The sequence below is a fragment of the Natator depressus genome, chromosome 9 (assembly GCF_965152275.1).
Source record: "Natator depressus isolate rNatDep1 chromosome 9, rNatDep2.hap1, whole genome shotgun sequence".
In the NCBI taxonomy this organism is placed as follows: Eukaryota; Metazoa; Chordata; order Testudines; family Cheloniidae; genus Natator; species Natator depressus.
Window position 1 is genome coordinate 74,940,528 of NC_134242.1, and position 72,089 is coordinate 75,012,616.

Consider the following 72,089-nt stretch of genomic DNA (forward strand, 5'->3'; position numbering starts at 1 on the left):
AGAGCCACCAGGATCCCTTTTCAACCAGGAGTTCTGGTCTCAAACCGGACACCTGGTCACCCTATAATCTCTCACCGACATAATTTCTGTTGTTTGTGGAAGTGGTTTTATTATGCTGATGGGAGACCTCTCTCTCACAGAGCATCTACACCAGATACACTGTAGTGGCACAGCTGCAACAGTACAGCTGCACGGCTGCAGCCCTGTACGTGTAGACATGCCCTAAGTATGTTTTTCAAGGGCATTTAAACATTTCTAGTGAAGTGCATTTAACAGGATTTTGTTTGCCTAGTTTGCTTCCTTCCTTGTTTTTGGTTTTGAGAAATTGACTTTATTTAAGTGGGGAAAACAATTGAAGTGATTCACCAGTTCCATACCCTTTTCTTGTTGCCTATATATGCCTGAAACATGGGATTTATCACAGGCTAAAGGGAATTCCCTTTTTAAAATATAATATATTGCTTAATACAAAACAAGTTTTTACTCCTATTAGCACTGCAAAGCCAGTGCAGCAATGGAAGACTGAGCTGTGTTCTATTAGGTGTCATGCATCATCAACCAAATTGTCAGCCAATTTGCAATTGCAGAATCTTTGTCGCTGGTGAGGAGCTAAGAAACACAAAGATCAGAATTTGTTTTCCAGATCCCAGGCTGAGTTTGCCATTCTGTCAAGGTTTTTTAAAATCAACTCTCAACTTGTAAACTGAGAACATTTTCTCTGGGGTTTGTGGACTGAGCATAAATAAAATGGAACCCCCACAATGACATTTTTAAAGAGTCACTTTTCTAGAGTATATTGAAAGGTGCACTGGGGCTTTCTTGAACTGATGTTACCCCAGTGACAGCATATGGAATGACAACAGGTAGATTTGATGGTGAGTTGCCAGTTTGCTTAAAAACTAGCAGAGCCTGAAGAGTCTGTGTGAGTGAAACCTAGATAAGCAGTTGTGGTTATTTTCCTCTTTTGTGAGCCTTCTGTGTTTGAAATTTCTAAGATCAGTCTTTGATGTCATGTACAATTATGGAAGTGGACTTTAAAAAGGAGGCTATGGTACAAGAGATACATATACCATGGCTTCCATACCACAGTTATAAGGCTGTTCTTCTAACTAGTAGAGGTAGCGTTAGCTTCATTGTCAGTTCTGGTTGCAATTCTTGAGTTAGACAATGGCACTCTAGACATTTCCGAACCCAGCAGCAATAGTTTCTTTTCTCTTGACTGTGTATTGAGAAGATAAAATAAATATTGTCTAGTTTGCAGCAAGTTTCACGTAATTCAAGAAATTAAAACCTAGAAAATATAGACTGAAAAACTCACCACACACTGAATAAGCTTTTGGTGGGGTTTTGAGGTATCTCTTTGATTTTTGATCTACCAGACACCAGAAATCTGGTATTCTCTTCTCTCTCAGAAATTAACTAAAATGGCCACTGCTGTGATGGCAATGGACCAGATTCTGCTCCCAGTTGCACCAGTGTAAAACTGAGTAAAACCAATGTACCCAGCACATACATGCATATCCTAGGACTATGCTGCCCCTGTGTAGTTTATTGCAATGAAATTCCTCTGTTTGTACAATGGTTATACTGTGATTTTTGCCATTAGTCCCCATTCTAAATCTGACCATGTGGCATTAGCTTCTTTGGTCAAAGTGCTCCACATCACAGAATTTGGCTACGATTAAATATTCTTATTCCCCCCCATGGATGTAAGTACCCGCACATCCATTTCTGCCCTATTGATCAACGTGATTGTAGGAAACTGGGTCAAATTGGCAGAGACCCTGTTTTTTTTCATCTTCCTCTGCAGCATGGAGCACAGGTCACTTGCAGGTTTAAACTAGTGTAAATGGTGATTTCTCTATAACTTGAAGTGTTTAAATCATGATTTGAGGACTTCAGTAACTCAGCCTGAGGATAGGGGTATATTACTGGAGTGGACAGGGTTCTGTGTCCTGCAATGCGCAGGAGGTCAGACTAGATGATCATGACTAGATGGTCCCCTTTGCGTGGCTCTCCTTGACCCGGCCCCACTTAGGTGAACCAAATGGAACACAGTGTGCCAAATTTGCTTTGTGTACACAAGGCCATATTAAAACTGCAGCCTGTCTGGGAACATGAGCGCATCACTGGTTTTGCTGGCGTTCTAGTAGTGCTGCTAAATCTTCTCAGAGCTGCTTTTGCTGTTAATATCAATTCTTTCTTGAAGCAAGAACAGGAGCTATGTACATCCTATAGTAAGGACTGTGTAGGAATTGTGATACAGCACGGCCGGAGGGCAGCAGGAGAGTGGTTTTTTTTTTTTTGAAGCAGAAAAGAATTTTATTTGTGTAACACTTACAAGGAATCACCAAAAAGGATAAAACAAAACTATTCAACAAAAGCAAACACAAGGTATAACACAGCAGCCTTCAGGAAGGAGAAGTGTTCAGGCTAGCCTGGGCCCAGAGCGGGGGGACTTCCTCGACACTCGTGGTCTTCCACCCTCCTGAGTTACCTGGTGGCCTAGAGCCGGGGGGCTTCCTCGACACTCATGGTCTTCCACCCCCTCGAGTTACCTAGTGCCATGCCCAGTGTCACCGATTATTCCTCTCCTGAGAGTGCCCGACAAGATGGGCACGGCTGCGGGGTGGGCGGTTTGGGGGTGGGAGGGGATGTACACCACTTGTGATAGGACCCCTCCTAGGTGACAATAATGATGGTATCCACAGCGGCAACGGCTGGGGCTGGGGTCTCTCGCTCTTCTCCTCAATCAAAGGGTCAGACGGAGGGAACTGGACGGGGTCACTGAGCAGAGAACCTCGGACAGCACCCACCGCTCCTCGAAGGCGTCAAGGGAGTCGGTGGACGCCGCCCAGAGGAACTCCGCCCGGATACGTGAATGTACTGAGGATCGGAAAATGGCCTTACAATCGCAAGACGCTTCATCGGCCAACCTCCTCTCTCTGGTTTTATAAATGGCTGTTTTAGCTAGGGCTAGGAGGAGGTTAACAGGAGATCTCGCGATTTTGTGGGGCCACGGATGGGGAGTGTGTAAATAAAAAGGTGAGGGGAAAAGTGTAGCCAAAAGCATAATAAAATATTCGTGAGGAGCCGGAAAAGGGGCTGCAGCCTGGCACACTCTAAATATACGTGCGCCAGGGTTTCCCTTACATTTTAAAAAGGGCAAGTATGTGGGATGGGGGTGAACCGTGTCAAAAACACGCCCGTGCTCACAGCTCCGTGAAGGAGCCGCCAACTAATGTCCCCGACGGGCCTCGGGACCAAGGTGGAATACAGGCTGGCCCACTGAGGTTGCTCACCCTCCAAAAGTGGCAGGAGGTCCCGCCACTTTGTATCGGGGTGGGACACCAGGGTGTGAGCGTGAGTGTGTATAAATATTTCCGTGGCGCGATTTGGAAGCTGACCGGCTGCAGTTCATGCAGCCGGCTCGCAGTGAAAGGGTGAGGGGTTTGTTGGGATCTATGGGGTAGGGGCCCAATTGAAAGATCTGGCGGGCCTGGGGTAGAGGGTGGGCGGGGTGCGCCCTCGCGCAGGGCTCGGTGGAGATAAGCCCGAGCAGCGGGAGTCAAGGCAGCCTTCACCTCCTGAAGTAGGCGCCGGGGGGTACGAGGTCTGGAGAGTCCCATGCACACAGCAAGCATCAGGGGATCCAGCCAGTGTCCCCGGTCGTAGTCCAGGAGGTCTCCGATTCTCGTGACTTCCACCAGGACCAAACTCTGGCGCACCGAACGGGACTCCGCTGCCTGCACACGGAGCTGGGGATTGTGTAGCAGGGGCTCCATGAGGAGATCTGCTCCCACGGTGGCCGCCATGGACCTGGTCGTTGAAAACAGTTTCCAGGTCCAGAGGAGGTCCTGGTAGAAGACCGGCAGCTCGGAGACGTCTCGCGGAAAACCTCTCGGACAGAGATAAAAGAGCTGCCGGTCATATCGGAGCCCTTGGAAGCGGCGCAGGAAGGCGTGCACCAATATGCTCCACGTCGAAATACCTGCACTATAAAGGAGCCTCTGCAGGGCCTGGAGGCGGAAGACACGGACCTGAGTGTTCAGACACTTCAGGCCCTGCCCTCCTTCCTTCAGGGGTAGATGAAGAACCCCAACAGGGGCCCAGTGCATTCCTGACCAAAAGAACTCTAGAATCGACGTCCGGAGGTTGGTCAGGAAACCCGGGGCCGGGACCAGGTTGTTGAGCCGGTACCAGAGCGTGGACATGACTAGTTGGTTAAGCACCAGTGCTCTCCCTCGGAGGGAGAGACATCGGAGTAGCCTCGTCCATTTCCGGAGCCGCTCTATCACCCCGCCCTCTAAATTTTGCCAGTTCTCAGGCGGGGAAGGGTGCGTGGCAGAAAGGTAAATGCCTAGGTAGAGCAGTGGACCCGCACTCCACCAGATGGTCTGAAGCGCCGGTGGGAGGGAGCTCACCCGCCGCCAGTCCCCCACCGCCAAGCCAGAGCTCTTGACCCAGTTGACTCGGGCGGAGGAGGCTGCCGAATACATGGCCTGGCAAGCCTCCACCCACGCCAAGTCACCCGGGTCCTGGACCACGAGGAGTACGTCATCGGCGTACGCCGACAGGACCAGCCGCAGCTCCGGCTCCTGCAGCACCAACCCTGTCAACCTCCTGCGGAGGAGACAGAGGAAAGGCTCGATCGCCAGAGCGTACAGCTGGCCCGAGAGGGGCACCCCTGCCGCACTCCTCGCCCGAAGCTGACCGGTTCGGTCAGGGCCCAGTTGAGCCTAACCAGACACTCCGCAGAGGCGTACAGCACCCGGATAAAACTCACAAACTGAGGTCCAAATCCAAACGCCTGCAGAGTGCCCAGGAGGTACCCATGGTCTACTCTATCGAACGCCTTCTCCTGATCGAGAGACAGGAAGGCGAACGACAGACCGTCTCTATGCCCGAGTTCCGAAAGGTCTCGGACTAGAAATAGGTTGTCAAAAATGCTGCGACCCGGGACAGTATAGGTCTGGTCTGGGTGGATCACATCCGCCATCACGGACTCTAGCCGCAGCGAGATTGCTTTCGCTACGATTTTGTAGTCCGTGCTAAGGAGCGAGACGGGACTCCAGTTTCGTAAATCGCGGAGGTCCCCCTTCTTTGGCAACAAGGCGAGCACCGCTCGCCTGCATGAAAGAGGGAGGACCCCGCCCTGAAAAGACTCAGCCCAGACAGTGGCTAGGTCTGGGCCAAGGATGTCCCAGAACGCGCGGTAGAACTCCACGGTCAGCCCGTCCATGCCCGGAAATTTATTGGTGGGCATGCGACGGAGGGCTTCCGAGAACTCGGCCAGGGTGAGAGGCAGCTCTAGTCGGTCTCAGTCGCCCACGCCGACCGTGGGGAGTTCCTCCCAGAGCACCCTGCAAGCGCCAGGATCGGTCGGATCCGGGGAGAAAAGGCTTGTGTAGAAGTCACGGGCCCTCGCACACATCTCCACTGGATCCGTGAGGGGGACGCCATCTCCTGCTAGAAGGCAGGTGACGTGTTTCTTGGCCCCCCTAGTTTTCTCCAGGGCGTAGAAGAAACGGGAGCCGCGATCCATCTCCCGAAGGAGGCGGATGTGGGATCGAACAAAGGCACCTCGGGCCCGATGGTCCTCGAGGGCCCGGAGCTCCTCCCGCTTCTCCCGGCACGCTCCGCAGAGGAACGGGTCCTCAGGGCTGGCGGCCAGACACCTCTCCATCTCTAAGACCTCCCGTTCCAACTGCTCTATCGCTGCATTTCTCTGTCGGCTGGTGCCCCGGGTGTAGTCACGGCAGAAGAGCTTGGCACGCACCTTCCCTATATCCCACCATCGCCGCGCAGAGAGAAAGGCACGCCGCTGCTCTCGCCAGGCCAGCCAAAACTCCTGGAAGGACGTCACGAAGCTCTCATCCTCCAACAGGCTGTTGTTAAAGTGCCAGTAGGCCGGCCCCGGCCTCTCTGCACGGAGGGAAGCTGTTATTGTGGCTAGATGATGGTCGGAGAATGGGGCCGGCCGAATGTTGGAGGAGTGGGCTTGTGAAAGATGGAAATGGGATAAATAAATACGGTCCAAACGAGAGTGGTGTGACCGATGGGCCTCCACCCGGACAAAGGTGAACGTGGAAATGTCATCTGGGTGGTGGTCACGCCAGACGTCCACTAGGGAGTGATGTTCGACTATTCCTCGGAGAATGTTCGCAGAGGCCGGGCTCAGCTCGGCCCCTGAGCGGTCCTGTTCCTCGAGGGTGGTGTTAAAGTCCCCTCCCAGGACTAGGCACTCGTGAGAATCTAGGGTGCCGAGGAAGTCAGACACCCGCTGATAGAATTGCGGCCACTTCGGGCTCGTTGTCGGGGCATAGAGATTAACAAGGTTGACCACGAGCCTCTCCATACGGACTCAGAGATGCAGCAGGTGGCCCGGCACGGCCTCAGTGACCCCTAGCACCTCGGGCCATAGGTTGGGGGAGAACAGGGTCGCCACTCCAGCTTGCCGAATCGTGAAGTGGCTAAAGTAGACCCCGTCCCCCCACTCCAGCCGCCAGCTGTCCTCGGCGGTCGGATCCGTATGGGTCTCCTGCAGGAAAACTACAGAGTACCCCCCTTCCTGAAGGTAAGAGAGCACCTGGGACCTGCGGAGAGCCATCCTACAGCCCCTGGTGTTCAAAGTTGCGATAATGAGAGGCGTCATGCGGAGGGCTGGGCGGGTGGGGGTTCCTTATTGGCGGGGGTGTTCGCGGCCCCCAGCGGGTCATGCAGCAATCCGTGACCCATCCCGTAAGTGAGTAGATCATCACGGAAGCCGCGGGCCCGCCTGTAGGCCGCAGCACCATGCCTTCCTTTCCCTCTACCCTCCTTTATAAAGGCCCTTGTGGTCTGGAGGAGTTGATCAAAGTCCCCCCATAGCTGGAGAGCCAGCTGTACCCTGTTGCGGGAGCCACGGATGTTTTCTAAAAACTCCCGCAATGCGTTTCGCAGCTCATAGGGGAGTGGGGTTGTGATTTCCGGGTTATTCCCTGGTGGGGCTCTTGGTGCAGCCTTGTGGTCCGCTGAGGCGGGCAGGCAGGGTGCGGACCACCGACGGGGCGTCTGACAGGCTAAAGTTATTAGGTCCATCTCACGCCTTGGGGTAGAAGGGGATGGCGGAGGGAAAATTGCAGCTCCTAATGGGTCGCGGCAGGAAAATGCAAAGGCTGCTCCCTGGGGGGGATCCGCAAAAAACGGGAAAGAAATAACCCCAGGGGTGGCAACAGCATTGCAGGAGGAGGTGGATTGGGTAGGGACAGGGGTGGGGGTGGGGGCGGGGGCAGAGGCGAGGCTCTGGGCTTCGGGAGGCAAGCAGCTGAGAGGTGGTGGTGGGGGAGGGGCAACTGAGGTTGTTAGAGGGGCCTCACCCCTCTCATTCCCCGCCATCGTGAGCATGGAGAGACGGGGAGAGACCAGAAGGAGGAGGGGGGAGGGGGAAGCAGATTAACCACTTCTCCCTGTTGGGCTGCAGGCGGGGGGGCCAAATGGGTCAGACTGGACAGGGGAAGGAAACAGGAGTTGGGGTCAGGTAGTAGGGGCAAACTGTGGGGTGGGCAGTCCAGGGTGGGGGAGGGAACGCGGACCCACGCGCATTTATCTAAAGAGTCTCGTTTGGTCGGCTGTTGTATCTGGTCCGGGTGATGGAATTCAAAGCAAGCAGTTGAGGCTAGAGGCAGACGGCAGGTTGCCAGCAGGGACGGACGGCGGGGGGGCTGTGACGGTTGTAGTAGTGTTGGGGGGGCACCGATGGATCGGGGGGCAGCTCCATGCCACACCCCCTGTGCCCCTACAAACGCAGTTAAGACACAGTCAAACTCCCCCCACACGAGAGTACAGTTCAAGAGTTACTCAGTCTTACGGCCCCCTACACGATGATTTGTAGCTTCCCCGGGTGATGTCTGTGTCAGCTGTCTTCTCTCCCGGTCTTTGTGGAGCATTCCAAAAATGCCAAGCAAAGATAAGAAAATGATTAATTGCGGGTCCACAAACAAACAGCAAAACGGTTGGGTCTGGGGACGTCCACTCCCCTCCTCCGGGGAGCGGTTCGGCAGTCCTCCCCCCTCCTCCAGGGGTTGCAGCTGAAGCAATAGCAGTGTCCGAGGGCAGGCGTGGGGGGGGCTGGCAGGCAAGCTGGCAGCCGACCAGCACTCGAACGGCAGCAAAAAAAAAAAAAAACCAGCAAAAAAAACCAAAATGAAGAAAAAGTGTCTGGCCTGGTCGCGGGGGGTGGGGGGGACGACGACTAAAGCAGGGGCAAAAAGCAAGGAAAGCCCAGGCCAGAGGGCAGCAGGAGAGTGTTAGAAGGGAGCCTTATTCCCTGTAGAGGGAAGAAAGTTTGCTATAAATTAATTTAAGCACCTGAAGCTAGTCACGTGATAAAAACTCCCTGCTTCAATCAGACAAGAGGAGGATTTGAAGCAGAGTGGATTGGTGTTGGAGCAGAGAGCAGTTTGGAGGGAAGCAGAGGAGAGTTTGGAGAAGTGCTGCAGTGGGCTAAGAAGACTAAGACCCTAGGTAAAGGGACACCTGGTTTGTGCAGAGGGAGGGCAGGAAGCCCCACAAGCTGAAGGGCTGAGAGGGAAGTAGCCCAGGGAAAGGAACTGCTAGTTCTAGTGGTTTACCGCTATCCCTAGGGCCCCTAGGCTGGGTCCCTCCCTCTCCACTCCCGTCCTCTAGGACACAAGTGGGGCAGTTAATACCCCAGTTCAGGGGCAAGAAACGGTGCCCTGAACCCCCACCCCCTCCCAAGAAGAGAAAGTGCGAGACCCATCATAGTATTGCCAGCAATTTTCCACAGAATTAACATCTTGAGGAGGGTGCCAATTCAGCAAAGTACTTATGCAAGTGCCAAATTTTAAGCATATTAGTCGTTCTGTTGACTTCAGTGGCACTATCCAGGTGCTTAAAATTAGGCACATGCTTAAATACCTTGCTGAATCCAGGCTTTATAGTGAGATTTTTCAAAAGTGTATAAGCAGGTTAAGCCCCAAACTCCCTTTGATTTCCTATTCCATTCCATTGATTGGAAGCACCTAAATACCATTGCAAATCTGTCCCTTAGTGTGTAGTCATCTCTCTCCTAACAAGGAAATAACCCACTTGTAGAGGCCAAACTTTCCCTGATTCTGGGAGATGACTGTGTCATAGGAATAATTCATAAATCCTCTTATGCATGTTGTACAATAAGAGGGAAATTAGTTGAAAGTCATTATATGTCTTAAAACAAGCAGGGAACATTTATATTCAGTACTGTATGTCAATTTGACTAGAATCCAGTATGTGCCTCAAGAAGTACCAAATTCCCTTCATAACACTGTAATGAGATCCAACTGTGAAAGTGATGTATTATTCATCAGCCTTACTTTCTTACAAAATATGATTACTTCTGTAGTTTAACACAAATTTATCATTAACTAATAGACTTCTATGGACATCAAAATCACAGTGAAAGCCAGAACATCCTTGGGCTGGTTTTGCATTCTGGTATTTAATATTATTAATGTGATAAGGTTTTTTTTTCCCCTTCCCAAAACTTACACATGATTTTGTTTGTGATACAGTTCCCTATAGTACAGTAGCGGTAACATCTTCATAATAATGCATCATCTTTGAACATCTAAATTAAACATGTTTTATCTAAAATAATGCCATAATAATACTTTGTACTTCTGTAGCATCTTCCATATAAGGATTTGAAGATGTACCACAGAAAAAAATGGATTGAGCCCCAACACAGCACTGCAAAGTAGGTGTCATTGTCTACATTTCACACATAGGGAAAGTGAGCCACAGAGTTTAAGTCCCTGATTGCGCAAGCACTTACCCCTTTGCTTTGCCTTGCCAAAGAGAGCAGTTACTTCACATGTATGATTCGAGGATCAGGCCTAAGTGATTTATTCCAAAACTCCCATCCTGTGCTTTAATCCCAAAGCCATCTCCTGCTCCCTTCTGGAGAATCTGACCACAAATTAACCTGCCATTGCCCACCCAAAAGGAAAACAGTCCTTCTCCTTCCGTACCATCTCCCTGTCACACTTTTCCCCCCTCATCTCCATGTTTTATTATATCAAGATGCTATTCACTGAGAAGGTTCTCATCTGAAATAAATGGAATTGGATTTTTTTTAACTAAATCTGCCAATTAAAATAAAATGAACAGTCTATGATGTAATACAAATGGTGATTCCTTATTTTAGATCTATGTGATGACATTTAACAATCAATTTCAAGTAGGCCTGTAGATTAATCGCAGTTAACTCATGCGATTAACTCAAAAAAATTAATCATGCTTAAAAAATTAGTCACGATTAATCACACTTTTAATCGCATTGTTAAGCAATAGAATACCAATTGAAATTTATTAAATATTTTTGGATGTTATTCTACATTTTCAAATAGATTGATTTCAATTACAACACAGAATACAAAGTGTACACTGCTCTTTATATTATTTTTTATTACAAATATTTGCACTGTAAAAATGATAAACAAAAGAAATAGTATCTTTCAATTCACCTCATACAAGTACCGTAGTGCCATCTCTTTATTGTGAAAGTGCAACTTACAAATGTAGATTTTTTTTTTGGTTATGTAACTGTTTTGCTTTTTGAGTGCAATGTAAAACTTTAAAGCCTACAAGTCCATTCAGTCCTACTTCTTGTTCAGCCAATCGCTAAGACAAACAAGTTTGTTTACATTTACGGGACATAATACTGCCCGCTTCTTATTTATGCCACCTGAAATTGAGAACAGGCGTTTGCATGGTACTTTTATAGCTGGCATTGCAACGTATTTACATGCCAGATATGCTAAACATTCATATGCCCCTTCATGCTTCGGCCACTGTTCCAGAGGACATGCTTCCATGATGATGCTTGTTAAAAAAAAATGCATTAATTAAAGTAGTGACTGAACTCCTTGGGGGAGAATTGTGTGTCTCCTGATCTGTTTTACCCGCATTCTGCCGGATATTTCAAGTTATAGCAGTCTCGGATGATGACCCAGCACATGTTGTTTGTTTTAAGAACACTTTTACTGAAGATTTGACAAAATGCAAAGAAGGTACCAATGTGAGCTTTCTAAAGATAGCCATAGCACTCGACCCAAGGTTTAAGAATCTGAAGTGCTTTCCAAAATCTGAGAGGGATGAGGTGTGGAGCATGTTTTCAGAAGTCTTAAAAGAGCAACACTCTGATGTGGAAACTACAGAACTGAACCACCAAAAAAGAAAATCAAACTTCTGCTGGTGGCATCTGACTCAGATGATAAAAATGAATATTCGTTGGTCCATACTTCTTTGGATCGTTATCAAGCAGAACCCGTCATGTCCCCTAGAATGGTGGTTGAAGCATGAAGGGACATATGAATCTTTAGCACATCTGGCACATGTCTTGCGATGCTGGCTACAACAGTGTCATGCAAACGCCTGTTCTCACTTTCAGGTGACACTGTAAACAAGAAGCGGGCAGCATTGGCTCCTACAAATGTAAACAAACTTGTTTGAGCGATTGGCTGAACAAGAAGTAGGACTGAATGGACATGTAGGCTCTAAAGTTTTACATTGTTTTATTTTTGAGTGCAGTTATTTTTTTGTACATAATACTACATTTGTAAATTCAACTTTCATGATAAAGAGATTACACTATATTATTTGTATTAGATTAATTGAAAAATACTATTTTGTTTTTTACTGTGCAAATATTTGTAATAAAAATAATATAAAGTGAGCTCTGTACATTTGATATTCGGTGTGGTAATTGAGGTCAATATATTTGAAAATGTAGGAAACATCCAAAAATATTTAAATAAATGGTATTATTAATGGTGCAATTAATCACAATTAATTTTTTAATCACTTGACAGCCCTAATTTCAAGCATTAAAAGCCAGATTGTGCCTGGCTTTTGAGCAACTGTGTGAAGAAGGGAAGACAAAAGGCAATTTCTCGACCCTCTGTATAAAGGTCAGCTGCAACTGCAGGCCCTGTAATCTCCTGACCTTCAAAGGGAAGTTAAGATCCCAAGAAGGACCTGGGAGAAAATGGGATCATAGAATATCAGGGTTGGAAGGGACCTCAGGAGGTCATCTAGTCTAACCCCCTGCTCAAAGCAGGACCAATCCCCAATTTTTGTCCCAGATCCCTAAATGGGCCCCCTCAAGGACTGAACTCACAACCTGGGTTTAGCAGGCCAATGCTCAAACCACTGAACTATCCCTCCCCCATACTCTTCCTCCATGCTGGCCAATTAAACAAGGGGAAACATGAAGTGGTTTTCTAAGGGCTGCTTGCTCTCCCTGCATGCCTGTGAGCCCTTCTCAGACTATAGGACTGTCTACTTTAAGTTCTTTTGTTACAAGTGTCCCATTGTTGCTATCACCAGTGTAGCTCCACGAGCAGATTGGTCATTTTTAGCACCCAGCAGGTCTGTCCAACATGCTGCTGTGGTGGCCACCCATGTCTAGGCTACACTAGTGCTCCCACTGTTGTCACCACTGTGGAGCTGAACTTGGGGTAGCAATGGAGGGAATTTTTTTTGGCAAAAAAGCCTTGTGTAGGCAAGAGCAATGAGACAAAAACAACTTTAGTTCCCCTTGTTGCAGTGCGATTCCATATCACGGCCAGCTCAGCAGGCCCGTGGTGGATCAGCTAGCTGGAAAAAAGCATCTTAGATTTGATTTTTTTAAAAAACATTTCCAGTTTATATTCTGTTGATATTTAGGCTGAAGTGTGAAATCTCTCCAAAACTGGCCTGTCATTGCTATTGACTGTTATTGGCCTTTCTCAGGCACACATTCCCTAGAATCTGCTCGTGTGGCCAACTCCCTTCTGTTAGGAAAGAAACAAGTATTGTGTAAAAGCCTGAAAGCAGATGTGAAAATAAAGGAGAGATCATCTTGTATAGTGGAAAGGTAAAGTTTTTATTATTCACCGCAGTGCCCAAAATGTTCCATGTACTATACAGATTTAGAAGAAGGCATATTCTCTACACAGTACTGCTGGGCACTTCACTTCCTTCATGGGATTTTCAATGCTGTATATCTGGTTGTGACAGTCTCTTCTGTGTAGACAGCTTCTCCTTTTAAAAAAAACTACAGGAAATAATGGTTTTAAGGTAACTGAATGAAGATGTCAAGTTGACCACAGATCTACTCCTGCTATTTGTCATCCAGACAAGACACCTGATTGATCCATGCTATCCATGCTATGAAACTTGCATGGGGGGGGGTGCTTTTGTCTGCTGATCACCTGTTCCATGAAGACCGTTCAAAGACCCAAACTAGGGTCTCTCCAGGGACCAACAGACAAAGGAAGAACTTTTGAATAAATAGCCTAAGCTGACTCAAGGCCTTCTTTCTGAGCCAGAAAAGGGACAGGAACTCCAGTCTACAGAAGATCCTAATTCTTAGGGAAGGATTAGAAGGACTTTGGCCCACTGAGGCCCCATAAAACTGGTTTGTTGTTCAGAGTAAAGGCGCTGATGAACCTGAAAGCACAAGAAAAGCCCTGGGTGGTGGTTGAAGGACTGCTCCTGCAAGAGCACTTGTTGGAGTGATGTGGGTGTTCTCTGGAAAGCTTGTTAGCATGTGTGTAGGTTCTTTTATTGTTTGTAATATGTGTTCTCTGTAGTGCTTTTACCTTCAGAATAAAATATGCTTGCTTAGAAAGAGCTGGGTGGTAACTTATAACTGCAACAATTACACTGTGTATCGTCTCTGGGAGGACAAAAGCAAAGCAGGTCTGCGTAGGGAGCCTGTCGTTTGCTGGGAATCACACAGTGAAGGCCGGGAACTGGTCAGCCTGGAAATACTGGTCAGAAAGGAGAGAGACACAGATCTCCATCCAAGAAAGGCAATGGCTGAGAAGCTGGAAGCCTCAGAGTGGATACCCTTGCTGGACCGTACAGGGGTAATACAGGCACAGCTACCCTGAACTGTAACAATGAGTCCACGTGCAAATTTTTAACAGGGAGCATCATATATCAGAAGTATATGTGTAAGCAAAATCTCCATCTTGCAAGAGCAAGGCAGAGCAAGTACCAAGAGGCATTTTAAATGAACATAGCCAGTATGATTGTGAGGGCAATTCAATCACATTATGATTAGCGCTAATAAGCAGCCTTGCAATCTATTAAATTATTTCCCAGCAGCCAAATCTCACTTTTTTTTTTAAAATTCTCTCTGGCCTCTGCAAACATCAAGTAAAATCTTTCAGTTTTATCCCGGTACCCAAAGCTCCTTCACAGCTAATTATAAGTGAACTCTGAAAATCAGGCCACTTTTAACTGAGGAGTCTAAGTGTAAATTTAGGAGCCTAACTTTAGGCACCCACAATTGAAAATTTTGATGTGTATTTTCAACTTAAGAGTCACAGACTTTCAATATAAATGCTTTTAACATGCTAGATGGTAGAATGTTCATAAACAATAACTCCACAGACAGGCAAGGGGTCAAGCTGCATTAAAGTTTTGGTAGGAAATGGGTGTAGGGGGAGGAGATTAGATTATTTTGCATTACTAGTGTGCCCAAAATATATAAAGCAGAAGTTTCAGAGCTTTCTGCTCTGTCCACGCAATTCAAACAAGATTTTCTTGTTAAATTAACCCTTAAAAGACATTGCTTTCTGAGGCAGGCTCTTGCTTTTGGGAAACTGGGGAAAAAAATGAAAAACACCAATCTCTTACTTTCAAATGTTCTCGCTATGAGTGCTGCTGCCTCTTGAATTGTGCAGGAAGGCAAGGGAATAAGCCTCCCGCTCAGCTCTGCATGTCCTCCCTCGACTCTGGGTCTGGGCTTGGAGAAGAGAGAAGATTCTGTGCACCTGTTACTCCTTCCCTGAGAAGACAGCAGAGGCTGGATGAGCAATGGGTGGAGCCTTGGCACCTGCCCTGGCTGAGGCAGAGACAGTAGTAATCCTCCGTTTGTATGCTCCAGCAGCAAGTGACTCCCCACGATGGAACAAGAAGGGAACAGGAGCGAACCAAGTGCCAGTGAGATAGGATTCCTTCCCAGTACTGCTGCTGGGGCAGTGCACCTACACAATGAATAAAAGTCACAGCTAGCCTAATGAGCACATGCTTTGTGTGCCTCAGAATGTTCCAGAGGATTTTGTCCCTAGTCTTAGTGTGAACATGGTTCAGATACATTGATGGATCAAACCGTAACAGCTACAAAGGAGCCCTCAGCAGAATTAATATCTATTAGCCACCATAGAAGAGGGATTGAAATGACTGACTTTAATAGTTCCAGTACAGTCAAACTGGTCTTAATATGCATTTTTAAAGGTCTGTAAATATGTACACTTGAATGGTTCTGTTTTCCTAACTATGCAGCTACATAAGCTATGTTGGTAAAAGATCACAGATACATGGGTGTGGGCAGAATTCCCTGGAATGTATGGGCAGGCATTTTCTTCTTTTTGTGTTCGTTTCTTTCATCCATCTTAATTAAAAAGGCCTTTTATGTCACTGGTTAAAAACACTACTAGGACTGGACATTTAAAACAGCAATAATAGTAATAATAAAGCCCCAATCCTGAAGGTTGATTGCTGTGCTTGCATGCAGAGCCCTTAAAGTCAAGGGGCACTGTGGGGATGCAGTATTCTGCCTGCATCGCTCACAGGGCCGATATTTGTGATTTAGAAATACACACCATTGTATGTATGACATTGATTTTGGATGGCTTTGTTTTCATTGATCTTCCTAATTTTGCATGTTTGTTTGTTTTGATTTCTTGGGTATGCCTGTTCGCTCACACACAACACCCAAGAACAAATGATTTCTGAATAACCTTTTTTTTTAAATTGACTTTTACTGGCAACATTCTCAGAGACCTGTCCCCGTAGTTGAAACAAAGTTTCTGTATATGCGATTTTGTGGGTCCAAGAATTCATCTACCCAAAAGATTAGGTATTATTATTTATTTATTGAGGTAATGCCCAAAGACCCTGTTGTGCTAGGTGCTGTACTTGCACACAACAAAAAAATCAGTCCTTGCCTCAAAGAGCATATGATTTGCACAAGAAAGCAGCATTTGAAAGCTCAGGACATCTGAGTATTATGCTATTTGTGCTCCCAAATCTAACCATTTGGCTGGGCAGATTTGACCACATAACTGGCCAAATGGCTTTTAACAAATAAAGGTGTAATACACAGAGAGCAAACACGCAGGTAGCCCAAAGCAGGATCTAAGATACTAGCACCCATGTTTTACAAAGATCTTACCGGCATCTCTGTCCAGAAGCATGTATTATATGGGTGGAGACTGATTTTGGGGAAGCTATCACAGGAAGCCAATAGAAAACAATGTGGAAAAGCACTAATGTATAGGTGGGACATTGAGAAATGTACTACTAAAATGCTACAGTAATTCTGCTGTTATTGAGGGAGGCATGTTTCTGCAGTAATAGATGCTTAAGGAACAGAGGGAGACTTTAGCTATATTTGATGAAAATGCCCAGTAATCCTTAATTCTGGGTGAATAATTTTTAAATATATGATCTTTGGGAACAAGAAGATTCCACCTGAACTATGTACTTTGTTACAGGGAGAGAATGTCTCCATGCAAGAGACATTCAGAAAGGTCACTTATTGCTGGCAGGTTGATTAACTATAGCTGCAAATGCTAGACATCCCTCTTTAGATACTACACAGCTGTGGGTTAACAAGATTTGGCACATTCTAACTATGGAAAAAGCAAAGCACCTCTAAGTGAGAGAAAACACTAATATTCTATCATCATCACTATCATCAAGGAGTATCCTGAAGGGATGTAGCATCTTTGCAGATCGAGCACCACCCAGATCAATCTGTAGCTAGGTTCTTTGGATGGTCTGGCTAGATGTTCAGTTTATGTCCATCATCGGTAATCTTATGGCACCACCCAAGCTTTTGGCACTCATGTGATCACCAGCCAGGTAACAGCATTCTTTGATAAACGCACTTTGTAATTCATTGGTCTTCCGTCCTAATATGTCTGTACTAAGAAAGCTGACAAAACTGAACCAGAGCTGACCAGTGCAGTTGGTGGGTTTAGCTATGAATATCCTCAGTACTGATCTTGTTCCATATGATGGTTCTCAGGGTGCCCAGGACGGAGATTTACTTTGTTACTCCCTGCATCAGGGAGACTTGCTTGTGCTTGGCTGGGTGTCAGCTCCCTGATACCAACAGCCTGTTAACCACCCACACGCTCTCCTTTGGGCTATGCCAGCCCTTACTTTGCCTTGCAGGTTAAAAAAGATGCACCCCAGTCCCTGGGCACCTTTTAAGTTCTCCCCTGTAGTGTCCAGCCCCTTCTCCACTGAACCCTCACAGAAATACCAGGTCTGCTGTCCCCAAGAGACCAGTGTACACACCAGTTTGTGTGAATTAACTCAGTATCCACTCCTTGCTTAACACCACAGAACTGAAATATATTTATAGTGAAAACCACAATAAGTTTATTATCAAAGATTCAAAAGCTACTGAATAAGGATAAAGGAAACAAAAGATTATGTATAAAATAAAATCATAACACATTTTCTAGAGACTTAACAGGCTAACCTCTTGTCTAAAGAAGTTAATCTTACCCCTATTTCCTCTTCAGTGTTTCAACTGAGGTTGGTTGTGAGCCCATTTTCATGAGTGTAAATGTACTGTCTACTTCCTAGGTGCAGAATGACCAGGTGTTTTCTTTGTTCCCCAAGTATAGTCCAGCAAACTTTTGAAGTGTATGCTGAGATAAGAGTCTCTTCCCCTGATGTGTGCTCTTCCTTGTAGACTTCATCTCTCTCCATTGACTTCATCTGTAAATGTGCCTCCACTGTGTTAGCTTAAAATGCTTAAACTATTTGCCAACAGAGAGACAAGTCAATGAATGTCCTTTGTCTGACAGGAAACATGTTTCTCCACCTTATTGTGATACAGAATCTAAGAACATATTTTCAATGTACATACATAGTTCCTTATATAGTATCTTTACATACATTTAACAACAATGTTGATGACCAGTGTGACCCTGGCTTTCATTTAAGACCTCACGTGACATTGTTTGGTGAACCAGAATGTACATAACAAAATCAGGATATCCTTGTAATCCAATTGCCAGTTGGCACTGAGGGGTTCTTAGGTTACGGTCTCTCACTTAATATGGAGCAGCTGACAAAGACAATGAAAAGCAGAAATCTCAATCCACCGCTTTTCAGCCTTCCCCTGTGCCTACGTTTCACTACCATACAATAAAGGTGGTAAGACCATGATTCTATGGATCCACAACTTTTGTAGCAAGCTTGATGTCTCTATGGCACCAATATTCTATGGTACCTGGCAAACCTTTTCTCTCTCCTACTGAGGCTACCCAAGCCAAAAACAAAGCACAACCCAACTCTCTCTCCTGCTTTCTTCCATGATGGGATGGGGGCATTTGCTTAGCTTCTCCATCTGTTAAGACACCTCCTTTTAAAGCTGACACTCAGCTGCTCAGAGCCCCATAGAGGTCATGCAGCAGTATAGGAATGGTGCTGGCAGCCAGTAGGGTTAGTCCCATAAGGGACAGGTGGAACAGCCTGGCATCCTTCGACCACCTCCCTCCCACCAGGGGAGCACTCTGTCTCAACCATCCCTGTCTCCTTTGACATAGTTCTGTGGGTGTTAGTTTCTGCAGCTTTGGTACTAGAATATCAAAGGCCCTGTCATGGAAAGACCAGGGCAGAGTCCGTAATGGAATGGTTGAGAGAAGGCAGGGACCTCAATGTTAGGAGCAACTTCTTCCTTTAGCAGCTGCTTGGGTCCTGCCTGTGGAGCTGCCCCCATGCTCCCTTCCACACCAGGATCAGTCAGGTGAATATAGAGTCAAGAGATTTGTTATTCCTGTGTATCAGAAGGTCAAGCTATGGTCCATGATGTGGTCTCCATTCTCTCTTTCTCTCATGGAAGGAGAACTAATAAAATAAGTTCTGTTTTTTAAAGTACTGTAAAATCAGTGATCAATCAAAATGTGAATAAAAAGGATGTGGTCTTGGTAATAGCACTGCTGATTACAAACTTGTCTCATTTAATTTCAAATTTTACTCTGTGCCATCTAAAAAAAATTTCATCTGAGCTAAAATTCTATTCGATGGTGACAGTAAATCAACATGCATTCAACCCCCAATCAGTAAAAGTGTCAGAAGCTCTTTTGTGTCTCACTACATTATATGTGTCTCACTACATTATATCAGAGTGACAGAAGACTCTTTGGTGAAGTTAGTATATATTAATAAATAATAATAATAATAATGTCTTATATTGCACTATATCCTTTCATCACAAAGGATCCCAATGTGCTTTGTGAACAGAAATCCCCAGTGTTAAAAGGAACAATTCAAAATATTCTCAACATTTATTAAACTGGTTAGTTTTTATTTAGCAATGGGTGAAACTCATTGGCTTCCAGTTGGAGTTGTCTTTCAGTCATGGAATTTAAGCAAATGCTATCCTGAATTGGGGCCTAAACTTGCTGAATAAATTAATCATTGGAAATTATTCCTTCAGTTCTAATGTACTGCCTGGGTCACAAATAAGACTGAACTTCCACACAATTCTTGTTCTTAGTTTATAAAATGTTCCACATCCCTACCTAGCCAGTGGAATGATTCACAGAAAAAGGTGAAGAGTAGCTATGTTATGTGACTGAAATCTGTAATCCACAGCTCACTCTGATACAAATAAATTACAACCCACCCATCAGCGTTAACATCTGTAAACTATTACGCAGTTTATTACATTGAAATTAATGTATTAGTTTATTTGACATGTCTTCAGAAATGCAATATAAAGGACACGAATAAAACAACAATAGTCCTGCTGCTTATTTATCATTGGTCTAAATGTAGCTTTGTTGTGATCACTGCCAAGTGCTTCATGCTGGTTATTAAAAATGTAATGGAAATAGTCCTGAAGGGAGACCTAAAATGTTTTGTTAAAACTCTTACAAAGCACATCTGAGCTCTTTAACTTGCTTAGAATGTCAGCTGGTATCTGAGCAAGCCAGCTGATTTGACAACAAGCTGTATGTCACACAGGGTGAATTACCCATCCTTTCAATTCCTGCAAGAAAATTACTGCTGCGTGGAATTCTGCCTTCATCTCTCATGCTCACTTCCAGTTTGACTTCAGTGGAAGTTGAGGGTACTCATCCCCATGCGGGATATGGTCCCAAAAGCTCAATTAGATTAGCCTGGTACCAGCTCCCTGATACCAACAGCCTGTTAACTACCCACATGCTCTCCTTTGGGCTATGCCAGCCCTTACTTTGCCTTGCAGGTTAAAAAAGATGCACCCTAGTCCCGGGGCACCTTTTAAGTTCTCCCCTGTAGTGTCCAGCCCCTTCTCCACTGAACACTCACAGAAATGCCAGGTCTACTGTCCCCAAGGGACCAGTGTACACACCAGTTTGTGTGAATTAACTGGTGAGGATACAGAAGGTGTTGGGAGGAGGCCATGGGGAAGTAGCCCAGGGAGTGGTAGCTGTCACAGGTGTTACACAAAACACTGTAGTCAGCTGTGATCCACAGGGCCCTGGGCTAGAACCCGGAGTAGAGGGCGGGCCTGGGTTCCCCCCATCCCCGCAACTCCCTATTGGATACAGGAGGAGTTGACCGGGACTGTGGGTCTCACCAGAGGGGAAAGTCCCTGGCCTGTCCCCCGACCCACTAGGTGGATCAGCAGAGACTGCAGGGATTGTTCTTCTTCCTTTTCCCCATGCTGGCCAGTGATGAGGTTAGCTGAGTGAATGGCAGGTTTGAGCCACTAGCAAAAGTGGCCAGACTGAGGGCTGCCGTGAATCCCTGAGGTGAGCAAATCCGCCAATAAGCGTAGGACCCACCAAGGCAGAGGAGGGACTTTGTCACAGTATCTACACGGGGAACAAATATTTGATAATGGGCACTTCAATCTAGCAGAGAAAAGAATAAGACGGTCCAAAGGATTGAAGTTGAAGCTAGACAAATTCAGACTGGCAATAAGGCATAATTTAACATTAGGAATAATTAACCATTGGAACAATTTACCAAAGGTTGTGGTGGATTCTGACAATTTTAAAACCAACACTGGATGTTTTTCTGAAAGATCTGTCTTAGGCAAGTTGTAGGGCCTGTGTTACACAGGAGGTCAGACAAGATGATCACAGGCCTTGGAATCTAGGAATGAAGTTGTGCCTTGAAGTTGAAGGTGAGGATGAGGAATTTGAACTCGACATGGAGGATGAGGAGCAGCCATCAAAGAGATTGATAAAAGGAAATGACATGGTCAGAGTCTCATGAGAGAAAGGTATGTACAGGGCCTGCATAACCTTAGTCACATACATAGCTCTTACTCGTGGAATTAACTGAAGTGAATGAGTCTATTCATGTGAGTGGGAATGTACAGGTTGGTGCCAAGAGATTACTGAGACCTATCAACTGTTAGCAAACTATGTATCCTCAGACTGAAAATGAATAAGGGACAGTGCCTGGAAGTCTTCAATATACTGTTTAAAACAATAAGTCTCCTGACTCCTTTTGTTTTGCTCATCTTTGTGTGGTAGTATGTAGAGAGAAGTTTTTTTTATATATATGCACACACAGAGAGACTGTGGTCTCATCTGCATGTGCACTATCATTATTATTATATTCGTATTGCCATAGTGCCCATTTATTATTTATTTGTTTGTTTATTATGCATAATTCACCACAAAATGGACTGAAAAAACCAGCAACAGTGACAGCTGTAATGGAATCTGAAAAGTAAATAAATGAACATATGGGCAACATAATGTTTTTGTCTTGTCCAGAAAGCAAAACAAATCTAATGAGGAGTGGATCTGCATCAACACTGGATGTTCATTTACAGGAAAACCATTATAAGACTGAAAGAGGATCCCATATGTGGAGGTTAGAAAAAACGTAGTTGCAGCCAGAACTAGCAAAATATTTTTTTCTTGTCTGCCCCTCATCAAACATTATCTGTGAAGGCACCTGTAGTGTTGTTGTTTGATTTTAATTATCAAAAATCCGAACTCAGTGTTATATTTTAGACTACCTCTCTGCCAACCATATAAAGTGTTAAAGCTTTCCTAGTTAATGGGGCCTCCTTGTGGAAGCCATTCCTGCAAGCTCTTTTCAAGCAGAACATCAAGAGGAGTTCCATACTTGGAGCTTAATAAAGAAGGCCTCCGATCTCCATATTTATAGGAAGAAGTTCAAATAAGGCTTGGACTCAGGATGATCCTAATTAAAACACAGTTCAAGGGCCAAATTCTGAGATGGAAACAGCTTTCAGTGTAACCTAAAATAGCCTTAATTGCTTTGGGATCTGATTACCTGAGTGACATTTCGCTCTGTGCTGTGTTACTGCAGTTGAGATTATGTGAGTTGCAAGAGTTTGTTATAAATGGAAGGGAGCAGCTGGCAGAGCATTCTCTGTGAAGGCGCATTGGCTTTGAAATTCTCTGCCTGCAAATTGGCCAACCAGTGCCTGGAATTGTAAGCCTCTGAGGTTGAACTTCTGCCTCCCCAGGCAAGTGGAGAATGGATGGGTTAAAGAATTGGTGTATATCATGAGAGAGGGGATTATTAGCTGATGACTGATTGGCAAGCTTGTAGTAATGCAGCAATGGCAGTTCACTAATTTATTGTCCTGAATATTGTCACTTTAATGTATCAGTATATATGTGAATGATGTGGACCCAGTTCCCCAGGGTTTCTTTATAATACATAGTTGAATGTCCAGCTTCAAAATCTATTATGATGTTGCACTGCTGTCCCTGGCACCAAATCCCAAACCGCTTAGTCATCTTTCTTCTAATATCATTTGCTTAGATTCTATATGTTGGATTCATTGGGAATTTATTAAGTGGGATTTTAAAGGAAAAAAACCCTCTTCTCTGGGTTGCTTTCCATTTCCCCCACTTCTGCTCCAAATACTGTTTATCTGAAGTGTAGGGTAGGAAATGGCTAAGCACTAGTGGCTGTTGTAATTATACTTCTTGGACCTGTTGGTTAATGTAGTATAAACAAAGCTGGCTTAATAACTGGAGAGAAATGTTCATTATTTTTCCCTATAATTTGTTGAAATATTTTGTAATCACCTGGTCAGAAAATGAGAGGGGGAGATTTTTCACAAGTTTTCCAATTTTTCATTGAAAAATATGTTGAATTTTTTACCATCTCTGATTATAAATGTAAAAGATTATTTATTCTGACTCAGAGACATTCTTCCCTGATTTCACACATACAGAGGATTAAAGAGGCCACTAGATGATCTGGTGGTCCCTTCTGGTCTTAAACTCTATGACTATGACTGTTAAAGTCATTAGAGTTTTGTGCTAAAATCAAGGGTAGAGTATGACCCATTTGTTTGGAAGTATTTTCTCTCTATTACAACCAGGCATTGAGTAGTGGAAATGATATGAACTCAGTTACATGGCTGGCATGTATCGGTACAGTTCCCAGTAATTTTATTTGAAAATTCCTTCCATCCAACAAAGTAATAGTTGCAACACTTATTTCAAGCAGTTTGTGCATTGTATTGAACAAGTCTAAAAGATTGTGGGTGGGTGACTCTGCAGGAGGTAATAAGAGTACCTAAGTCATGAAAAACAAATAACCCCAACTATACATACAATACGATGGGGGCTAATTTAGCTACAATTAATCAGGAAAGAGATCTTGGAGTCATTGTGGATAGTTCTCTGAAGACATCCACACAGTGTGCAGCAGCAGTCAAAAAAGCAAACAGGGTGTTAGGAATCCATAAAAAAGGGATAGAGAATAAGACGGAGAATATCTTATTGCCTTTTGTCACAGGGTCCCCGCAGGCTTTCTCCCTCTTGAGCCTGCACTCTGCGTTTAGGCTCGTATAATAAAGAATCTTCCACACCTTCTTTTGCTGGATCACCCAAGTGTCTTTATTTACAGTGTTTGTGCAGCTTCCAGGTCCCCCAGCAGCTAGTGCCCCACAGACCCTCCCCAGGGTCTCCTGGCTTTTGAGGCTTCCGTCTTTGGTAAGGAGAGAGCAATACTACCCTCCTGTCTCCTCCCAGGCTAACCTCCTCACTGAGGTTTGTCCAGGGCTTTTATAGCCCTCTCATGCCTCAGCCCAGCTGTCAGCACTTAGCTCAGCATGTTCCTCTGAGCCAGCCCTCCTTAGGGCTTGCAGCTGGGCTCCTTGCATCTCTACACCTGGCCTCCTGGCCAGAGAGCAGGCTGCAGCCAGCATTTTGGCAGGGCCTTAAAGGGGTTTACCCTTGCCCTGTCACACGCTTATATAAATCCATGGTACGCCCACATCTTGAATACTGTGTACAGGTGTGGTCTCCTCATCTCAAAAAAAATATACTGGCATTAGAAAAGGTTCAGAGAAGGGCAACTAAAATGATTAGGGGTTTGGAATGGGTCCCATATGAGGAGAGATTAAAGAGACTAGGACTTTTCATCTTGGAAAAGAGGAGATGAAGGGGGGATATGAGAGAGGTATATAAAATCATGAGTGGTGTGGAGAAAGTGAATCATGAGTGGTGTGGAGAAAGTGAAAGGAAAAGTTATTTACTTGTTCCCATAATATAAGAACTAGGGGCCACCAAATGAAATTAATGGGCAGCAGGTTTAAAACAAATAAAAGGAAGTTCTTCTTCACACAGCACACAGTCAACCTGTGGAACTCCTTGCTTGAGGAGGTTGTGAAGGCTCAGACTATAACAGGGTTTAAAAGAGAACTAGATAAATTCATGGAAGTTAAGTCCGTTAATGGCTATTAGCCAGGATGGGTAAGGAATTGTGTCCCTAGCCTCTGTTTGTCAGAGGGTGAAGGTGGATGGCAGGAGAGAGATCACTTAATCATTGCCTGTTGGGTTCACTCCTTCTGGGGCACCTGGCATTGGCTGCTGTCGGCGGACAGGATGCTGGGCTGAGTAGACCTTTGGTCTGACCCAGTGTGGCCGTTCATATGTTCTTATGTTTCTATGTTTAAAATAAATTATCACAAAACTGACCCTTCAACTGTTTGTATAATATTACACATTATCTGTTAACCGTAAAATTGAACTTTCCAAAAATTATATGCAGGGCTGAGCTATCTAGGACTAATCCAAAATGAGCAGTGAGCATCAATGGCAAAATGCTAAGGAGAATTTTGATTCAAAACTTAGAGGCAACATTAAAGCAGAGAGGAGAATTACCTAATTTCCCAAATGGAGGAATTTTATTTCACTTTTCATCTGTTCCATCTCCAGTTTGCTCAAGGTTCATTTAATCTCATTACACATTTGGTAGCAGAGGGGGCTTTCTTAGAATATTTCAAAATTTCTGTAGCAAAGGTAACATGGTGTCTGTGTATTCTCAGATTAGAAAGAAACATGAAAATGCATCTGCTCTACACTTGACACCTGTTGCCAAAAACAGCATTGTCTGGGATGTAACATGGGCCACGATCCTTGGCTGGGCCACAAAATAAACACAGACACATGACAGACCACATCTTTTATTAAATAGCCAGTTGAACTGGATCAACCAGACCTAAAGTAGGCAGGAAGCCCCTGCCGTATGTGAATGAGTTCAGTGTGTGTTGTAGTAGACAGACAGCAAACAATGCACAAATCAAATAAACAAATCCACCCTGGAGTTTGAGCTCTGTCACTAGGGCTATCACTTCATGTCATATTAATTCCATTTTACTGTGAGCCCGCAGGAAGCAGAGGAAAAGCAAACAGTATGTTGCCCGTCTGCTGATCCAGAGCTCCTGCAAGCAGAGGGAGGCTTCTATTCTAAAACCAGATGGTTTTTAAAAATTATCCATACAAAGTTCCTGCTCACCACTCCAGCCCTGCTTTAGTCCTCTGCAGGAGGGTGGGCTAGGCAGTGAAAATATCTGAGAAGTGCCTCTACCCCCCTTGTATTCTGCGCTGTGCGGGGTCCAGTGTTGACCCAATGAGAGCAGCTGTGGAGAGGTATTTGAGGTATCCCAGGGAAGGCCCTATTTGATCTGCATTTAAAGCATTTAGTAGTCACACGACTCGTTGCTGAGGATGTAGAGAGCAGCAATAATTATTCCAGCCACAGGCTGAGATAACTGTTATAGAAGGGCCTTCAGGTTGGGAGTATGACTTTCATATCTACTCCTACAAAATTCCCCACACAAAGCCTAATTTCTCAGGTGAATTTCAACCTATATCAGATCATTTAACGTTAGAGTGTCAAGTTTTATGTAACAATACCCCCGATAGGGTAGTGAGTGGGGCCTGAACCTAGGACCTCTGGACTAAAAGCATCAGCTTCTACCAGTGGAATGAAAATAATCAGGCATGGTAGCTTGAAGGCAGTAAAACTCTTTACATGGTTCAGCCCGTAGATGGAGACAAAGTCACACTTGGGTAGTGTGTTTCATGCTGTCACACAGAAGAGTGCTCAGTCAGGTGAGCAGCCCCACTGTTTGCTCACATGAGTAAGTGCTCACCAACGTAAGGGTTGTGGAGTTGGACTCTTTATACTCAGCAATATCTGGCATTGCTCTTAGTGTCACATGAGTCCTGTCTGAGGGCTGTGAGCAGAATTTCTGAACACCACCATCTGACAGAATACCCGCGTTTGCCTGATCCTGGCATGAGAATGAAACACAACAATGCTTCTTGAACGTGCTGACAATAGAAACTGGCTTTTCAAGTGTTGTTCTGGAAAGCTATGTTGTGCAATATGGATCTGCAACAACTTATTTAAATGAATAAGCTAATAATACCTAAAGATAATATATTAGAGTTGGCAGAAATCAGTATTGTATAACCATTTTTAATTGTGTATCATCATACATATAATCTTTTTATTCAGTTGATAGATCAAAGCCAACCAGAGAGCTTAAGTAGTATTCCATGTGCTTTCTATAATTTGATTTATTATTTCTAATCATTCTTGGTGACTAAAAATCTAAGTTTCTGCTTTGTAGCTTCAGGGGGTTTCATGTATATCAGGTGGGAATTTCAAAAGTGTTCAGTATTGGCTTAACTTTTTCCCAGTGAAATCAATAGGACTTTTTTCTATTAGCCTTGGTAGGAACAGAGTTAGGCCACTGCTAAATGTCTTTGAAAATTACAATAGCCATGTACAACATAAACAAATCTGTGTCCTGAAACAATTTCTTATTATAGTGCATTTGGCCAGTTCTTGCAAAGAAAATAATAGTACAACGGTACACCAGAGTAACTAACAAGAGGAAGCATTTAAGCCACTTACTTGCCCAGATAAATCAGGTTTAAATAGCATCCCCCAAATTAATCCCTGCTTGTCTTGTACTCCCTATTTAACTTCACAGGGGATTGCAGCTTCTCTTTATTTGAAAAGTATATGGGCAAAATTCTTAGCTGGTGCATATCGGTGTAGCTCCATTGATCCCTCCAGGCTAGCCCTCTCAGAAACTGATTATTTTATTGATGTACATTTTTTAAGGAATTCATGTGCTCTAGGCACAAGTACAAATATTATAAAATGAAAACAAATCAGCCCAAGATTTAAAAAAAATAAACCCTTTACCAAACCCTACTGGATCCCCCACAAAGCTCTCCCATTAGCTTCTCAGAACCATACGGCCACTAAGTCTCCTCCTCTTCTGCCTAGAAAAAGCTTGGGATATTTGATAAACCTTGCAACATGACTTCAAGAGGGAGCCAAGATAAACCAAGGGGGGAATAAATTTCACAGTTAAGATTAGAATTTTCCCTCACAAGCAAACAAGTAGTAATGTTCGCTGGAATGCCTCAGTGGTCTAAGCTGCCATGGTATCACACAGGGACAGATGAGGACCCTGCTAGCAATTGTATTGTCTTTCTATACTACTCGGAGAGATGACCTTGAAAAATCTGGGAGGGGAAACTAGATTCATCACTAAAACATGGAGGACAGGAAGGTACCCACCTACACTAAGTTAGAACAGGAGCATAGGACGGCATGCCTGCATTTCATACATTCATTTATATTGATGGCATTTGTATGACCAGACGTCCTATTGACCCAAAAGAACGAATGTTTATTATTGCCTACGGTTTGTTATGAGGTACAATCAGAATGAATTCATTTTATTCACAGTAAATAATTAATGGTCCAAAATCCTGCTCACCTATCAGATCTTAATGGTGTATTTTGCTAAGAGGCCTGCATCTGTTGTAGGCTGCTTAAAACTGAACAGTGGGAGACAGGGAGCATAGGTGCTGGAACTAGGGGTGTAGAACATGCTCCTGCACCCCCTGGCTGGAAGTGGTTTCCATCATATACAGGGTTTACACTTTGGTTCAATGGCTCTCAGCACCCTGCTATACTAATTGTTCCAGCACCCCGAGATACATGCCCAATCCTGCAGGCCTTACTCAGGTAAAACTACCATTTAAGTCTCTCCCTTGACCTCAAAAGGGAGTTTTACTTGAGTATGGAATGCAGGATGAGGACAAAGGAGGAATAATTAAATGCAACACATATTAAATTCAGTGAAATGTGTTTGCTTTTTGGAAAGTGCAGAATTTACACAAGTAACTTAGGGCCTGATCCAAAGTCAATAGGTGTTAGATAAGACCCTTAGTTCCTTCAGAGCCATTCTAGTGTCTTGGGTAAATATGTGCTTAGGCTTACATAAACATGTATTCACACTAGGTTAAAATATGCATTTAAGCATATGTAATATCAAATAAATTACCCAGTTAAATATGTATTTTGATGCATGTATTATTTACCCCCTAGACAATCATGGCTTTTTTAGGTAAATATGTATTTAGGCACTTAAAATGTGAATTTGTGACGTAAGATGCTTTAATGACTGTTATAAAGCTGTTTTAATTTATGACAAATATGGTACTTTAGGGCCTGTTAGTCTGTACATGCAACTCATTTAAATCAATGGTAATTCTGAGTGTGGATCAATGGCAAAATTGGGTTTGTGGTTTATTGACCTAAGTAACCATAATGGCATTTTTTAGCTGTAATATGTCAATCTCACTGCCATGCATCCACTCCACATTGAGATGTCTTCATGCTAAAGGTGACATTTTTGTACAAAATAATGAATGTCTCTTTACAAGCAAACCATGCATCTAGAATAAACAGAAGGTTGTTTTTAATGCTCTTTCCCCTGATACCCAAAGGCACTCATCAACACTGTGGACTCATAACCTACAAATTTGTGTGATTAGTACAAATTTTTAGTATTACAACATTTTTTCAACAACTTCACATGACACATTACATGAAATACTTCCTCACTGTGACAGTTTGTTTCTGGATACTAATCTATTAGTAGAAAAACACACTGACCAAACAAGAAATCATCTGTAGGAATTCTGGGCGCATTGATCTGCCTAAACTGTTTTTGCTGTTCTTTTCTCAGGAATATTTCTATATACAAATGTGCCTGATTCACCAGTATGTTACTCCAGTTATGTGTTGGTGTAACTCCATTCAGCGGGGGCAGAAGCTTCCTGTAAATGGAGGGTATGTGTTTGTGGAGAGCTAGGAGGGGGAGCGTGGGGAGGTACTGAGAATGGTAGGGGAGGGAATCTTAGACCAGGCTGGGAACGACAGTCCCATTCCAGCCCCTCTGGGTCCCATTCCCTGCCCCCCAGCACAATTGCAGGCACAGTGGCAGCTGCTCCAGTCCCTCTGGGGTGCTGCTGTCGCCTCTGCTCACCACCTCCCTGGGTAGGTACGAGTTTATATGGGAGCTAGTCCCCTTCCCCCCTGATTCTGCCACCCCGTCTCCACTGATGTCAATAGATTTACACACGTGTGAACTTGGAATAATTCAGTGGCAAATCAGGCCAATTAGTTTTACTTTTTACACATTTGTAGGATCAATGTAACACAACAGACAACATAACATCATAACAGAGAACAATTTCACACCTTTTTGTCCATCACAAAAAACCTTGTAATGTGTTGAGCATAAAGCTCACAAATTACAATTTAAACAAAATACCAGAACATATATGCTTCAAATGGACCTTTTACAATTTAACACAAAATTCAAATGATATATTTTTTAAGAAAGCACTTAAAACCTTTACACTTATGTACTGACATTAGGTTACTTTAAGCTGTAAACTTTGAGAAGTTTTTAGTATGATTAAATAAAATCAGCATTACAATTTCCAGTCATCATTATAATTATTGAACAGATTGCAACATTGTAACAAGAAATAATGTAAACATGTAGCTCAGGATACTGGTACTGAAAAAAGTCTCTTAGAATTAACTCTGTAGAGATTTTTATGTGCACATTGTAAAATAGATAAGAACTGGAGAAGAAGTTACAGTATAGTATCTTTCAGATTGATGTCAACGTTTTGCAAGCAGCAGTCTAAAAATATCACATCCCTGTTTTAAATTAATTTACAGAATCAGTACTACCTTTAAAAAATCTCCAGGTCCATACCGCTGCTAAATATCAATGTAATTTATTCAATGAAATGTTTAAAAAGTTACATTTTGTAATTGTGTGCGTGTGTATATATCAAATTATTACCCTCCAATAACCTCCAAAATTGAAAGACTACCTCTAGGTAAGAAATACAAGACCTTTTCAATAAATTAAAAGGGTTTAATTATACCTGAGACATTTTTGCATATTGGTGTCTTTGTACATTTACCTGTAGGTACTATAGTACGTCCTTTATGTTCTCTTAGAGCCTGAAACAAAGCCCATTGAAGTCAATTTAACTAATTCCATTAACTTCAATAGGCTTTGGTTCAGGAACTCATTTTATAATCCGGATGAATTTATAAACAGAAATGTGTCAGAATTAAAAAAAATAAATCTGAGCCGTTGTTATGTGATTGCTTTATGCACATCCTCAGCTATTTCATTATAGGCTGTACTTTTCACAATGAGATCTCCACTACTCAAATAAGTATTATAATCCTACTAGACACAGACGTCACATTTATGATGCGTCTGCTTGTTAGTAAAAACTGCTAACATTCTGAAATGTTTCCCCAGTTAATGGTGGGTTGGGTTTGCACGGGCTGTAAGAAACCTCTCCTTCTTGGCAGACCTGTTTTCTGGTTCTTCAGAAGGTCACAACATTTCTCCACAAAATTCTAGTAACGGCCAAGGAGGTTTGAGGGTTTCTTGATAAGTTAGTGTAACATTATCATGTTAAGACCCCCAGTCCTGCAATCACCTACGCATGTGGACTGATATTTTCAGAAGAACCCAAGGAAAGGGGTCCAACTCCCATTGAAATTCCATGAGATTTACATGGCTAACTCTTTTCGACTTTGAAAATCCCAGCTGTGCCTAACATTATCCTTGTGAGTGGTCACACTGAAATTAATGACACTATAAATGTGCTGAAAGTTAAAGCCTGACCATAAGTATTATCAAGGTCATGTCTAAATGAGTTTACATGGGGTTATATGGTGCTGTTTATTTTGGTGAAAAGCAGAATAAAATTACAGATTCAATATTTTATCTAGAGGAATCAATAAAAATTTACTACACCAGGTATGTGGATTACCTGGTGTTTTACCAGGGGAAATTTTCTGGAAGTGCTTAAGTGCCATATAGCCTTACCAAATACAATAAGATAGAAATTTAAATTGCCAATTTTTTTAAGTACAGTTTACACAAGTGACAGGATAAGAAATCTATGAGCATAGTGGGGGAAGTGAAATGAAATGCGCCCTGAGACAAGCAATAGGGCATATTTGATAAATCAAGAAAAAAAACAGATAATAAATAATGTATTCATGATGGAGATCACATGATTAATTTGCCTCTAAGTGGATTATTGCACCCTTCTTCCTTTGCACAATCATTTCACACGCATCGTTCCATATTATTGAGTAGTTTTTATATTGCTCTACATTATACAGAAAGGGGCTAGCCCAAGTGCTGAGATTCAGCAAAATCTTGTTTAAAAAACAGCTGTTTATGTTCTACTCTACAGACATTTTAGTGTCAGTAAGCAGAGTTCCATTTCATTGGCAAGCAAATGATCATAGATTTTAGAAAATATAAATTTGGAAATGTTTGAGTTAACATACCAATACGTAGCATATTTCTATGTAAAATAAATCAAACATTTTGCACACAGGAGATATTTTTCTAAGACCTGGGAGTTGACTGTATACAGGTAAAATATAGTCAACACTTTAAAATATAATGGTCAGCCAACGTGGCATGATATGAAATGATGCTACATCCTGTAACATCATGAGCTCTTGATACGGCGGAGTGACATATGAAGCATCAGAAATAAGAAAACCTGATGTTGACTAACAGCTTTAACTTTGTAACAGTATCCACTCTAAATGTTTTTGTAATTAGTGATTTTTTTTTTCAATTCCTGCTCCTGCTTCCACTTGAGTCATTGGCAAAACTCAGTTAGTTTCACTGGGAACAGGATCAGGTTAATTAGCCCCAATCCTGCGCACCATGAAGTGAATGGCAAAACTCCCATTTACCTCACTGGTGCAGGATCAGACCCACTGTAAGTATAGGATACATTAGATAACCCACGGGTGGAGTTCCAACAGCATATGTTTCAGCTTTCCATATATATATGGAAGATAGATAGAAATTTAAATGTTCTTTATTTTCTTTATTATTTCTTTCTTTTTTTTCAGGAGCTATCCAGCATGACCAATTCTAGAATGCATTACAGCTTTCATGGAACAATTGGTGCTAGGAGGCACTTAAGTGACATGTTTAAAACTTATCTTTGGTAAACACACACACACAAACTTGCAACTAATGTTTTATTTCCTGATCATGAACGAGATTTTAATTTGCTATTAGTATATGTGCACGCACATCTAAATGTATACAGGACATTTCTAGTATAAAATGTCATATCAAATGCAAGAACTAAGAACACTTTTTTAAAATCACTTCAAAATGACACAGTACTGTTCTGGTGGGGTTTTGTTTGTTTGTTTTCATTATTACCATACGCTCTATATTTACGCTTACTTTTTTTTCCCTGGTCAGTATCAAATATGTATAGAAAGAAAGCTTCCACATGCTGAATGTTCAATTTCTTCCTCATGCTTTTAATATACTTTTCATAACTAACTGTGCAGAATAATTAAATCACCTGCTTATACAATCTTCGGTATCTGTAGTTCAGACTCAGGGCCCAATGCTGCATTACATGCACACTCAAATTTCCTACTGAAATCAACGGGTGCACAAGAAATACAGGATAGGGCTGCAATTTGGGTTGATCCTGCAAGGTGCTGAGCACTCTGGTGAATGACCTCAACTGCTAATATCCTTAATGAGAGGTGAGAAGTGTTCATCATCTTGCAGAATGGAGCCCATAGAGAAACACTTAACCTATGAGGGTATTTCATCATTTCAGTCAATCAATGCAAATTCCAAAAATGATTTTACAGTCTGCATTGCAAAATAGACTTTAGCAGAGTTATATGAGTGAAACTGAGGAACAAATTTGGCCCTGTAGGTTCAATATATCCATAATATCAATGTTTTCTAAATCTATCATCTTTAAATCAGGTGTTTCTACTGAACAACTTTAAGTTCTGTATCTTAGTGGCATATTTTTTCCAGCTGCACTATTTAAGTTATGCTAATGAATGGTTTAGAACCTAGAACAACTGTGTATGGCACTTGGTACAATTAGAATTGTTAATATCTTTCTCTTTTTGGCCAAAAGGGATAGACAGCTCAGTCACAGAGTATATCTGCTTTAAGAACATATGACGGTCATCATGAACTTGTTGAATAATGGCCAGTGATTTTACATATACATAAATTATTTCATGATGTGCTTACTGATGGTTTCAGCCCTGACTGATCAAAGACCATTGGCAATCTGCACAAAAAATGAAATTGAGTGATGTAATACTTGCTGTAACGAGGCCTTTATTTTGGACAAGTGCGGGAGCGGGGTGGGCAGTGAGGAGGCTAACTTTTACTAAACCATTCCACTTTGCATTTGTATATGAAATGGATATGGCTGATAGATGATAGGTGGCTGTCCATGAGCAACATAGTAATTGCTGAAGTTCCTGTCACTGATATATGGAGCGGGCTGATAGTAGCATGTTACGTTGGCTGCATTGGGGATGATGTTTTGTTCTCCAAGTACTTTTAAAGCGAGAATTGTAATCATGTTTAGAGTTTGTCGTCGTTCATGTCCCATGAGACAGACTGTGCTCTCATTTACAACTCCACGCAGAGTCATCAGGTAGTCATACTTGCTCTTTTCTTCCCCAATGAAATGGTTGCGCAAATAGGACTCAATTTTCCTTTGCTGCTCAGCCACATCAGGAAAATCAATGAAGAATCTGGAACACATATAACGTTCTAAAGATTTAATTTCAGCCTCATCTGCTGGCTTAAAGTCACGAACCAGAAGGTTGCTGTATTTCAGAAGGCCTCCACCTCTGATTTCTTCAGGATTCCTTGTGGAAATAAGTTTGTATTTTAAATGGTCCATTGCCTCATTGAAGTCTCCATACATGCTCTCTGCAATAATGGTGGGATGTAAGTCTTCTCTCAATTCACATTCCGTATCACTGTAAACATTTAACATGGAGTCCAGTATTATTTGAAAGGAGTCGACGCTAAATTCAAACTGTCGTCTGAGTGAGTTTACAAATTTTAGTTCTACATTCTTCCCACTGTTGTTTGACAATGAGATGAGGCTCCAGCGGTCATGATCAGTGGACACTTTGACCATCTTTTGCACATATGCATCTTTCATAGTCTGAGCAGTGATCTTTTCTTTATTGACACATTTTGGTAAAAAGTCCAGTAGGCAATTCAGAACTGCCTCCTTAACAACCTGAAATTCTTGTTCACTTGGTAGTTCAACACCAAAAATGATGTCCAGGTCTTTGTAGCTAGTTCCATTCTGTTTCACAAGGATGTGACTAGCTGTTGAACCATTCAGGCGGATGTCTCTAACAGTGATTTGCTTCTCAGTAAGCTGCTCCTTTACGACATGAATGATATCCTTTGGCTTTACCTCTAGTGTTGGAAAATTTCCTCTTCCATGAATGGGTATTACCTCAGTTAATACTTGATCCAGTATTTTTATCTGCTCCCAAGTGAGACTACTGAATCTGTGATCTAAATCCTCAGTCATTGTGAAGTCAGTTGGTTAACTAGGAAAAAACAACGGAAATATTAAGAGGAAAACATTAGGGATACACAAAAGCCTGTCATATATGCCATGACAAACACACATCTTACCTGTAGAAGGCACAATGAGAAAGTAATACATTTTACATTGAGCTATACCATGAGCTGGATATCTGACTAAACCATTGCATTTTCATTGGCCATAGTTGAATTTGGATTTTCTCAAGGTTTAATCCAATCCAATAACATTATATTATTGTTTAGTCCAGTAACTAAAATACTCTGAAGTAAATTTAGGAAACAGTATATGATTCAGTGCAAAACCACTCACAGATTAACAATGTGAGCTTCCTGGTTGTTACAATTAAATTCAGTACAGTTTTCAACCTCCAGAATTAAATGGGCAAGTTCAGTTCTGTAGTCCTGAATAAAAAGCATGCATATACACATGGAACTGCTGAAGTGAATTATTTAACAAAAACAGAAATAATGCAAAATATTGATCTTCATGTATCTACCTCAGTATTTCTAATGCATTTGTTGCTGTAGTCTTCTAAATGCAGGGGTGCACAGCATCTCATATTTTTTCTTTTCTTTCATTATGGCTTAAGAGCTGGATGCTGAGGAATCTCTGGGCAAGTCTATCTGACCTATCCAATTAACTGCCTGGCAGCACTGTGCAGACCTTGCAAGTTCTGGTTCGCAGATAATGAACCCACCTCTGGTTTGCATTGAGGTTTGGGTGCCATTAAGTAGAACCTTTCTGGAAGCCTCTCAAGTCAGTCTCCAATATTTGTGACTGGAAATCAGTATAAAAGGCACTGGGTGAAATCATGACTTTAGCAAACTTAATTTTTATTTTTTTTTTCATTTTTTGCTTTTACATCTTTATATTAAGATAAGCAAGCAGTTAGACCAGTCTGTGGGTTAATTGGTTTAGGATTATAATTCGAAAAAGTTGAAAAAAACAAAACAAAATGTTGTGCTTAAGATACTGCTAACTGAACATGTCCAAAACATTATTTTCATGAAGTTTCATAATGGGTTTTATGTAATTAAATACTCTCATTTTGAGAGGGTAAGTATGTACACTACAAATGTAATTAAACACAGTTACACAATTAGATAATTAGGTGTAATTATAGTAATTACATAAGTAGTGAAGAACTGCATTCAAGAAACTACAAAGTGAAAAAAATTCACAGTTGAGGGTTAGACTTCCAATATGTAAGGAGAGAGTCACTATCTTAACATTACCAATTACTAACCTAAATATTATTATTACTGAGTGGAAAATACTCTCCACATTTCTAACCTTTTCCCCCAGAATCTATTACTCCGCTACAAAATAAATAACTAATGCCATTTTGTGATGATTCCCCTGTTGCCTGCCTAAGCCTCCTCAACTCCTCTGCAGCAGTTAACCACCAAAAACGTACTTAGTAAAGGAGTTTTATTGCTGAAACGCTATCAATCTTCTCCCTTAAAGGTCATACCATTTTTCATCACTCTTCCATAACTCCCATCATAACTCATGCATTGATACTGTGATTTGTTGATAACTTTTCAATTAAACTCAATGTTTGGGCTCTGACTCAGTGTGTTGAGTCTGAAGCTGCATATTGAGGCTGTGTTTGCTCTGACTCACTGGGTGATGGAAAGATGGATGGACCCTCCTGCACAGCCCAAGAGAGGATGCGATCTTTTGTTAATATGCTCACTCATGAGACTATCCAAATATTCAGGAATGAGCACTAGAAATTCCCCACCATGTGAGAGCTTGTTGCTCAGACATCTTATGGACGTAGGTTTAGATAAGTACTAAAAATTGGCTTTGGTTAGTGGAAGCTATTGTATTTTCCTGTACATGCAATGTAATTTTTACTCCTATACTGCACAAGCAGTTGAAGTCTTGTTTTTAGAACACACTGCCCTTGGTTTTGTGGATGATTACCTTGTATAGGTTTATGTTAAACTGAAGATATTCATATTTTGAAATTTGTTCCTTAAATTGTGTCAGCTGTTTATAATTATAATTATAAACAGTAATAAATGAGTTTAATGTGACTACTTTCAAAACACATTACTGCAACACAAAGGAAGGTAAGGAAGACAACCCTTACAATATACCTGAGCACTATATATAAACAAAACTGATGTTTCTTGGTGGCAGTGTAATTAATCGAACTTCTTCTAAAAGTAAAATACCAAATTCCTTCGTTACAATGACTTTTGGATTAGTAGGTGTTCATTGTAACATGGATATTTTATTAAGTTGATACATTAAATTGTTGGAGCTTAGAACCAAAAGGTCACTATTAAATAACAGACAGGAAGACTTTAAAGTGTAACTATAAAGATTTTGTAAAAGAAAAAGAATGTTTTACCATTATACTAAAAAGAAAAGGAGTACTTGTGGCACCTTAGAGACTAACCAATTTATTTGAGCATAAGCTTTCGTGAGCTACAGCTCACTTCATCGGATGCATACTGTGGAAAGTGTAGAAGATCTTTTTATACACACAAAGCATGAAAAAATACCTCCCCCCACCACACTCTCCTGCTGGTAATAGCTTATCTAAAGTGATCACTCTCCTTACAATGTGTATGATAATCAAGTTGGGCCATTTCCAGCACATATCCAGGTTCCCCTCCCACCCCCCCCCACACAAACCCACTCTCCTGTTGGTAATAGCTTATCTAAAGTGACCACTCTCCTTACAATGTGTATGATAATCAAGGTGGGCCATTTCCAGCACAAATCCAGGGTTTAACAAGAACGTCTGAGGAGGGGTGGGGCGTAGGAAAAAACAAGGGGAAATAGGTTACCTTGCATAATGACTTAGCCACTACCAGTCTCTATTCAAGCCTAAGTTAATTGTATCCAATTTGCAAATGAATTCCAATTCAGCAGTCTCTCGCTGGAGTCTGGATTTGAAGTTTTTTTGTTGTAATATCGCAACTTTCATGTCTGTAATCGCGTGACCAGAGAGATTGAAGTGTTCTCCGACTGGTTTATGAATGTTATAATTCTTGACATCTGATTTGTGTCCATTTATTCTTTTACGTAGAGACTGTCCAGTTTGACCAATGTACATGGCAGAGGGGCATTGCTGGCACATGATAGCATATATCACATTGGTGGATGTGCAGGTGAACGAGCCTCTGATAGTGTGGCTGATGTTATTAGGCCCTGTGATGGTGTCCCCTGAATAGATATGTGGGCACAGTTGGTCAACGGGCTTTGTTGCAAGGATAGGTTCCTGGGTTAGTGGTTCTGTTGTGTGGTATGTGGTTGCTGGTGAGTATTTGCTTCAGGTTGGGGGACTGTCTGTAGGCAAGGACTGGCCTGTCTCCCAAGATTTGTGAGAGTGTTGGGTCATCCTTCAGGATAGGTTGTAGATCCTTAATAATGCGTTGGAGGGGTTTTAGTTGGGGGCTGAAGGTGACGGTTAGTGGCGTTCTGTTATTTTCTTTGTTAGGCCTGTCCTGTAGTAGAGTCTACATAGCCAGACAATCAGACAGAGACAAACACCTACAAGATCTCTATCAAGCATTCTTACAACTACAATACCCACCTGTGGAAGTGAAGAAACAGATTGATAGAGCCTGAAGAGTTCCCAGAAGTCACCTACTACAGGACAGGCCTAACAAAGAAAATAACAGAACGCCACTAGCCGTCACCTTCACATCCACCAATGTGATATATGCTATCATGTGCCAGCAATGCCCCTCTGCCATGTACATTGGTCAAACTGGACAGTCTCTACGTAAAAGAATAAATGGACACAAATCAGATGTCAAGAATTATAACATTCATAAACCAGTCGGAGAACACTTCAATCTCTCTGGTCACGCGATTACAGACATGAAAGTTGCGATATTACAACAAAAAAACTTCAAATCCAGACTCCAGCGAGAGACTGCTGAATTGGAATTCATTTGCAAATTGGATACAATTAACTTAGGCTTGAATAGAGACTGGTAGTGGCTAAGTCATTATGCAAGGTAACCTATTTCCCCTTGTTTTTTCCTACGCCCCACCCCTCCTCAGACGTTCTTGTTAAACCCTGGATTTGTGCTGGAAATGGCCCACCTTGATTATCATACACATTGTAAGGAGAGTGGTCACTTTAGATAAGCTATTACCAACAGGAGAGTGGGTTTGTGTGGGGGGGGGTGGGAGGGGAACCTGGATTTGTGCTGGAAATGGCCCAACTTGATTATCATACACATTCTAAGGAGAGTGATCACTTTAGATAAGCTATTACCAGCAGGAGAGTGTGGTGGGGGGAGGTATTTTTTCATGCTTTGTGTGTATAAAAAGATCTTCTACACTTTCCACAGTATGCATCCGATGAAGTGAGCTGTAGCTCACGAAAGCTTATGCTCAAATAAATTGGTTAGTCTCTAAGGTGCCACAAGTACTCCTTTTCTTTTTGCGAATACAGACTAACACGGCTGTTACTCTGTTACCATTATACTGGTAAGTACAATATTTTAATTTTTTTTAACATACAGTATTCCAGTTCATCCAGGTATAACAGCTGCCAATGTTCTGTGGGTAACAAATAACCTCCAAACCTTCCCCCAAAGAGGAAAACTTAACTGACACATAAGCAGTGAGTAATCCTATTGACTTCAGTGGGGCTATGCACATATTTAAAGTTAAGCATGTGTGTAAATGTTTGCGTGATTAGGTCCTTATAGAAGAAAGCACGAAGCACTTTTGCTTAGAGAACTTTGTTTCTTAAATTCCATTTAAGGTGAAGAAAGGGACTTGACTGACTTTAAAAAATGGACTGGTTATTTGAAGCTTATCCTCTGGGTGCATATGAAATATGAGCTGTTTGACTAGCTCTGTAATGGAAAGCAGTAGCTTTATTGAGGATGTCTGACAACTGAACAAGCACATCACTGATGGATCAAGAGATAAGCCCCTCCACTGATAAGGAAAATCCTCCCATTTTCTTTCGGGAAAACAAAGTATCAGCAAGTTGTAATGATGTTATTGTAACATTTCCTTGCTTCATTTTATTTTCTAATCCACACTGACAGCACATGAATATTGATGTGTATTTTCTTCCCCTCTCTTCAGTTATATACAATCTATATATTTGAAAAATTTCAAGTAACTTGTAAACTTAGGTACAGTTTTGGGTGGTTGCTAAAGCATTTATTTTTATTTTTAATATTGCTTGTAAGGGGCCCCAATTCAGCAAGCTATCTAAGCACATATGTAACTTTAAATGTGTGATCAGTCCTATTTAAATCAGTGGAACTAGTCATATGCTTGATGTTTTAAGCACTTGCTTAAATACCTTGCTAAATCAGGACCTAAATAGGTTAGTATTTTGTTTGTTTTCTTAAACTGATGCTGAAAAGACTTTTTTCATGTGTTAGACTCAATCCCATAGTCCTCACACAGCCCAAACTTCCCCTTAGTTTAGTGTGACATATATAGATTCGTAGATTCCAAGGCCAGAAGGGACCATTCTGATCTTGTCTGACCTCCTATGTAGATAAATGCTGTACACCTGTATGAGTTTAGGGTAGACAGTATTCAACATGAATACTAAAGAAATTGCCCTTCTTCATATTCATTCCCTATGTGGCTATCATTGCACATTTATAATATTTACTAAAATCTGTTATAATGAAAACTGTGATCCTCCCTCCACAATCCTTCTCAAATCCCAGTACCCTGGGCTGGATTTAAATTGGGTGACACCATAATTTCTTACATTCCCATGGGAAATATTTTAGATAGAAAATCTTATTTCAGTGGAGCAATATAAAAGGTCTTGTGAAACGCTGTCATGGATGAGAATTTCCAAATTCTAATAATATTTTTTACCAGTTTGTAACTTTTAAGGATGAGAGCTACATAGCCATCAGATTTCCACAGCCCTACATCTCTAGCTATCCCCTCCTGCACCATGACAAAGAATTTAACTTTGCAAAAAATTTCTGAATGTGAAAGCATCTCATATGTTTTACATTCAATATATTCCTCTTTTAAAAACTCTAGGTGAACAATGGAGGGCTACATGCTGACTAGAAGCATTACAGTGAAAGAAAGGAGTAGTGTTTGAATATTTGTGTTGGAGACGTTTAATTTTTCTCCCAAGTAACTGATTCAAGTTCTGGGCTATCCTTGAGTAGACAGCATAAATCATTCCAAGTGATAAATGGTTTGTAATGTGGAAAAAATATTTCCAGGGGTGGGTATGAGACCTTCAAACACATTTCCACTAAGTGTATATTAAAGGCCTGATCTAAAGTCCATTGAAGTGAATGGATAAACCTCCATTGATTTCAATGAGCTTTGAATCAGGCCCCCTGTTAGAGAATTTGAATTTAGTTCTACAGTGGCAAATAGTTAGTTCTACACTACGTAGTCCTCAGGTACAAGCAAGTTCCACCAAAAAAATAGATATGGAAAAAGAAAACCTTGCTGACAAGCGGTGTCTACTTCATAAACTTCCAAAGAAATCTAGATATTTAAAATCTGGAGGACATTCTCTTCCAATTTCAGTCATGTTTTGACTATAAACTTTTTAACATCCTCTTTTTATATGATCTATCTTACTGTTTCAAAGTATTTTCAGGGGGTTTATAATATGCTAACATTTTCAAACAGAACACATCCAAAACAATTTTTGTAAAGATATGCTTGCTCTATTTTGATCTCCTAGCTTTTATCAACACTAAGTATTACAAACAAGCACACTGAATATTTTGATGCTCCATTTATCTTTACTTTTTTTCTGCACTTGACACAAGTCACTGTGAGACCTGTCATAGATTACATTAAAATGTCTCATCAGCTACATTAATTAGCCTTGCTCTATTCTATAATATTGTGATTTTTTTTCCTAGTTCTGTGTTTTGGTTCACCGTACACTGGCTATCTCCATAGCTAATAACTTCCGTGCCATTTTGTTTAACTGTATAGCTAATTTAAAGACACGTTTCTCCATTAGGTAGGAACCTTTCTTGAAGTAATCTGCATTGACTTCAGGAACTACGCCAGCATTGGCAAGTATGCATTTCTATTCACAGCACAAGTGTGCATGAGCGAAGTTTAAGCAATAATGGAGCAGAGATGAGGCACTTCAAGTAGGGAAATCTTCTGACCAGCCCCAATATAATCTTGGTTTTCAAGATCTTTTCCATTAAGATAATGTTAATGGGTGCAGTGAGGAGATTATTTGCCTTCTTATCCTGAGATTATGCACGAGTTGCCATAAATCAGTACAGTTACCATCTAGTTACTCTGAAATAACAAACAGTAACTCCGGGCCATCTGTTCTCCTGTGAGAAAAGGTTGCATGGCACTGCAGGTAAACCTCAACAGGAACCAAGTACTTCAGGCTGTACTACAGCATATCACCTTCAAGGATAGAACAAGTGAGTATTCAAAAGAGGAACAGGAGCATAACCAAATAAAATGGGCCTCATCTTTCTCCCAACCAGATCAAAGCTATTGGAAAAGCAGCACTGTCATGCACACATGCACTTGCCCACGTACATCAGTTTCCAGAACTGTGAATCATAGGAGCAGTGGTAATATACCCTGGCACAAAGCTGTGGATTTGGGAAAGGGAATCCCACAGCATAAGGTGAACAAAATCATACAAAATGCTGTCCAAAGGACTGAACAGGTGGTTGGCAGAAGGGGTTAACAGATGAGTAATGAGGAGCTTGCTTTGTGCATGCAGCACTAACTTGCAATTCATGTTGCTGGTTTCACACGGATTATTTCTTTTTTCCCCTCAATCTTTCTATTATGTCGCAGAACATTCTTTTTTAGCTGCATGCAGATCCACTTTCAGGTTACATATTGTATGCCATTATACCTAAGTAATCCCTTTCATGTAGTATAGTCATTTTTCCATTTAACTTCTTCCCTACATAGCATGCAAGGTACACCAACATATATGATTCCTGATAAAGAATGTGGCTTATAGCACAACTTTCTCTTGTAATGTAACATCTACTGCTAAGTTAAAAACTAAGGTAGAATGCCCAGCATTAGATCTACTTTTGGCTATGATCATTTCTATTAACTTATAATGACATTTACTACATCATGTAAAGAAAAATACTTTTACTCTTGAATGCATACTACAGGCTCACTAAATTATGGTACCATGTTTCCAGGAGAATGGAAACAAATAGAGACTTACTGTGGTAGGAATATTGCCAATCATGTACTTCAGTAGAGTTAATAAGATGACTCACTGGGTCCTTTGGTAAAAATATGAATCGTCATCTTGTCACCGATAAAAACATGAACCACCCAGGGAAAGCTGCAGGAAAAAACAAACAATTACAGTCTTTTTTAGATTAAATGTTAACTACTAGTCACCTGCTGTACATAATAAATCATGCATTATGGCTTGACAGCGCTGCAATCATGACAATAGCCTTGTAAGTCATAAATGATAAGGTAAGAGCTATGAATGGGAAAATAGAGCAGTACTTAGAAAGAATTTGAGCTTCAGGTCATTCTTAATCCTCTGCCAGTGTACTTACTCAGGCAGTAACATGCAAGGCATTAATATTTTACTATTTCTCCGAGGGATTAAAGAATTATTACTTATAAACAAATTAACAGAGACACTGTGGAATTATACAAGCGAAGAATTAGAACCAATAACAACCCCAGCAAAATTAAATATTTTCCTTTCACAAATGCAGAGCAGGTTGTGTACATTTTCCAAAGATGTCTGCGAATCATAGAGGGCTCTCATTCCCTTGGCAAGCCAGACAGCAACCAATTCATTTAAGACAAGCATAAATGGCATAAGTGGGAACTCCATGCAACTGCGTGTGTTGCATGGACTTATGGCCAGCTCTGCATAAACTATAAGAAATTTTTATTAACACTATATATGTGTGATCACAAAAATCCCTTTTATATACAATTACTATTTAACATTTGTTATTATTATTTAACATTTGTATTACTGCAGCACTAAGGAGCCCTAGTCACAGACCAAGACCTCAGTGTCCTAGGTGTTGTATGTACACAGAACAAAAAGGTGGTCCATGCCCCCAAGAGCTTATTTCAAGAAACACTGACAATCTGATCATTTTTAATCTTTCCTCCAACACTCAGTTATTCCAGCTATATATGTCCCAATGTGTATAAACTCTAAGAAACAGCAAGGACCCACAATCCATCACAAGAAGGGCTCTAGGGATTCTGTGATCCTGCAACCACAGAATTTATTCCTTTCCACAGAAGTATGAGCCACAATCTCCACTTTTATTTTAAAAAAATATTTGTTTCTAATCTTTATGATTGCAGAGAGAACCTTGAAAACATGAACTGAGTGTAAACTGAGGCAGTGATGTCTACCTGAGTCTGCAAAGAGCCCAAAATAATTGCTCTGTGAGGTGTGAGCTGCCTTATTAATTTCAATTAGGGCCTTGTGGGTTTTTCGAAGATGCCACAGAACTCAGATTTTGGCTGCAGAATATGCCAGTTAGCTGCAGTCAGGAGCCTGACATTTTGTTTTCTGTCTCCTTACCCTGGATCTGCTTGCAGCTCCCTTTTGCTCTCCAGCTCTTCACAATGGTCAGCTAATTACAGTGCACACTCCCTGTATTATTCCATGGAGCCTGGCAGCACAGAAAAGGAGCCAGAGCAGGAATCCAGTTTGTAGACAGAGAGTGAAAGAAGGCAGAAGTGTAGGCTGGCAGCTGCAGAAAAAACGCAGCAGCTGAGGCCCAGGGAGCCTAGGAGATGATGGTTACAAGCTCTCGCTACCCCTGGGAAATACTGTCCAGGAGTCCTGCTCAGAACCTCCTTTCCCTGCCAACTCTGAGAGAGCAGAGTTGGTCAGACCAACTAGAGAGCACAGCAAAATACCCATCCTCAAAAATAATCACTGTAAAAAATAAATGGAGAAATTTCACATCAATCAGTATTTTCAACAGTGAGGTATGGCTGTGTGTTTGTGCAGGAATGAGAGATGATGGATATTTCATGATGATAGAACTGATATTGCACTAGAACTTTGGGGTTGCCATTGTGGCATTTAGGGAATATTCACAAGGTAGGACAGAGTTTTGCTATGAAACATGCAAATTTTCTTATTCTGTAGTATGCTCATAAAAGCCACATCTGAGGCTAAATGCTTAAGCTGTTCTTTGGATATTGATCTCAGTAGTGGTCTATTGCTGATTCATATGCTGCAGAGAAAGACAGTGTATCCCTTAACTATTCTACACTCATATTGTTCCCAATATTTTTCAAAATTAATAAATATTCAAAAGCTGCCATAGGCAAAGTTTGGTTTTGTTATCTCAAAAAGAATACTTTTGATTCTTGAATACAAAATTTGGGCTGTGATTATGACAAAGTAGAGACACATGCATTTTAGACCTAATTCTAAAGTCCTGTATACATAACGATTGATGGAACATAGTGACAATGAGAATGGCCCAGTAGGTAAAACATGGGATTGGGTTTCTAGTGTTCTGTTCTCTGATCTACAGTTGACCCACTGTGGGGCAGGTCACATGCAGTCAGTTTGTTAAACTGCTGACTCTCCATGCCTGGGTATCCACTTTGAGACATGGTGGCACAGATTTTCAGAACTGTTAAGCACCTGCAGCTCCCATTAACTTCAGCTGGAGTTATGGCTGCTCATCCCGTCTGTCTCAAATTGAGTACCCAGAAATTGAGGCATTCAAAATCAGTGGCCGGTTTCAAAAATTCCGGCCTTTTATCTTTCTGTGCCTCAGTTTCTAAGTGCAACAACTGTATTTATTTCTTTAGATTAATACAAAGTAAAACCTATCCTTTCTCTCCAGCACCATGACTCAATTTAAAATTCACATATGAAAAATACCCACCAGTATGACTAATCTCCAGCAAACGCAGGCAAATTACAGACTGAAACAATCCTCCTTTTCCATCTATTAACCATCCTCATAATTATCTCTCCTTTTCAAGTGATTGGGGGGATGGGGGGGGGGAGGTGAGCTTTGCAGTGTGCCCTGAATGGTATCAAATTTGGACTACTGAAGACAAAGGAGGGAGGAGGGTACAAAGCCAAGGGGCTTTGGATGAGATGTAAAACTAAGGACACAGCCACTTGGGGTCCATAAAGATCTCCTAGTTGCGTTAAACATGTTGTTCTGTCTAAATTCTAATTTAGGAAGTTGCATTCTGCCTATCTAATTTCTCTGTGTGTAGGTTTTTTAAGCATTCTGGAATCCTCTGTGATGAAAGATGTAGTTTTTTTAAAAGTTAATTCATTATCATTATTGCAACAACAAAACCAGTGCTGTATAAAAGCATAACAACAACTGTTGTGTCTAATAAGCAGAAACTTATTTTATTCACCTTTAAAATATCTGTTCACATTGTGATGATTTCTCCTAGTGATAAAAATTATTTTACAAAATGTTGATGCTATTTAAATATATAACAAAACCATCTGAATGCTAAAGTAAGCTCACTTCAGACCACAGTGGGATGTCAACATATCTTTATTAAACAGAGCTTCTTTAATTTGGCTGTTACTGCTGTAACAAGCTTTTAATTTAAGTATTTTTGAAGATAATTTCAGAGCCCTAAAATAATGTAGTCCTGGTATCTATAACAGGGTACATCTTGCATAACTGATTACTCATAAAATTAGTTTCCTGTTCATGGGTAAATTTGCCTTCAGTTGTTTGGGATTTTTTATATAATACTATAATTACATACATACATACATACATACATACATACATATATATTTACACATAATTTATATATAATTACTAGAACGACTAATAAATTATGAATTCATGTTTATATTTTCCAAATTACAAACACTATTCCATGACTACAAAATGTAATACTGGACTTTCCTTTTAATGCTACATTTACTTTATAAGCTACATTTTTGAAGTGGACATAATACATGAAATATTTTACTAATTTAAGTATCTGCTGTACAAGAGTTTATTCTTAATTTTGCATCAGTAAAACTCCCCTACAGCACTTCACATAACATAGCTCTTTTATAATTAAAGAAGTCTCATTCAGCAAGAGAACAAGTTTTTTCTACAATTCTATAATAAAGTAAACTGCATCATTTCATTCAAATCATATCAGGAAGAAGGAACAATGCCGCAACCACAAGATCATAGTATTGCTGTTTTTCCATGCTGAAAGAAGGATGAAATGTCACTGATGACGTTATTGCCACACTGCTGAAAGACAGTAAAACTGATGAACCAAGGAAAAATGTTAAGCCTAGCACAGATGTGTGTGTTCATCAGTTTCATGCTGCCATCAATAATGGATGTTGAATGCCATGCAGTTGATGACATCAACTTCTAAGATAGTGTTATTCAAGCTTCCTATCACCCAAATTTATAAAAAGAGGAATCACCATGGCATTTGGATGTCCAAAAGCCAGGCCTGTATGCCAGGTACAGATGTAGAGAAAGAGAACAATGTAGAAAAAGATCAGCTAACATTGTCACTAACACTGTAATACTAGCTCTGTAGTATTGTATAGAAAAATCACAGCCTTTTGTTGATATTTGGTAGAAGAACCAGTGTCTGCAGCCAGATACTTTGAATAAAAACAACAATAATACTACTAAATTCTGTTTTATCAGTGGAATTCTATTTATTGATATTCAATATTTGTAAATGCTAGTTTTACAGATATTTTATATGCTACATTCTAGTTTTGTAGATCAGTGGCCTGTGGGTAAACTGCTGATACCCTGTGATAACTGATGTAAATAAACCTGTTTTTTCTTGAAAGGTCCCTGAATTTTTGTCTCCTGTCCCTGCATTGATGCTTGCAATAGACCTTTGTGTAGTTACAAACTCATTCTGGCTAATGAAAAGGAGTCAGATTAAATACTGAGTGAAATATATGAAACATGAGAAAAAACAATAGACACAGCGAGGCGGGGGACACACTCTGTTCGAACACCCATGCTGCTCCTTGGAAATCAGTGGGATTACATGGGTCCTAAGAGCAGAATTTGGTCCAAAATTGTTCATGACCACACATTTTACCATAATGCAACAGATCTGTCCCCTAGATCCTGTTCAACACCACAGAACCATGCATACATTTAGTTTGCCCATGGTGCAAGAGCCAAATTTGGCCCAATATTTGGTTCCAAATCCTATAAAGGCTCCATGGGCTTGATCCTGCACCATTAATCCAATGGAAGGTATACCATTGACTACAGCGGATTACCATTGACTTCAATGGGAGCATCAGCAAACCCCATATGCAGAACTCCTACCGAAGTCAATGGGAGTTCCACACACAGAAAGATAAAACAAATCAAACGAGAGAGCGTGTTTTGTTTTTGTTTTCCTTATATACTGCCTTTCATTTAACATTAGCCAAATCATACAGTCCTAATACAGGCAACACTTGTACAGGAGTTTTATTCTGAGTAAGAACTAGAAAACAGATCCTCTTTCTTTTTTGTTTTCTTTATTATGTATTGTGATAACATGCTTGAAATTCATAGAAGTTGTAGACGCTGAACTGTTTGGTTTCCATATACAATATATTTAAATGGCAAACTGTTAATCAACACTGGACATACAACAGATAATGCCACCTTTATACATGCTGACTATTGCTTCTCTCCACAAGTAGTCCCAATGGATTCAATGGGATGTAGTACTCAGCATGAGTGAGGGTGGCAGGGTATTACACAAAGTGTCTATTGACAACTTTCACTATACATCACCCCATTATGCCCAAAGACTGAAAAAACCTGAGGGAACAAATTCATTCTATTGCTACATCCAGGCAGCTTCATTTATTTCAAAGGCGTTCCATGAGTATAGCTGAGAGCAGAAAATGATCATCTTTCTGCTCTATTGAAAATCTGAAGTAATGTCTTTGAAACCAACAGAACTACTCTGGATTTACACCAGTGTAACTGAGGGCAGAATCTGTCCCCAGAACACAGATGTTGGAGGAAAGTAAGCACAGAGAATACTGAATGTCACTATTGTTGTGTGTAGGAACTAGAATTTTAATATCTTTTGAATATATTGATATAAATCCTGCTTGCCTTACACACAAATAAGTAAACTTTAAGGTAACTTTAATATAATTAATCAGGTGATTTGCTCCATTTTTGATGTCTGTAACACTACTTGGTATGTTACTTGTCCCTCTGTAATGCTTGGTCAGTAGTGGACATGAGCCTACTCTAGATACTCACGACTGGAGTTCCTTCTTAACTGAAGTAGTAGTCTTACTTTTAGCTTTGGAAGTTCTAGGTTCATTCCTCTGCCCATGAGGACAGTCATTACATTACTTTCATTTGTATCATTTGAATAATTGCTCTCCATACAGTATATAATATAACACTGTATAATTTATGCCACTATGAGGCAACAAAACACAATGCACAGAAAAAAATTGCTTTTAGACACAGACCAGAGCAAGGATCGTGTATGAGCTGCACCTGTGAGGCTTCATGCCTCAGATACACCCCTTTGAGGCACAATTCCATCTCTGTGTCAAGGGGTAGTAATTTGATGCTGATATATACCAACAGGAAATTACGGAACTTGCCCACCATCACTCATGCTGTTTCAGCTGTGCTGGCCAGAAAATTGTGGGAAAGTGTTGCCGAGGCTCCATCCAGTCACCCCGCCATACCTGCTCGGCATCCACTTAAGGCTTGGCTTGGTTTGGTTCAAAACGCCCTGAATTCAATGGAAAGACTCCCAGTGACTTCAATGGGCTTTGTATCAGGCCCTTCCTTCTGTGTGCTAGCTAGGTGCATAGTTTGGACAGCTACACAAGAGTGTAAGAGGTGGGGTTCTTATCCATCTGTATGGCATGTAGTCCAAATCACAATATGACTTTAAAGTTCAAGAACACACAGTTTAAATCTTAGTCAGGGAGTCCCCACTATCCATTCACTTTGATTTCTCATTCATTTTCTGAGTTAACAGTGATCCATGTCACTACTGACAACTACATTGTGTTTTTTTAAATCAGTCCTGAAAAACCTGTTCTTTGGAATAAAGCACACAATACAAAGCATATGCTTGTTTAATAAACCATCTTCCTTATGATGGAATAATAAGCATGTTTAGTTTTAAGAGTTAAAAATGTACCATAAAGAGATGTATTGGCAGGGCTGGGCAGAAGGAGATAAGGAGTCCCAGTTTATTTTTTGTTGTTGTGAAGGAATTATGTAACAAATGTATAGCCCCCCTCTTTTTCTCATCACAAGATTGTGAGCCAATCTTGATTTCTGCAAATGCATTCCTTATTTAGAAGTCATCACCAGATAGTTTCTGTGAACAAATTGCAATCCATTGTCTGTCTGTCCAACGACAGACCCTGAGCTCCTTGGGGTAGGGACTGTCCCTTTCTGAAAGGGCTTAACACATCACAAATGCTAAATAATTAATAACAACATTGGTTGCTATTTACACTATTTGCAATTTATTTGTGCTGTGTGATTTACCACCTAAGTCACATGGTATGATTTCTACTTCCTAGTTGGATGGATAATGAATAGTGAACAGCACACTTCCAGTATGATTTTTTGGGGAAATTATCATTTGTGCCAAAATTCATAAAACTTTTGGGATTTATCCAAATGTCCACAAATAAACCACTACTAATATGCAGTGAATGATAAATCCCAACAAATTGCAGCAAAGCAAATCTGCCACATTCATTCACAAAAATATTCATAATTCACTTTTTGCATTATTTAATCCACTGTAGTGACACACACTAGACCCCAAAGTCATGTAGTTACTCTGGATTTTACACTAGTGTAACTGAGATCAGAATCTGGTTCATAGGTTATAAGCTAATTTATCAGTTAAATTCACATCTACAACAGGATTATTTTTAAGTCTGAGTTCTTAAATGCTACTATAAACTCAACTAGTATTCTATTCCTATTTAGAAACACTGAGACACTAAAGTGACAGGAATCATATAAGTAGATAGTAGATAGACAAGGTGGGTGAGGTAATCTCTTTGATTACACCAACTTCTGTTGGTAAAACAGACAAGCTTTGGAGCTCCACAGAGCTCTTCAAAAGTAGCTTTTGTCTCTTAAACTAACTGAAGTTGTTCCAATCAAAGATATTACCTCACCCACCTTGTCTCTCTCCTATCCGGGAACCAACACTAGATTACAGATGAATGAGTTCTGGGCAAGTGATGATTCCTCTGGGCAAGCTGATGGATCTAGTTTTGAGTTAAAAACCAAAACCAGGAGACTGTACACACCATGACTAGATAAAATCTAAACATCGTGTAAATAGCTGGGGGGCTGTTTGCACCCTCCTATCCAAAGGGGACTATCATTTCCTAAATTTTTAACTGTTGGTCTCCTATTGTTTATGCCAACTGCCAGCTTCAATTGGTTATGATTACAAAAAAAATTTTTTTAAATCAACAGATCCCTTGCTTTCCAGTGAGGAAAATCATTTTAACCAGTGATTTATTTGTGAAATCCTTAGTATGGGAGAAGTTACACAATGGTCTTGAAAGTAGAGACCAAAGCGAATAGCCTGTTGTAATATTTAAGCGAATGATAAAATACATCACTACAATATAGAGCACGAAGGAAACATAGTTCCTTGGGGCAGCGAAGTTATTGAACAATTAGATCTACAGAACAGTTTATGTTGAGCGTTGGGGGAGGAAGGGAAGAAATTTCACTTGCTGCTTCACTCCAAATAAACCAGTGGGCTCCCCATTGACCCCTATTTCTAATCCTCCCTTACCCCCAAAATAGAAAGTATAGAGCAATGAACCCAAACCAGCGGTGCACACTGTGTCTCCAGCTTGTGCAGGCAGGAGCTGGGGTGAGCAGCAGCCGGCACGAAGCAGCCGGCACGAAGCACCATTACCTGCTCTGCTGTCCTGCGTGCCATCTGCCCACAACCCCGCCCACTCTTGCGAAAGAAGGAAAAGCCCAAGGGTCCCTATGGCCCCAGAAGGCACCTGTAGTACAAAGTACGACTCGGGAATGCCAGGTGCACGGGAATCTATAACATCAAAGGCAAAGGGATAGCAGCCAGGGAGCCTAGTGCACCACGGAGCCTATAGAGCTCAGGATCTCTTATCACGCAGGGAGCCTAGAGCACCCAGGGACGCTATAGCACCAGAGGGAGCCTATAGAACTCAGGATCCCTCGGCACCCAAGGACTCTTCGAGCACCCAGGAACCCTATCGCACCAGAGGGAGCCCACAGAGCTCAGGATCCCTCAGCACCCAGGGACCCTGCAGCACCAGAGGGAGCCCACAGAGCTCAGGATCCCTCAGCACCCAGGGACCCTACGAGCACGCCGGGATCCTGTGAGATCAGCGTCCCCGCATCGCTCAGGGGCGCTACGGCACCGACACGCACGCGGCGGCCGCCGGGACTCACCGGGCTGGAAGCTGCGCCCCCTTCTCGCTCCGTCCTCTCTCCCTCTTCCTCCCCACGGTCTCCGGGCGAGGGAGGCGCGCCCCTCACCGCCCCGTCCGCGCCGCTCGGGGCTGGCTCAGCCTGCGCCGCCGAGGGCGCCCGGCGGGGAGAGACACGCACAGGCGCAGGGACCCGCCGTTCCCCAGCGCTGAAGCGGAGCCCGCGGGGGGAGAAGCGGAGAGTCGCCGAGCCTGAGCCGCCGCTGCTGTCCGCGGCCAGCCTGGTGCTGAAATGAGCCACCGCCCCCTCCCCCGGATCAGCCCTTGTAGCGTAAACCCGTGGCCATGGCAACCCGGCGTCACACAATTTAAGGTGGCGGGGACCTGCGCGTGCCAGGGCAGCCCCAGCTCGGCTGCCGCGCCCGGGCCCGCCCCCTGGCGCCGCCCAGCACGAGCCCTCCGCCCGGCTCGGGCACCCCGCGCGCCCGCCTCTCGCGCCCCAGGGCGGGCTGCAGCGCTGAGCCCCTCAGCCCCCTCTCCCGAGCGCTGCCATGGCTAGCTCCGCTGGGTGGGGGCGGCTCTCGCGGGCATACTACGCGGCTGTTACTCCCGCAAGAACCTGAGTTCCCGCCTATTGGGGGCTGAGAGCTCGGGGGGGGGGGGGCTGGCTCCTACCCAGAATAAACAGCAGCGGAACCGCTCCCCGCCCTGCCCCCCAAGTTCTCCTCCCCATAGTTATTCTCTCTCTCTCCTGCCTCTCTTAGCAGCGTTGGCTTTAGGGTGCAAAGGCTCCCGTGTGCCTTAGGCATTCACATTGCCCCGTGTCAGGATCTGGCCCAAGGGAAAACCGACGAAGGCTTCAGGCGGACGCAGCTTGGAAAATAATGAATGAAACACACGAATCGCGCAGTCCTCCCTCCGCCCACACTTCCTTGTCAGGCATCGGGAGTAAAGGAGGGCTGCAGGAGTTACAGTGCTGTGTGACCCTCAGCGGGACACGGATATTTGCCAGTTCATGGTATTAAATTTCTTAATGGGGAATGATTTGTAACTATTTAGCTGCTGTTCTGATCCAGAAAGGGTGCTGGGTTGATTGGAGAAAGCTGGGAATAGCAAAGACAAGTCTGCTTGGTGTGCTTGCTCATTTTAGCTAAAACCAGGACCCAGCACAGCTTCCAAAAAAGATCAGTAGAGAGATGAGAAAGGAACTTCAGACTGGGCAAGTTTTCATTTGACAGATCTTGCTGCATTGATAACCACAAAACTTTCTTAAGCCCCTATCTATCCTTAGCTAATGTATCTCTTATAAACTTAATTTTAAAATGTAAACATTTATTTTCCTTGGCTGCTGCTGCTGAAATTCCTCACAGGGGGCAAAGGGCCTTTATAAGGCCTTTTCATAGAATCATAGACATGTAGGACTGGAAGGGACCTCAATAGGTCCTTTAGCCCATTACGCTAGTCATTGTAGACACAAGAGACAATCCCTGTCCCAAAGAATTTACAATCTAAATAGACAAGATAGAGAGAGAGCCCGAGAAAGGCAGTATCATTACCCCAATTTTACAGTTGGGGGATTGAGGCCTAGAGAGACCCAGTGTCTTGACCAAACTCACACAAGAAATCTGTGTCAGAGTCAGGAGCTGAACACAGGTATCCCAAGTCCCTGGGCAGTTACTTGGCCATAAGAGAATCCTTCCTCTCAGAGAGGTGATCTCCTGCATGGCCTCCCAAAATCTTGCACCCTATGTCCGAGTGGATCTTGCCCCGCATTGGCTTTGCTGCAAGAGGGCCCCTCTATACATGCAGGATATGCCCCCTTTTGATGTAATATAAAATGTGACTTGTTTGGTTTCAGTTGCAAATGGCAGATTATAAAAATCAGTCTTCCAGCAGTGAGCTTTTACATTTTATTATCTTTGATCAATTACTTAAATTGACTGGAATAAAGTCTACACTGAATGAGGTTACAGTGTTTGTGATTTTTTTTAATCATCTGTATCTGTTATTGTAATATTAAATGTCTCAGTTCTGTTGTTGTGCATCTCCTTAGTTTGCTTGTTGAGCTACAGGCAACTAAAATGGCTAAGACTTATATCGTGATTGATTTTGAAAAAACGCAGATTTAGTGCTGCAGTAACTCATACCAATGGACATACTTGGGGAAAAGGTTTCAACGATATATTAAACCATATTTTATTATAACTACTTAAATAATATATTGGACTACTACGCATTGGTAGACACTTTATCCACTCTTTGGCTGGTTCTTGGGCATAGTACAGACTCATCATTTTCATCTTATATCTCAGGAGCTGTACAGTCCTTTGCAATGAAATCTGGCACACTTTTAACATAAAACCTCCAGATCAGCTGCTACTTTTTAGGGCCCTTAACAAACAAAATCAATATCTCCTTCCCTTTCAAAAACAGTTTTGCTCATCCAGTGATAAGTGCTGTTGCAGTAAAACTGCATAATTGTCCAGGAATTTTAAAATATTTCTTGGGAATGGCCTTCTTTAAATCTTTAAGCTGTCGCAAATAAACAATAAGTACCTTTCATTACTTTATATTTTGCAGTTGTCCCCATGAAAACAAATTAAAATGAGATGTTTTATTGCTTCCAGATGCTCTTAAAACTGAAATTTAAAGCAATTCTTGGTTTTAACAGCTCTGTTTTCCAATAAATTGGCTCTGCAGTAGCTGGCCTGTTGAAGCCTGGCTGGAAGTTAAACAAAACATTGGCACAGCAGTTATTCCACATGCCCCCTCAAACCAACCGCCTCATCAGAAGGAAGCCTGTAGCTCTGCATAACCCAATTATCTCCCATAGCAATCAAGTGATTAATCAGTCAGATTAATTAGTTAATGGTTTTCCTGCACTTTGAAAATAAGAAAGTGTTAAATAAAGACTAAATATTATTCACTTATGTATTTATTTATTATTTAAATATAATTAGGCAGGTGCCAGAAATGTCAGGTGGCTCGAAGAGAGGACTCCACTAAAGATACAGAGCTGGGCTTTCTCTGGATGACTGACAGGTCTAATTATGATGTCAGCCAGGCGGAGCTGTATATCTTGGCAATGTGCCTTTACCTCCTTAAGCATTGTAGAGGAGGTAAATATACAGCCCCACAGCTCATCCTTGATGTCACCATGAACAGACCTGTCAGGGGAGGTATTCAAAGGAATAGCAGCTATCCACATGTTTTAGAAACAATACAAACATGAGAGAGGGCATTAAATCACAGGTAATATATCCACAGGATGAAATCCTGGCTCTACTGAAGTCACTGGCGTTTTGCCATTCACTTCACTGGAGCCAGGATTTCACCCATAATTGCTTTATGTTTGTTTTGGAAACGAGGATTCTAAAGACAAGCCCCCAAGCTTGAGTTCTCCACTGCAACAGTGTTTAGCACACCACTGCAGAATGGAGCTATGTAAAAGAAATGTCACTGTAAAATCTGGGTTTCTGTCCTCTCCCTTCACTCTGGCTCTGATTCAGGAAAGCACATGCTTAAGTCTATCCCAAAATAGCAAAACATTTAAGCACATGCTTAGTTTTAAGCATGTGCTTAATTTCCATTGACTGAATGGGACTACTTATGGAGTAAATTACTACTCACTCTGACTTAGAGTGCAAGAATCTAGCTCTGAATCTTTGTTGTTTATATCAATTATTATAACCTCAGCTTAGTCATCATTTGGCAAAGTGACAAAGGATCGTTGATTTCTTGCTGAATAAAATTTTGGATGTTCAGCCAGTTTCCCACAGAAGCTTGAAATTATATCTTCAGACTGTTTTTATGAATACACAGCTCAAAGCCCATAATAATGTACCTGCACTGAGGATAATTTAATGTAGAGTAATATCTTTGTTGACATAAAAACACTTACGTTGTGCTAAACATCGTCCCTAGTTGCAAAGCTTTGGACCCAGTCCAAGTTTCAAATTTTCCCACATTTTTTGAGGATTTAGATGTGGGAATTTTGTATTGTAGAGAGAGGGCCGAAATGTAAAGGTCAGGTCCTGATCTGAATTTCCATAGTGCTCAAGTGTGTTTAGCTCTTGGTTATATAACAGGCCTCTCTCTATATATTATGCATAACTATAGTGGAAGAAATTAGTTTATCTTGTTACCTTTTAAAAATTCCACCACCGAAGTACATTTTCAGAAGCTGCAAGATTCTACGTAATATGATGTATTCTCTGTTCAAAAAATTGTTGTAAGAGGAAATAAATCTATGACCTGACTGCTAAGTTAATACAAGAAAAAACAAATGCAGCTTCCAGATTGCAACTTTAGACATTCACTTTGCTGCTCCACAAAATGCTTCCAAACACAAATCAAAGAGCTGGTCCTTTCCAGACCACCACAATGATGTCACCAGATTCCACACAGTGCTGTCATCCCATTCTATGCTTTCCCTGTTGCTATAGCAGACCCTCTATTGCTGAGAGCCCTAAACTCAAATTCCAAAGGACAATTTTCACTTTCCTTTCCTGCTCAATATCTGGGTATGTATATATATGAGGCACTGCGTGATAATCGGCTCTCACTCAGTCAGAGTGAGTAGCAGGGGACCATTTAATGTGCACGTCTCTCTTAATGAGAGTGGAAGAGGTGCTCTCCCCTAGGTTTAGAGTTTCTACAACTCCTATTACCTGATTGGACTTCTGTAAAGCTTTGCTTTTCAGGATGAAGAGAAAAGGATGAGTTTTGCACATTCCCTTTTATGTTTGTTTGTTTTTTGTATGCACCTCAGGTAAAAAGGGGGAAGGGTTAGGGCTATCTTTCAGTTCATTTTAAATGTATGTGCTTTTAAAATTCAGGTTGGTTTTTCCGCTACTGCTGCTTAGAGCAATGGCAAGAACGAGAGTGGCATGATGAGAGATTAAAAAGACTGGGACTATTCAGCTTGGAAAGAGCTGATGAAGGGGGATATGATAGAAGTCTATACAATCATGAATGGAGTAGAGAAAGTGAATAAGGAAGTGTAACAGTGTAAACAGCCCAGGAGAGGGCGGTGGCTGGGAGCAAGCAGTTCCCAGGCTGATTGGGGAAGCAGGCTCAGCTGTGGCCACACTCTCAATCAGGGCTCAGCTGGCTCTTATGAGAGGGCAGTGGGCCAGGAGCAGATAGTCTTCTCTAGCTGTAGAGGGAGATGGGCCTGGCTGCTGGGGTACATGCTAGGGTACCTGAGGTGAAGTAGGACTGGGGAAGGCCAGAGGAGCTTCCAGACTGGAAAAGTCCTAGGCTGCAGGCCTGGCAGATGGCCTAAGATAGGATACTGGGGTTGAAACAGGGCAGCCCACAGGTAGGCAGAGGCAGCAGGTCCAAACCCCTGTTGCCTGTGATGATTGGCTTATATGCTGCAGCCCGCCCCAGTGTGCGGGGGCTCAGCAGTGAGTGGCAGTAGCCAAAGACTGAGGTGAGGTGGGGATAGTGGGTGGGGGTTCCCTGGGAAGGGGAGACCCAGAGACTGTGGGGGGTCCTGCCAGGGGGCAGCACCCTTGGTAAAAGGGATACTGGGGTCTTGGAGGGACATGGGGGCCAGCAGCAGCAAGACACTGGCCTGCAGAGGGTGCTCTGGAGGCTGGAAGAACTAATTCCCTGAGAAACCAGCAGGAGGTGCTGCAGGGGTGAGTCTCACCCCGTGATAGGAAGGGTTAGTTACCCCTTCACATAACACAAGAACCAGGGGTCACCCAATGAAATGAATAGGCATAGGGTTTAAAACAAACAAAAGGAAGTACTTCATACAATGCACAGTCAATGTGTGGCACTCATTGCCAGGGCATGTTGTGAAGGCCAAAACTATAACTGGATTTCAAAAAAAGAATTGGATAAAGTCATGGAGAATAGGTCTATCACTGGCTATTAGCCAAGATGGTCAGGGACACAACCCCATGCTCAGGTGTCCCTAAGCTTCTGACTGCTACCTGCAGCAATTGGATGACAGGGGATGGATAATTGCCCTGTTCTGTTCATTCCCTCTGAAGCGTCTGTCATTGGCCACTCTCAGAAGTCAGGATATGGGGCTAGATGGACCATTGGTCTGACCAATATGGCCATTCATATGTTCTTATGATAACAATTAAACTCTTTGTCTCAAGTCTTTTCCTGCCCAGAGGCTCAAGCTTTGCATTGTAAGTAGCTAGAGTTTTGTCACTATGCTGAAGGGGAAAAGTTTGAAACTCTCAAATTTAAAAAACAGTATTTTCAACTTTTGCTCAGAAAAGTGTGTGTGTGTGTATAAGCAATTTGCTATTGTAATTTTAGTTTGAAATAGCTTCTAAATTGTAAGGGGAGGGGACACATTCCAAGCCCTATACAGAGCAGGTTTTGCAGATGTGATAGGCAACACACTATAAGGCAGTTTAAAGAGGCATATGTGTAAGGTTTAATTTTAAAGGGAATTTAAATTGGTAGGTTCTGTATGAAAAAATGAATACAATAGATGTCTATTCAAAGATGTGCTGTCTTTAGTCTAGTCCAGTTTGAACAGAATTGACAATGCTGTTTGAAAGAGAGTAGGGGAATCCCCTGACAGTAACGAGAAGCGAAATCTTATTCAGAAACGGGATGAATGATGTAACAGAAGATACGGTTCCCTGTACTGTGATTCAAGTGAGGAGCCCAAGATGGAGGATTGGCTCTGGGACATTTCTCTCTCTGTTCCATCTCTTGGATTTCACAGAGGCACACATAATTACAATTTTTAAACTTAACTTTAACAATACCCCTTGTTGTCAGGCTGTATACTGTTGAGAATGAGCTGGGTATCATGACTATGTAGACTTTAGTAAAGTGGGGAAGAAGCTGATAATGCAAATCAGTGAGTTCAGTTCTGCTTCATTTGCTCTGGGATGCCTTGAGAAACAGGAAAGAATCTGGGGTCACAAACCTGATTATCCTTCTAAATACAGCCCATAGCAACATTAGACAGTATTGGAAACACATAGTCCAGTGCAATGTGCACAACACAGCATATAGACTTAATTGGTTACATGAAAGAAGAAAATCCTGCGTCATGTTTTGATTTAAATAGTACAGTATTATGATCAGCAAAGTGCTATTGCTTACCTCTTCAAACATTAACAATGCTGAAATCTGGAGCAATTTAAACTAATTTGACTGCATATGTAAATAGAATACGTCCTCAGCAGCTGAATTTGAGTTCAGTGCAAACTATTATCCACCTGTGATGGGACAATTGGAGAGCTGTTCTATCTGAGACCAAGTATAGAAATGCTTGGACCTCTAATCTCCTCTTAATTTCAAAATATTAATTCCAGAGAAAAACAATAACACTCAAGAAATCTGAGAGATTTCCATAAATTTTTTTACTAAAACATTCACAGTCAAATTTTGGTCTGATTTAGAACTGTGCAGCCACATGGCAGGAAATGGGACTGCATAGACATAAATGTTTTGCTCTGGTTGTTTTGGTTATTAGGGGTAAATCGTCTTCCTTGTGCAAAGCTCAAGGAATTTGGTTTTGTGCAAAGGAGGTCCTGTAACAGCTGGGGAAATAGGTGAAATCCTGCCCAGCATGCTGTGGCTTGACTGTGGAGTCACTCTGATGCCACTGCTATCTCCCTGCATAGATATTGGAGCTACAGAGTTAGGTTTCTGTTGGTCACTCCTAAACCTAAATACAATACCACACCTTTCCAATATTCCCTCCAAAGTTATCATGGATGGAGCTCTCTTAGAGCATAGCTATGTGGCATAGAGGGGATGTAGAGCTTTCTGTTGGTTGTCCTTGTTTGCTTCACACAATATTTCTGGACCACACAAAACCACTCACAGGAAGCATAAATGTTTGTTAATGAGTAAACAGCTTGTTGCAGACTCTGGGCTAGGTTTACTAGTATGCTCCAAAAAGAAAAGAAGTACTTGTGGCACCTTAGAGACTAACCAGAGGCTCGTTCACCCGCACATCCACCAATGTAATATATGCCATCATGTGCCAGCAATGCCCCTCTGCCATGTACATTGGTCAAACTGGACAGTCTCCACGTAAAAGAATAAATGGACACAAATCAGATGTCAAGAATTGTAACATTCATAAACCAGTCGGAGAACACTTCAATCTCTCTGGTCACACGATTACAGACATGAAAGTTGCTATATTACAACAAAAAAACTTCAAATCCAGACTCCAGTGAGAAACTGTTGAATTGGAATTCATTTGCAAATTGGATACAATTAGCTTAGGCTTGAATAGAGACTGGGAGTAGCTAAGTCATTATGCAAGGTAACCTATTTCCCCTTGTTTTTTCCTGCCCCCCCCCCAGATGTTCTTGTTAAACCCTGGATTTGTGCTGGAAATGGCCCACCTTGATTATCATACACATTGTAAGGTGAATGGTCACTTTAGATAAGCTATTACCAGCAGGAGAGTAGGGTGGGAGGAGGTATTTTTTCATGCTTTGTGTGTATAAAAAGATCATCTACACTTTCCACAGTATGCATCCGATGAAGTGAGCTGTAGCTCACGAAAGCTTATGCTCAAATAAATTGGTTAGTCTCTAAGCTGCCACAAGTACTCCTTTTCTTTTTGCGAATACAGACTAACACGGCTGTTACTCTGAAACCTGTTAGTATGCTCCAGTTGTTTTTGTGCTGCTACAGCAATGCCAAGCAGCTATAAACTCAGATTAACCAGCCACTGGATGATTCCCCTTGCATAGGAGAGTCCTTGGGCAACATAGAGTTGTCTTGCCTTCTCTTGGCCCCTGGCACACAAGACATACCTGAGGAAGTATGAGTCGTGTGGGATATTCCCACATCCACCTGGTCCCTAGCTGCTGTAGCTGCATCTGGGGGGCTATTTGCAGATGCTGTAAAACAGAGAAGCCTGAAGGCTGCTCTAACATGCTAGGAAGTGGATTGGAACTAGGATGGCCATAGGATTGGATTCTTCTGCCCTCTAATCATGTACTGATTATAGCTCAGCCAAACTGGAGGATCTGGCCCAGCGTTTGTACAGTAGTTAAGTGAATGCCTCTAACTTTCGCCACATTAAGAAGCTCCAATTCAATCAAATATACTAATGTCATCTTTAAAATAATAATAAAATATTAGGGGGAAACAATTCTGTTACTTTATTATCTGTGCCTATGAGAAATATCCCTTATTTTGGGGGGGACAGACCTCACTTATGATGCAATGTTTATTAATGATTTTGATTTGCTTTTACTGATTTCCTTTACCACGTATATTTTAAGCAGATATTGACTTCTGTGGAAGAGAGCATCAATATTTATTGATTTGAGGTGTAAATATTGACCAAGGTGTAACTGAAGTCAGTGTTTACCTTGAGAAACAATAAATCTGGAAGCTCACTGGCACACAGTCAGTACACAGTATGTATTAGCATATATATGTGTGCATATTCCGAGGGCCAAATCCTCCTCTTAGTTATACACATGAAAACTTGTAAAAACCCAGTGAAGTCAATCAAGTTGGCTGGGTGTAAATGAGGGCAAAATTTGGCCACAAAACTCTAATTCTGCATTCATCCTATTGGCCAAAAAGTATCAGAGCCTCATAGTGGGGTGTCAAATGGTGGCTGGCCCATTTAAGGGGAGATGGGCTCAGCCCCACCTGTCACATAACCAACTTTCCTCCCCAAGTAGGGAGAATGAGGAGGATCAGGTGGCCAAATCAGGCCAAGCATAGATAAGGAATGGGCTTTGAGAGAGAAGGGTGCAGACTGATACTGAGAAGGTGCCTGAAAGGAAGGGAAGGGGGTGGGTGCCTGCTGACCTCTTTCAGTTTGGAGAGGAATAAAACAAAGAGGAAGACAATCAGCTAAGTGAGGGCTGCAGCTGACTGGGATTAAAACAGCCTTGAGGAGATTGTGGGGCTCCTTTGTGAGGAAGAGAAGATAGCAGAGAACCACGTAGGAGGAACTAGGCCTTGCCGGGGACTGGGCAAAAGAGACTTTCCTTTGGACTTAAAGTAGACCCCAAGAAAGGGAACTTTGTCTTATACTTTTGAACTCTCTATAGTCTTATTACGATGCCCTGAGAGAAGGGGAAACTGAGCCACCCTGGACCATGAGTGGATGCTGGGGAGGGAGTGACCCTGTTTACAAGGGGGTTGAAGAGTTTCTTAAGAAAACTACTGAACAACTGGCAGAGCAGGTAATGACAATCCCTGCTTTTTGAATTCATCGCCTTTTTCAGCTGAAGGAACTGTATTAACATCCAAAATTATAGTCAGCATGAAGCCTAGTATGTATGCTAAGTAACTGAGATTTACTCACCTCAGGCTAAATCTTTAACTGCTTTTTGCAGTCAGCCCAGGTCAAAATGCAATTGAAAATAAACACTTCTTTGGGTAATGGTGGTGGGGGAACCTCCCATCTGTAGGGAATCTGTGAAGTAGAATTCCCCAGCCCCCTGTGTGCCAAATAAATGACTTTTATGTCACAGGAGTGTACAAGGAAACATGAGGGGGATGAAAAATGGGTATGTTGCGTGCACATGGGAAAGCAAGCCATGGTTCCAAGTATAGTGCAAATCTGCACAGCACAAACTACATACAGTAAGAAGCAGCAGGTGTTTCCAGTACCCTGGCCCCAGTGCTTAATTTATAATGAAAGAGATGCCAGGGCTCAAGCATTTTTTTAAAAAAAAACTTTTGTAACTGACACAGCAAGCCCAGAGGTACTGGAGCTGTGAAGTGCTAAGCCTAGAGGTGCCAGGGCTCAGCCCGGGCAAGCCCTGCAACAAATTAAGCACTGCCTGGCCCCCAATATCCAGCAAGATCTGTCTGCCAGCCAAGTACTTGTACTTGTAGTACAAGTACATGTAGGGTCTGAAGATTCTTTTCCTGAGCTCCAACAAGCTGCAGCAGGATTTCAAGTAGACAAAGCTTTTCTGTTTAGGATTGGGTCCCTATTGAATAAGTATAACTAGACTGTCAGTATGATTTCATTCCTCCAAGATAATACGAGTTAAATATGAAATGGCTGTGATGTGTTTACTGTAAAACAATTTATGTACTCTGCAATGACACTGTATACAAAGTGACTAAGTGCTCCTGTAACCATGATTTGACTAAAGTGTGCACAAAGTTAAACACAGACACAGAATATTTTATACAAGTAAAATGTTTAAAAGAATATTGATCTGTATGAATGATCATTATATACAATGGCATTTGTTGGTCAAATCACATTTTTGTCATATCAATGTACAAATTAGAACTGGTAAATAGTAATAATAATACTCAGCACTTCTGTCGTACTTTTTGTCGATAGTCCTCAAAGCACATTACAGAGGTGGGTGAGTATCACTCTGCCCATTTTAGAGGGGGAAATTGAGCACGGAGAGTCTTTGCTTTGACTACAGTCACACAACAAACTAATGGTTCCCAATTCCTAATCCTTTGTCCTATTCACTGTCCACACTGAGATCAATTAGATAGTCTAATCCGTGCCCTTGGTTCTAGTGTTAGTCCAACCTACTCTTAACCACACACTGAAATAAAAATAAAAGTTTTACTTAGAGCTTGTCTAAACACAAAAGTTGTACTGCTTTAATTATACGGGATAGTTAGTGTGATGGGTTGAACCCCCACATGCGGGATGCCACCTGATGTGCTGGGGTTCCACTGAGCCTGCCCATTCTACCAGCCTGGGCTTCCTCACCCTGTCCTTGCTGGGCCAGGCCCTCAAGTCTTCTCTAGCACATGTCCAGCTGCAGACACAGACTGAAATCATCTTTGTGAGGTAGGATTCAGCTCGGAAATGTACCCAGAACTCACGTGCATACCTCCTTTGGGCTGTAAACCCAAAATAATATTGTACAGAAAGATCTGCACAGCTCAAGCTCATAAAAATTTGCCCCTCTTCCTCAATGTGGAGAGCTTCCCCCCCCCGATATGAATTACACAAAAACGAGACATAAGTTTATTAACTACAAAAGGTAAATTTTAAATGATTATAAGAAATAGCAAACAGAACAAAGCTGATTACTAAGCAAATAAAACAAAACACGCAAATTAAGCTTAATACACTCAAGAAACAGGTTACAAAATGTAATTTCTTACCCTAAATGTTGTTTTAGGGAGGTTGTAGAGTTTCTGTAGTTTAGAGAGCCAGTTATTTCTCTTTATAGACTGGACTTCTGTCTCAGCCTGGACTCAGCCCCTGCCTTTCCTTTCAGGTGTTTTTAGCAATCTTCCTTCTTGGACAAGGAGGCAATGGAGAAGAGTCCTGGTTGCCTCACTCCCCATCCTTAAATAGAATTTACATAAGGCAGGAACCCTTTGTTTCCAGTGGAAAAATACTAGCAGTGTCCAAGGTGGTATTCTGTGCCAGGTGACATCATCAGATGGCCCTGCAGTGTCAAAGCAACATCCCAGGAAGCTCTTCAGGATGGTGGAAGATTAGTATCTTCAAAGTTCTATTGTCCTTGTTAAATGGCTCATTCAAGCTGATTGCCTACTGTCTAGTGGGCGTTCCCCCAAATACACACAGTTGTAATTGTTACAAAGTCAATATTCCTAACCTCAGATACAGAAATGATACATGCATACAACTTGGATAAACACATTCAATAGATCATAACCTTTTCAGTGATACCTCACATGACCCATCTTGCATGAAACATATCTTAGTATTGCCATATGTCATAACAATGTTTCTATGAAGAATATGGGGTGTAATGTCACAGTGAGCACAATACAACTTCCCTAGTGTGGACAAAGTTGAAGCAATATAAAGGTGCTTTATACTGGTATAGCTTATTCTTATAAGGGAAGGACAATAAGCTACATGGGTATAATGTACCTTTATACCAATATACAGCATCCATATCAGGGGTTGTATTGGTATAACTAGATCAGTATACAATCACACCCTTAACTGAAAAATATTCTGGTACAAAAACTGTATGTAGAGTATGCCTTATTTACTTATTATGGGCAATATCCTGCATTCCTTACTCAGATGAAGTCAATGGAAGCTTTGCTGGAGTAAAGGGTTAAGAATTTGGCCCTACAGTAACTGGAAGAAATACTGATGCTTTTGAGGGCTTTTTTAACATTGACAGATATGAGTGCAAAGCCTCGAGCAGCTTCCTTCCCGTGTCTGCATACCCACAGTCCCTTGCAGATTCCTGTCTTCAACACCCTCCTATGCTCTGGCAACTCTCTTTCAGGGTCTCTGGTCTTCTAGTAGACTTTCTAGATGCACAATAAATGGATGCCCCTAGAGGACATAGGAACATAAGAATTCCCATAATGGATCAGATGTGAGGTCCAACTATTCAAGTATTCTGTCTCAGAGAGTGTTCAGCACCACATGCTTCAGAGGAAGGTGTCAGAAGTCTGTCGGATGATCTGCCCCATACATGGATCTCATCCTGCTCTGTAATGAGAGAGCTGCGACAGGAGAATGAATTCAAAGAATTGGACCAGTAAATAGAAGGAAGATTGGAGGCTACGTGGAATGAGGCCAGGACAAGAAAGCAACATTGATAAGGGAGATCTGTTAGGGAACCTGTGGCTGATCTCCTGGATAGAGTATTGTATGTGAGATTCCATCTTGCAGCAGATTGTAAAGTGTTCTGCTTGAATAAAATATACAAATATAACCTGTAATTCTTCTGCAAGGCTGTATGTTTGACTGCAGGACTAGAACAAGAATTGTTAAGAAAACTTGTGAAATATAATCTAAGTTCAGTCCATACTCATAGTACAAACCAACCCTTGCAGGACAAGGAGAAGAAGAAAACAAGTCTTTATAGCTGAACTTCAGCGTGACAGGCTCCAGAGTATGTGAAGTAATTGGCACGGTCCTGTACTCTAAATCCTTTATTGGAGGCACACTCAAACGTGACACTTATATCTCCTTCATGCAACGTCCAGTACAATATGAGTATTCATAAAATCAAGTAGTTGCAAAACCGCATTTAAAGTCAGGTTAAATCTTCATCATCACTGACAGTTTCCAGATCTTCCTCTAAATCGAATGATTTTGGGCCAGATTTTGGTTCCCCAGCATGGGTATGTGAAGATGCCACATGGTGACCTTACCCATTAATCTTGTTGCCCTGGGATCAAGGTATAGCAATTGTGATTGAGGCCAGATGTGTTACTGCCCTGAAAGGGTAGATTAAATTGGGGTGTTGCCAGGGTCTGAGCTGACTGAGGCAGAGACGAGGAACAGTGCATACTGCATCTCCAAAAGAAGATATAAGAGTCACTTCCAGCATCACTGCCTCCAACATCCTCAGAAACATTGTGCCTGCCACAGCATCCCACAGGCGGAATGGCTCTGGCCACTGTCTCTGCAGTGCATCTTTGTATCTGCACTGCTAGCACGGTTCCTTGCAAACAGTGAGCAATCTAGCACTTAGCAAGGTCTTCAAGATTAATTTGAATTTGTTCCTGGCACAGGGTGTTTCAATAACTGTTCTCATGTTTAGTGTTAGAAATATGTAAATATTTATTTGGTCAGGTAGGATATGATCAGACCTGAGCAAATAATACATATAAATTGATTTGACCAGCTTAGTTTCTTTTTCTCCTTGCTGCTTCTCCACAAGCAGTTTACGATATTCTTGATATTATTTGCTGAAAAAAGTCTGCAAACAACTTTCAGCATGTTGGTTATTTGCAAGCAATTATTGATATTCCATAGTTGCTTCCAGCTAGAGTTGTGCAACATTTTTGTTATGAAACCCAACTACATGAAACTCTCAATGTCTGATTTAGGTAAAAATTCAAAACTCAGTCCAGATTAGTTGAAAGGTTTGCTAAGTTTCTTGAACATTCGTGCGAACCTTGCGGTGATATAAATTTCACATTAAAACTAGATGAATGTTAGTGTTTCAGCTGAGTTTCACTTTGTGTTTGGGGGTTCGTTTGAATCTGAAACTCAAAGTAAAACTCAATATTCTGACTAATTTTGTGCAGATGAGAACTCAGTAAAGATCACACAATCCCCACTAAGCCAAAATAGCCCCATTTTGAATTTTCTCCTTATTTCCATATAATTGACAAAGTACCTGATCTTGTGGCTCTAACAATCAGTGGTACTTGCTCTGGTTTTGAGTAAGAAGACATTGCTTCTTACAGAAGCAAGGCAGTCATTTTCCTAAAACTTCAAAATATGGTCTTACCAATTTTTTTTTAAAGAAAATTAAGTAACGAGTAACACCTAATGCAGTTTATCACTTGATGTTTGGTGGCATGTGCATACCACTTGGTGTAAACACTGGCAGAGCACTGCACTGTTCTCTCCTTTCTTATGAGAGTAGATGAGGCTATTTTTGTCAAAAGGTAGAAATATTTCACAGTACAGAACTTGGATACCTTATTAGCTTTGAATGTTTGGCAGTCTCAAATAGGCAGAGTGAGAAACTCAGGGGTTCATTGTATCATCTGTCATGTTCATCAGAGGCTTGTCTGGATTTTTATGAACAGATTCTGTTATGTCTGTATGTGTCTAACCCCTTCTTCTCACCCCAACCAAAAACCTCAAACCTCATATTCAAAGAACTTTAAGGTCATAAAATCACACACTCAGAAGTTTGTAAATACCAGTATTAAGGCTGCATATGGAACCTTAATTTGGCCTGCTTCTATAAGTGCATGTAACTAAAGACTGTATCTTAATGCAAATGCTCAAGGAGGCTGAATTAACATTGTACAGGCAGCTTTAATTCTGGCATTGCCAAACTTTTGAGTGCCTGGACTTTGCAATCTCAGTGTTCTTTTAACATAGTTTTTTTTTAAATGTAATTTCCTATCAAAAATTAATCTTTAAATTTTGCATTGTGAACCCATATTGACCCCCCCACATGGGTAATCAACAGGGTTGGGTTCTTCATGTTCACAGCCTTGTCCTGTACCACTTAGGCTAATGGTAGCTGGTAGCAGAAGAAGGCTGTTGTCTTCTATGTGGAGCTGTCTCTAGAGGGGTATGGAAACACAGCACTGGTAGTCACATCTATTTGCTAGACAGCAAAGGAATGTTGCGTCTCATAAATAATTAGTTTAGCTCCAGGTTTGGGAGGGGAGTGTGCTATTGTGGCTACAGACCCTTCTGGCCATGTTTTCCCCAATCTCTCTCTGTCCCCTGCATCTATTCCCAACTCCTCTGTCACCATCCCCTCCTCAGCTCCTGCCTGTCCACATCACTCACCCATTTCCTGACCCTGTCCCCCTGCTCCTATCCTTCTGCCCTATGACTCCTGCCTTCCCCTCACTCTGTACTTCCCCCATGTTTCTATTTTCTCCTGTACCTGTCCTCACCTCTCAGCCCCCACTCGTAACCCTCTTTACCCTGGTTCTTATCCGCCCCCTTTACTCCCATTCTTCACCCATTGACATTCAAATCCAGCTGCTTCCACAGTGTCTGGGCACCAGCAGGGGGAGCACTGAGAGTACAAGAAAGTCTCCCTGCTCTCAGTTCCAGTGCCCAATACCACAGTGGCACCCTGGCAGTCCAGAGGAACAATTGGAGAGAATGTCCTGCTCACCCCCATCCTTAGGAGGGGGCATGCTCCATTGGTCTGCAGGTGGTAGTGGTGCATTTGCAGCCTGGATGCGGTGGAGGGCTATAGCATGCTCAATGTATATGGAAACTCATTAGAATTTGGCAGCTCAGTTCTTTGAAAAGTACTAAGTATGTGTGAATTGAGATTTTTCAGATTTTTTTTAACTTGGGCAAGTTCAGATGAATTTTCACAGGAACGACAAGTCATGTCCATGACATGAGGGTAACCCCTCTGCCAAATTTCAAGTCCCTGCTCCAGAGGTTTGAGGCACTAAAGCTTCTCAGTGAAACAGTAAGGTTTATTGGGCGAAACGTGTTTTTCTCTAATCTCCCTGTTGGAAACAACTAAATCATTTTAGCTGAAACTTTTCAAAAGAATTTGGCCTGAGGCAGACTCCCAGCATAGGAAACTTCATCCCAAAGAGTATAGGTTTGCTAAAGTTATAAGCAACTGAAAACTGGATTTTTAAAATAAGTGTCAGGACACCTTAACTGTAAACTGTGCTGTGTGGGATTTTCAAATGCTCTGGGGTGGGATTTTTAAAGCTGCCAATCTGTGTAACTTCACAACTACCCGTGGAACATTCTGTCAGAAGTAGAATAACCAAAATATATCCATTGCTGATGGGCTTTCTTTAATATGTATCCATATTTGTCTTAATAGGGTAGTATCTCTAGAATCTTCTGTTACTGCAATATGAGTGGTCCCACTTGAATCCTCTCAAACTTTCTCTGTTCTACTTGAACAATGTTTGACTGGTGATATAAGCCCCTCTTTAAAGGTCTCCAAAATATTTTCACAGTACATGGCACCATTTTCACCGGCACCATGCCAATTGTTCCTTTCCTGCTATTGTTCAAAGTCAACATTGTGGTGGTTTAATGCATGAACCAATAGCAATTGTGCGTACAAAGCAATTGTGCTTTCTTGAGTGCCAGACGGTAACATACGTTCACTGGATATCAGAATTAAATGACAGAGGGAGAAAGATACATTTAAAAACTGTTCTAAAAGGCTGTGGAGAGCAGATTGGTGGCTACAATGAAGTCATGTGAGAGACACCTCATGCCCCTCCCTTTAATGATCAAAGTTCTAATGTGTGTAACAAGATTCTAATTCAGGAACACTATAAAAACACTGCAAGGAATATAACCTTTGGAACACTATGGATGACTACACCTATCCATAGTGCTTTTCACCCTGTAGATTGCTTGACTCCTGTCAATCCTCCTCCTTCCTCTCTCCTTCAGAAGGAAAGGGAATGAGATAATTTGATATTGGTAGGGAGAAGTAACAGTCAAAGAAAAGGAAGGGTATAAGAAGAAAGTAGGAAGAGTAAAGAAAAAGATATGTGAAGGACTGTCTGATTGTTGACTCTTAGTGTTTATTTGGAACAAGTACCTAAGATAAAAACTTCAGCTTTTCCCATCTGAATAATCCACGTGCCAACTACCGTTTTGTAAGGAGAAGAAAAGAATTAAGACAGTCCTTTACAAAGTTCTCCATATGAGCAGCATATGTGCTAGTAGCTGGGGGACAGACTCTGCTCTGAGTCATATCCAGTGTAGCCCTACTAGAGTCACTGAGTTCCATCAGATGTAAGTTAGGGTAAAACTTGACCCTGGGTGACTCCATTTGTAATCAAATGGAAGATCAATATGACTTGACAGTTATGCAACTGTGATGCTCACACTGACTTCAGAGCCCATTTCCCTCTCCTATGCATGACATCAGCAACTCATGAGTCATTCTGAGTAGACAGAAACGGTAGTGATTTCCACATTTACAAATTGGAAAATCTTGGACCAGATTATATAGTGTCTCTAATAGAGAAATGGCCCAGAAAAACAGCAAAGCATATACAGTAGGTTGTCTCTTCAGGGGTATCCATGTATTTAAAAACATTTCATGCATCTTGTGACAATTTACTGTGTTGTATGAACTACTGTAGCAATCACAACTGAAAAGAATAGTCAAGAGTGACATACAGAGCAAAAGACAATCTTTTACTGAAGGAACCACCCTGACAAATTCTGAAGTACTTTGATCAGTTTTGAGATAACATGTTTTCCATATTTTAAATGCTAAGTGAATTAACTTGTGAAAGGTATTGGATTGACAGTCCTGATGATGCACATCCTCTCTTGAGTCACAGAGCTGGCAGAGCATTAATAACAGTACAGCAGGCTTCCCTGCACTACTGTCAGGTGGTTTTTTTTTTTTAACTCCAAACAACAAAAGTGTCAACAAATGACAACTGTGATGGTAATTTTGAGAGTTTGAAACCACCAGTTCATGTCTAGAGCTGAGCAAAACTCATTTGTGATTTGCAGAGGTTCCTGCCCAGAGCTCTCAACTGTAGGGCATCTTACATTGCTGTTTTTCTCTGATGCACAGCATTCTCTCCTGTGTTCCCCAGGAAGGGATGCTGGCTGGCTGGAGAGAGGGGGGGAAATGTTCCTGTTGCTGCAGCTCTCCTAGCATTCCTGTCTCTATCTCCCCCGCCCCCCTCCACCAGATAAGAGAGTTGCCCAGGAACTGATATTAGATTTTAGGTAGGAGAAAGGGTGAAGCAGCTAGACTGACTCCCTATTCATGAGAGGGCAGGGAGGAATGAGAAGATCTGGCTCTGAGATGGAGGGCTCTTTCTATTTCCTCCCGTCCAGGCTTCTGTGTCTCAGGAGGAGAGCTGAGCAAGGAGCCCAGAAAAACTGCAGCAGCGGGAGGACCAGCTTCTCCACCATCTCCCTGGAGAGGAGCAGCAGATTGAAGGCTCACAGGCTACAGTATGCAGTGCAACATTTGCACCAGCCCTAAAGTAAGGGTTGGGGCTGTTTTAATTTTGGGGGGTGGGAGAAGGACAGTCAGCAATAATGTGGGATGAGGCAGCTGGAATTAACTGCATGTCACTGGGTTGAAGGGGTTGGCTGTACTAATTGACTTTGGAGACAGTTACAGCAGGTCCTTACTTTCCCCCTCCAGAATTTTTCCTCTGGTGCCCCATGAGACACCTGCAGAGCAGGAACCTTTCCCCTAGCAGGGCCTCCCAAATGACGCCAAAGTGAAACAAATGTATTTCTTTGTGCATCACACCAT

General features: G+C 42.0%; 1 protein-coding gene across 1 annotated transcript; it reads right to left on the reverse strand.

Moving 5' to 3' along the window:
• Positions 1 to 28,824: 28,824 nt before the first annotated feature.
• Positions 28,825 to 52,655, reverse strand: TENT5D (terminal nucleotidyltransferase 5D). Its single transcript, XM_074963118.1, has 3 exons — positions 52,484 to 52,655; positions 43,258 to 43,380; positions 28,825 to 35,088 (listed from the first exon to the last, which is right to left on the reverse strand). The coding sequence occupies exon 3, from the start codon at positions 35,067 to 35,069 to the stop codon at positions 33,894 to 33,896; it is 1,176 nt and encodes a 391-aa protein (XP_074819219.1). The 5' UTR covers positions 35,070 to 35,088; positions 43,258 to 43,380; positions 52,484 to 52,655; the 3' UTR covers positions 28,825 to 33,893.
• Positions 52,656 to 72,089: the final 19,434 nt, after the last annotated feature.

Bases quoted from the DNA above. Each gene is read 5' to 3' on its own strand.
- TENT5D (XM_074963118.1), bottom strand. From the start codon at position 35,069: ATGACTGAGGATTTAGATCACAGATTCAGTAGTCTCACTTGGGAGCAG.